This window comes from Orcinus orca, chromosome 17, assembly GCF_937001465.1.
Source record: "Orcinus orca chromosome 17, mOrcOrc1.1, whole genome shotgun sequence".
Lineage (NCBI taxonomy): Eukaryota > Metazoa > Chordata > Mammalia > Artiodactyla > Delphinidae > Orcinus > Orcinus orca.
In genome coordinates this window covers 65,423,382-65,495,470 of record NC_064575.1, presented here as the reverse complement: position 1 = coordinate 65,495,470, position 72,089 = coordinate 65,423,382, and the positions used below count along the sequence as shown (strand labels likewise).

The window sequence follows — 72,089 nt, the reverse complement described above, 5'->3', positions numbered from 1 at the left end:
TATTAAATAATTTATTTTTTCTATAATATAATTGATGGCAAGACCCACAGGTACCACATGGATCACTGTGAGTCTCATCAAGGAATTATATCTTTCATCCATTCACGTCAATATCAAAGTGTGCTGTCACATCCAAATCCATAATAATAATTTAAAAAACACCAGAAGGAGACATTGTATACAACATCAACTTTAAGATTTCATCCAGGGAACAAGTTACTATATTTGCTTTCCTTTTCATGTACAGCTGATGGAGCATGTCAAACCCACTTTGCATTTAGGAGGATGACACTGTGTATACCTAGGAGTGAGGGAGTGGACCTGTACAATAGGGCATGATATACATGGTGATAGAACTGTGATTACCTTCCTCAAATGGAAGATACATCTATGAGTACAAATGCTGTGCGTTGAATCGATGGCACATCATTCTGTCATCTATAACTGCCAATTCCTTCCGTTTCATCTAGACTGTACTGCAGCTGAATACATCTTATGAGTTATATAGCAGTTTCTTAAAGTTGAAATTCTGTGTTTCAACAGGCCAAATGTGTTTGCTGTAGGCCCATCTGTCTCAGTAGTTCTCGTTCACACGCTAGTTATTTTTTCATGCTTAAGGCTATTTATTGCATATAAGTACCCCAAAGCACAAATAACAGGCAGGAATATTTTAGACAAACCCATGACATATATCAAAGTATTCAAAGAGAAGCAAACAAGGGGGCAAAACTCTCTGTTGAGGGTCAATAACTTGTATCACTTACCCAAAATTTAGTGGATGGCAATCCAAAGTTTTCAGTTCTCTTAAATCCAGGTGTTGGTGTGATGGATTGAGTATAAATCTGAATATGATATTCTTTCCGATGGGGCAAGCTACTTTGCCTTAGAAAGTGTGAAATCCCAAACCTATCCAAATTTCATCCAGATAAGAACTGAAAACATAAAATCATAGAATACCAGGATTGGAAGGGACCTCAGAATTCATTAGTTATAAGCCTCCTATTGATGTTTGAGATACTTCTAAAGTATTGAGACTTAGGATTTTTCCAGCATTTGGTTGACTATTTCTTGTGATGGAGGAACCTTCCTGAGACTATTCTATGCTATGTTCATGCTCTGTTTGGACCGTTTGCTCATTCACGTATTTATGCTACATTTGAACGATTTGATCACTTACTACGCCATTTGTATTGATTAAGTGCTTTTTGTGTTCCAGGGATTGTTCTAGGAACTGAGATGTTTCCTGTACCATTCAGTATTCTTTTATTTACGAGTACCAATCTCAGCCCAACCAAACTCAGCCCAATCAACCCAAATGCATTATTTAAGTAAAAAGAGGATTTAAATAAAAAGCTCATATTAGTGAAAAATCCATGAGTGGATCTGATTTTGATGTGATTGGATTCAGGAGCTCAAATGACTTCATCAGAAGGAGGTTTTCATTTCTTTGCTCTCTTTTCCTCTATGCTGACTCCATTCACATGCAGGCTTTCTACCTTGTGATGGTAAAATTGCAGACGTAGGTCAGGATCATATGTTCTCAATCTTCCTGTAACTACTCTTTAGCCTGCCATCCAAAACCAGAGTAAGGATAATTCTGCCTTTATATGACAGACTTCAACTATGATGTCTCTCCTTGAGACTTTTCCTTCTCAGAGTGATCTCTCTGTTCTTTACACCTGTCCATAGGGATTATAGAGTCCTTTATGTCTAGTGCTTACTAAACATTTCTTGAGTGGGCAAATGAATGAATGAGTGAATGAAGAAATTTTTCCAAGCTGATGTATGAATCATCTGGGGGTCAAATTTAGTTTTGTGTAACTCAAAGGTTCATGCTCTTTTCACTCTCTTGTCACTACTCTGTATACGGTTACATAGCAGGCAAGTAAAAGCAGCAGCAAAAAGTCACAACGCGGTGCATCAGGAGCCGTAATAAAGGGCACGACAAAGCTTGTGGATACCTTCACTTGAAGGCCTCAGTTAAATACTTGAGAAGTTTTGTGACCAGAGTATGTCATTTACTATAGACTAGTAACAGATGGCATTGGGTAAATTTATAGGTAAATTGGAAAAAAAAAGTGTTTACAAAGTTACATTTTCATCAGGTTTATATGCTTTTAAATTTATTTCCCCAATGAAATGAGCGGTACTCAAACTATAGTACAGTGAATAGTGCCTTCTATTAATGTTTTTGTTCATTTCCTCTGATTTCCTTTTTTTTTTAAAGATAAAACTGTACTGAAATTGTAGCTAGTTCTGGAGCTGTGGTAAGAGCCTCAAAGAAGAGAGTCCATCGTGTTACAGTGCTGTGAATGAGGAAGCACAAGTTACTATGGGGACCCCTTACAGAGTCTGTGGGGAAAGTGGGGTTAGAGAAGATGTTTTAGAGGAGCTGGTAGCTGATTGCTGAAGAATTTACAGACATTAGGCAGGTAAAGAAAGGGACCTACTCACCATTATGACTGATTTATAGTCCTAGTATGGAATTAAGAAAAATGACCCTGGGATTTTACTTCATGTCCTTCCTGACATATCTTGGAATAAACCATGCTCTGCTTGGTTTCATTGGTGTAAATGATACCTGGTTGACTGGCCAGCATGCTTTCCTCTGGTAACAGCACAGATGTAGAAAACAGCCTATATCACCTGGGGACCCCAAAAACCTGCCTGTGCCCAGGCTCCACCATAGACCAACGAAATGAGAATCCCTGGGGCTGGGGCTAGAACAATGGTGTGTGTACCTTTTACAGAGTAACCCTTTTATTTTGAGATGATTGTAGATTGACAAGCAGTCAAAAATAATCCAGAAAGTAGGTGGGTGACCCAATCTAGACCTACGAGACTCAGTCTTAGGACTTTTTATGGTACCACTGTGAGGACCATAATTTCTTCTCTTAGGGGTGCTAAGCTGGCTGGTTGGAAGGCTGGTGTGGGTGGCCATCTTTGCACCATTTGACGAATGTTTGACTGAGATGAATGCTGATGTGGACGAATGCAGATAGGAACAATAGAGAGAGAGGCAGAATAATGATTGCATAATTGAAGGACCTGTATCCAGCTGTGCCTGCTGAAGCAAGCTCAGTGTTTGGAATTTTTACATATGCAAGCCCGTACATTCCTCATTATACTTAAGCCAGTCGAATCGGGTTCTAGTCATATGTAGCCAATATGTCCTGCTCAATACATTTGATTACTTTGGATGTGGTCTCTACCCAGTTTAGTACTCAGGAATGCAATAATAATTAACACATTTTTATTCTGCTAATTGAGAGAATACAGGTCTCAAAGAAATGGGACACTTCCTGGAAGCCTGGACTGGACGGAACAGTGGAAAGAGCTTGGTCTTCAGGGTCATAGCAGGGGCAATTTGAACTTCAGCTCCATCACTTATTTGAGTGTGACTTTGGGCAAATCATTTAGTATCTGCAGATTTGTTTTTGAAAAAAGGTGGCTCAATGCATCATATTTATGATCTGAGTTTCCGTGAATAATCTGTGAATATCATAAGATCAATTAATAGCATATTAATAGCACTGCCTTTAGCATTCATTCACTTATCAACGAGTTTCAGTACCCAGAAAGAAGCCCTCAAGAACTGTTGGAAGATCTCCTGGGGTATAGTACACCAGCTTACAGAGAGGTCCTTTTGTGGATACTGAAACACCCCAAATGGACCAAAGGTAAGAAGTAACAGGTGGTGGGATAAGCAAGAACTGTATACTGTCCCAAACAGTACAGCTTAAGCTGAAATATTTTACAGAAATTTTAGTACACCAGATAATTTAATCTTTATTATACCTCGCTCTTCTAAACAACAATAATTAACTGGGCTTTACTGAGTACTTATCCCAGGCCAAGCACTGTAAATTAGTCCTTTACATCAATTAATTCATTTAATCTTTGTGACAATTTACATCATATTATTATATGTTATTAGTCAGATTTCACAGATGGAGTCTCAGAAAGGTTAAGCAACTTGTCCAAAGTTATATAGCTAATGGGTGGCAGGGCTGGAATATCAATCCAGGCACCTGATTCCCAAGGTCGTGCTCTCAAGCTCTGTACCATATTCCTCGCCTAGGATTCTCGTATGGTTTCATGGAGTTCGTTTTGCTTGGATTGATAGCAAGGTATCGTGGACATTAACATGCACCATTTTTCTTCGGTGGCTGAAGCTTTTTTTCTGGGTCAAAATGGTCAAGTCTGGCTCCTTTAAGAATCTTCTTCAAGGACACTCCTTAGGCATACACACAGAAAGATTTCTAGGGAAGGTGAGTTGTGATCAGTCCTACCTGTTGATTACACATGATCTGTCATGTCTGAATCTCAAGCCTGGGTCCAGTTGGAGTCCTTGCTAAGCAATTTATGGGTATTGGGTGGAGAAGAAACATGTATCAGTATCTACACTGAGCCCAGATAAGCCTCTTTTCAACTGATAAATGAAAAGTGTAGGGGAAATATCTTATTTATTGGGTATATAGAGGTGTCACCCATTCACTTGTAATGCTAGTAATTTCTGGTCTTGACTGCTGTTTTCCTAAGTATGAACACAGGCCAAACCTTTCAAACCAAAACTAACTCAATGATTAACTAGTTGATCCTGGTCTTTTTCTGTGTGGAAATGTGTTATGTGTGGATATTCACTAGTACCTAGAAACACAGCTGAAAGTTGATGGAGGCTTTGCTTCGCCCCTCGGCATGCCGTTCCACATCTATTTAAACCATACTACCTTACACGATCTTACCTCGTCAACAAAGTCTGCTGTAACCTTTCTAGCTGCCAGGTGTTTCCCTCTCTCCCCTTAGAAACGACTGTAGCCTAATCAGGGTTTGTAGCTTAATCAGGGTTTCTCAAGCTCAGCACTGTAGATATTTGGGCTGGATAAGTCTGTGTTGTTGGGGGCTGTGCAGTGCTTCCAAGGATGTTTAGCTGTGCCTCTGGCTTCTATCCACTAGATGCCAGTAGCACACCCCTTGCCCTACCCCCTCCCCACCCTCTACTCCCATCACTGACTGCCTCCAGTTGTGACCATCAGAAATGCCTCCAGTTGTTGCCAAATGTCCTGGGGGAGCAAAATGGCCACTGGTTGGGACCACTGGCCTATGCCAAAAAAATTTAGTTTAAAAGGTTCTGTCATGTACCTATAATTCTCTAGTTGTCCTCATTCACGTCTCCTCAGCAAGATGGCAGATCTCTGAGTCAGAAATCGTCCATTATTCTATGCCTCTGTTCTTCCAGATGTGAAGACAAAGAGAAAAGGAAGGTCAACTATCTCAGTATCTGTTGAGTGCCAACCTGTGGCTGAACTTTTCTAAGTGCTTTGCATATGCCATTTCATCAATTCATTCTAGAAGTATTTATTGAATGCCTACTTACTGTATGATTCTTGAGAGGTGACATTCAAATTCTGGCTCATCTGCTTAGCGTGACCTTTGGTAACACTTCATCTCTCAGTGTCTCAGTTTCTCTGCCTGTGAAATGGGGCAATAATATCACCCATCCCATGAGGTTATGAGGATTACATGGATTGAAATGTGCAAAACATTTAGAACAGGATCTGGCCCATGTAAATGTCTGCTGAGCATTAACTATCTCTGTTACTCCGTGTCCAGCCTGGATTTGGTGAGAACAAGAGGTCTTGTTCTCATGGAGCTGATACTCTAATGTGGTCTTACACAACCCTCATAAAAACTATCTACAGTATAACTGGGCCCCATTTCACAGGTAGGGAAAGTGCAGCTCGGTGAGAGGAAGTAAATTGCCCAAGGTCACACAGCTACTAGGTCTCAGGGCAAGACGTGAACTCAGCTGTCTCTGGCAACAAAGCTATACTGAGTATTTAATAGGTTCTCAGTGTACTTGCCGATATCTAGACTGAAAAGGAAATTATTTTCCCCTTTCCTTTATTCTTTCCTCTTTTTGTTTTTGTTTTCTCTTTCTTTTCTAAAGACTCTTGAAACCGTTCTCCTAAGTTTTTATAAGTATATCTCTCTTCCCATTTCACATTTGGGTATTTATTTCGCTTGTGACCACCCTGCTATCTCTGCTGTTGAATCAATCCCCGTCTTTAGATATATGAAATTTCATTGCAAATGAAATGTCCACAGTGATTCATCTTTGCAGCAAATGGGTAATGTGTACTTTGGGTTTTAAAAATAGAGATGAGTCAAGAAAATCATATGTTTCCTGTTTTAAAAAAAACTTTTCAAAGATTTGGGTGCCCCTCCACCTCTTACCATCAGATTAAACATGGTGACCATAATTGGGGTACACATCCAAAGAGAGCCTAAAATAGTTCATTCCTTTCCAGTTTTAACATTTAGAAAGACTATTTATCAAAATAATAATTTCAGCTGTTTCTAACTACAATTCGCGTCAGCTCAGGGACTCTCCTGTGTGTCAATATTCGCCATCCGGGGTTTATCACCACATGGAATGTGGTGCGTGGTTGGAGGATCCAATACTCTTCCTTGCTCTGTCTCTGGACGTGGGTAGCTGAGACACTCGGATCGTGGACAAGGGCTGCCCTCTTGCTAAATGACTCTTGTGTTATTATTTCCCCTGGGACTGCGCCAGGGAATACACAGGACTGTGTATTTACGTGTGTGCCACTTCATAGTGGGTGTGACAGAAGAGCAGCCGGCAGGCTGGTTAGGCTGCAATCTGGAAGGTTGGAGAAAAAAACCCCTGTGTTTTGCACCTCTCCAGTCAGTGCTTCAGTGGGAAGAACAGCCTGTTCGCTGTTACAGGCTGCTTGTCCTTGTCTCACACGGATGGCAATGAGACGACGTTGATTTTCAGGTTAATTGGAAATAGTTTTGCCTATTTGAATGAAATCTTATCAAAATGCATCCTGAAAGAACACACTGGGCAAAACCTTTGCTCTTTTGAGGTGGAGGAAAAAGAGATGAAGTTTTCAGAAATTTCCTTGAGTTAAAAACTAGGCTATATATTTGCAATTTCAGTTTTGTTTGGAAAAAAGACTTGGTGTGCAGGTCTTGCAGGTCTATCTTTGTGAACAAAAAGCATATCCAGAAGAGAAAAGAAGGAAGGAAAGAAAGAAGAAAGAAAGGGTGAGAGGAAGAGTGACTGAATGACACTAAAGACCAAACTTGGCAGCAGCATTATTTCTAGAAGACTTCTGTCTCCTCTCAGGACTGGTCGCCACTCATACTCAGGACTCTGAAATATCCTCTTGGTTCTCTGTGTGTCCCTGTCTGCTTCATTCCTCGTGCTGACTGTCAGGTTTGGAAAGTCACACCTTAATTCCAAGTCACGCTTCTAAGTCCGGGTCCCCCAGATCAGCCCTCCCTTCCATCCCAGGATGGATGGTGTCTTCAAGCAGGCGTGTCCCAGTGCAATATGGCCGCTACTGTGTGACACGGTGGTTCAGTTATGCCTTTATTCACATCCCATGATATAAATTCTTTAAGGTGGTCTGTCAGCTGCCAAAACTGTTGAGAGAAGAGACAGGCAGTATTGTCCCTACCCCACCTCACATGGAGAAAACATAATCCTGTCTCTGTCTTTACCCTGCCAAGTCTCAGCATGTTATTTGGCACGTTTAATATGTTTACTATCAGTTGACAACATGAATGATTCTGAATTCCCTACTTCACACTCATACACACACACACACACACACACACACAGAACACAGTTAAGTACACCAAGAAAATACCAAATTTCCAATTGTGAGCAGTCAGTTCTATGAGAAAGACACTAATATTTAAGATTCAGAAACTTCAGGAGGCTGATTTAGAGACAATACCAACTTGCTCTGCTTCAGGAGAAATAGGACGCTGCTAGAAGGAGTTGCTAGAGATTGGCAATAGCAAGACATTCACGGGGGTGGATGGCTCACCAGTGACAAGCATCTTGCACTGACTCTGAATCTGCACTTTATTTCCCATCCCTGTGTCTTTGATGCATCTGTCTTCTCTTTAACTGCCCTTAAGATATCCAGGTGAAATTCAGTTTCCCCCCAAGACGTTTTCCCAATAGTTGTGTCTTTCCCTTCACAGAACCACCACTGCATTTTGAGTTGCTTCTGCGTTGACTGCAATGCCCTTCTCCAGACTTTTGTGTATTTGACACATTAGCCTTGAGTTGAGAGGCTGGGTCTCATTTGCCTTTCACGGAATCACATTGCCTAGGACAATGACGAGAAGAGTCATGGCTGCTCCATAAATATTTAAGAGATAAATGGAACGAATGTCTTGACGTTATATTTTAAGTGTGAGGGATCAGGATGTAGGTAAAGAACCTGAACACTGACACTCAGAAGATCTGGGTTCAAGTTCATGTTCTACCTTGTACCAGCTCTGTGATTTAGGGGTGGAGGGAGGTCATTTAAGTCTTTCCCCAGAAAAACTGAGGGAACTCATGCTTAGCTGTGACCTCCCTAGGATTATGTGAACTGTATAAATTGATGGAGGTATTGCAGTTTTTGAATTGAACGTTGTCAAGAGATTTTTGTTAATACTTGAGTTAATACTTAATACTCAGTAGGCCTCCCTGCCTCCCATTTTTCTCTTCTTCCTCATTATTCTAATGCTAACACGAATTTGGTCTTTGGTATAAGAAAGTGCTACGAGTCTGACAGCAAGTGCATGATGGATTCGTGAATAGCTGGATTAGTTCCCGTTTGCTCCCTGACTCACAATTCCACCGTGGCCACTGAGACGTGGGTGTGAGGGAGCAGGTTCGGGCTATGGGTGCATGCAGTGCCTGTGAAAGAGGAACACAAACACGATATGTACGTACAGGGGTAGAACTTACAATATCGGGCTTCCAGTGCGCTACCCCTTGCGTAAACAGTTTAACCAGTCATCCAGCTCCGTAATTCTGCTGGTCCTCAGTGGTCTTGAGTTAATCAATTGTTAAACTCATGGAATAATTCCTTTTTGTGATTGCCAAAGTATTGATTTTTTTTTTCTGGTTTGGAGAAGACTAGGTATAGCTTCTCCACAGGGTATTTTTGAGAAACAAAAGGAATAATAAAGTGCTAAAAATAATTGTTGAATGAATGAACCCCCAGTTAACCACCGCATCAGGGGCCCTTTACCACTGGAGAGAATATTCTGTGACATTCCTTTTCAAGAGTAATACCGGTAACCTCTAAGTTGGAACAGAAAGGGAGGAAAACTCAGAAATAAACATCTTCACAGAATCCACATACCTAGGATTTTTCAGTGTACATTAGGCCTTATCAGTACTGTTATGTTTTATGATGTTTGCAGCAGTGAGTTTTTAAAAATCTAGTTTTAAAAATAGAAATCCAAAGACAGAGGGCAGAGGAAGAACTCTCCATTGCATCAGTATGAACATTTTTATGGGATTTTTTTTTTTTTCTTTTGGCTTCCTGATCTCTTTGAAAACGCTCTTCTCTCTATTTATGGGGAAAAAATACACCTACTAACAGCCTGGAGGAATTATGCAATGTGCTTTGCACAACTCCCTGTGGCCTCAGGTAACAATGTAAATGAACCTTATTAGACAATTTTCTTTTTCACTGTGCATGTGAGAAAATTATTTTTAAATGTTTTTTTTTCTTTTGGATTCAGTAAAACTGCTCTCCTTGAATGAAGAGGAGCCACGTGAGAAGGAATTAGGGCATGTTACGATTCAGCTGTTTGAGTCAGATGTAAAAAGAAAAAAACATTTGGCATTTCTGAGGCGGAAAAAGCGAGGTCTTCCTTCTCAGGGATCACAAAAATAACTGCTGAAAACCCTCACACTTTCCAAGAGAAACTTCTTTAAAAGTGATGTGTAACTAAAAATAGGGAGATTATAATGGAAGTCAGTGTGCATGTGTGTAAAATCCCAGAGCAGCACAGGAGGCGTGGGCTGGAAACTCAGGGTCTGTGACTTTAAATTTGTCGGCAGATTTAAATCTGTTGGCTGGAAACTCAGGGTTTGTAACTTTAAATTTGTTGGTAGATTTAAATCTGTTGGCTGGAAGAGCATTTAACCCTGAGTCAACTGGGTTCGTTACCTGTAGAATGGAGATCTCAAAGAAGTCTCAGTGAAATGTACTTTAGGTTTATCATTTGGCTTTGAAGAAAAGCCCACTAGCTGCACAAAGGAGTGACGATAATCTTCTTAAAGAACTGCTGAAAGCTTGGCTCCTGGCAGCGGTAGCTTAGAACAATGTCATGCATTCCTGAAGTGCCAGAGACCTCATCTTTGGGAGCATTTGTTTCAAGACCCGAGATCTTAATTGTGGTTGAACCTTGAGAAAGCCGCCAACCCAACATGACTGGTCTTCTAATGGGAACAGTAATGCGTACTCCATCACAACAAAGAATGTATGAAAAAACACTGTTCCAAAATAACTTGGTGCCAGGGACCGGGAGAGGGGGGGTGGAGCAGCAGAGCAGTTTCATGCATACAGGGCTTCCTTTGCGGGCGATTAAAAACATTCTGGAACTAGATAGAGGTGGTGGTAGCACAACGTTGTGAATGTACTAAATGCCGAGGAACTGTTCGCTTTAAAGTGGTTAATTTTATGTTATGTGAATTTCACCTCTGTAAAAGAAAAATACGTTTGTAGTTCAAGACAGAAGGAGCTCACTCAGTGCAAGCATGGTTGCATCACCGTTGGCAGATAGGTGTAAGGGTCTTCTAATGATCTTAGATGGAATGGCTGCTGTTTTATAATTCTGTTTGTTCAAAAAGAAGGCATTAGTAGTGTTCATTGGACAAGATGCATGGCTGAGCTACAAGTGACATCTAGACATTTGGAAGAGGAGTTATGATTTTGAAAAACTGTTTCTTTTACAAACCAATGTAATAATTGTTTTCTGACTGATTTTAGTTGGCAGAAATGGGACTTAGCAGAGAGAGGGAACAAATGGGTGAGTTATAGCACGATTGCATGGGGCTTGAAACTTGACCTTCCTTGTATTGATGACACACAGCCCTTCCGAAGCATCTTGACTCATCCACATTTCAAAAAGTGCCCAGTTGAAAGGAATGTGGACTCAGGAAGAATTTAGTGTGACTGAAAATTGATAAAAGAGAGCTCAAGCAGCTTGCCCTACCTGCGGGAGCATATTCACCTTGCTGTAAACCGCCCTTTTCCTAGGACGCCATCAGCCTTTTGTATTTTCCAGTTCCCCTCCTTTCTCGTGTCTACCCCCAAGCCCTTAAGTAAAATGGTTAATTTCCTCTTGAGTCTCTTCCTTGTTTCTTGCTTCTGTTGTCCTTGCATGTTTAGGTGAAAACATTCTGGATGAGAAATGTCATATCAGGTCAGGACCAGTCAAGGACCCAATTCCTGCAAATGCATCATTTGTTTCTAATCTAATGATGAGGCTCACACCCAGAATACCCTCTGTTGCTGTATTTCTCTCCAGGTGGAGCTCCATACTCTTGGGTGCCAGATGATTAAGCCTCTCTTCTAGCAGGGGTTGGAAGCAGCTGCTTCCATATCAAACCTCTTTTTCTCTCAGCCAGTTGCGGGAGAGTCTACACCCAGCTGTGATGCGAGGTGCCCACTGGCAGCTCTCATCTCTACCGACAGCCTTTCATCTCGATTCTCTATAAACCTTTCTTAATATCTGCTTGTTAAGCCTGACAGAATGGCATTAGAACAAAGCTAACCTGGCTGCTGAAATGCTGGCAGCATCATCTGTCAGGGCTTTTTGCTTCTTCCTTTGATAAAGTTTTGCCCAGCTATTATTGTGGAGGCCTTGTTGGAGGGTGCTGAGACCAGAAAGCTCAAAGGGTAACGTGGTCCTGGGGTGTATCCTGAGTTGAGTCATCTATTTCTTCTCTCAAATTATTCCTCGTGAATACCAAATCCACCCTCCCCATCTTATGTAAGTACTTCAGAAACCTTTCGAAATAAAACCTTCAGAAATGCTTGTTCTACTTAAAAATTCCAGAAGCAAGATTTTAGGCAGTTTCATAAAATGATCACAAGGATCCTTTGCTTTCTATGGGTCTCAGAGTAAATTAGCATCAGAGGATGTGAAGTTAGATCTTCTTATATAAAGAAGAAAACAACCTTATTTGCGGTATAATAGGAAGTTTCCATCCCTCCCTGAAACTCAGCTGGTGCTCGAATTGACATGATCAGAGATTACAGTGCTGTCTGAACAGTGGAGGGGCAAGCTTTGCAAATTCATATTGCTCTGAAGAGCCTCCTGTCTTCAGACCGGTTAAGAACCATTTCTAAGAACAGGGCATGCCCACGGCAGCTGAGGCCAGCTCCAAGCCTTTCTCTTCAAGAATGGCTTTCCACCTGCTGTCTTCAGACAGACCTGGTGAAGGTTGGATAAGAGCCATGGACCCTGCCCTCTAACACTTAACTAGCACAGTCCTTGCCAGAAGAGTGGGTGGCCCACCAGTGCTGTTTGCCATTCGACTTAGAAGTACAGCTGACAAGTTAAATTAGAGGGGGTGGTAGATCAAAAGTGTTCTTCCTTGCGAAGGGCATCCATAATTTAGTCTGCTGGATTTAGCCTTTAAACTTCTGGAGCCGCTTCCGCCCCGCCCACCCCCATCCCCACCACTGGTCAAGGACAGATTACATGGTAGTGTTTATAGACTTCATTAACATAGTCCTCTCACTTTTCTTTACAGCTGAGTTTTCCATATTCACTTGTTTTAACCTATGGGAAAGGCAAGTACTAGATTTGAAATATCCGTTGTGATCATTCCTGCCTTCTTCCATAGAACATAACTGTTCTAGCTCACAGTGAAACCTCCTTGAATGGCATCAGCATTACACATCTGGCTGAGGGCATCATTTGAAGCTGAGAAATCGGAGCCCTCTTTTTATCTCAGGTGCTTCTTTTGTGTGGTATACATTCACAAGAAGGAAAAAGACATCCTCTCAAGAACTGTGGGCCATCACTGTGGGGACAATGCTATGGCATAATATTAGTTAAACTCAGTTCACGTCAGTTTCAAGTTCCAGAACAAACAGATGAGATGCCTGGTTCTTCACTCCCCCATACCGATACTCTCCTCCTCGTAAGCCACGCCAAGGAGAGTTCCCGGCTCCAGACTTTTCTCCTTATAAGGTGTGGTTTCTGCCATTAAGAAGTCTGCTTGGACATGGAAGACTTCAAGCACTAAATTATGTCTCCTGTTCCCTGCTCACTGGTAGCAACTCTGCCAAGGTCCAAAAGGAGAACTGGGTAGGTATGTCCTAATAGGAGGCAGTGTTCCTCATCTAGCTGCCTTAAAAGCTTTTGAAGCCACTGTCTGGTGGATCTAAGAAGACTGATCCTGAAGGTGTGAGCTCAGAGCTGCAAGTCGGGAGCTCAGAGTTGTAATTCTTGGGATGGCAATGACTCATTGCAGGGCCTGAGGCAAACTCACTCATCTTCTCTGTGCACCAATGTGCTCCTCTGCAAAAACTAGGGAAATCATCACACAATTTCCTGATAGGGATATTGTATGGTTTAGGCATTAATAATCGTGGCAATAAGTTTGATGGAAAGCACCCCCAGAGGTTTTACCCTTTGAAGCCTCTACAAAGTTTCAGGAGGCTTTGTTAGTCTTGTTTCCAAGTCTGGACTTCCCTCTTCGGAGGTCTTTCCAACCACAGTGAAGAAATTCAAGTTCCCTTGAAGTTTTGTTCTGATCCTGGTGAGCACAGATGATTTCCCTTAGGACTGTGTCACATGGTGGTTTTGCAAAAGAGATCTTCTCACCTACCACAAAGAACCCCCTGCTCCCTTTTCGGACCAGATGCCATGCAGGATGGGAACCGACTTCTGTGACGAGACCACGGTGTTTCCGAGCCCATCTGGGTAAAAGCCTCCTCGTGGTCTTGGCAGAGCTGCTGTTGCATCAGCCAGGAAGCATCATACAGACCTCCTTGATGGTCGTCTTCCATGTCTGGCGACACAGCCGTTTTGGGCATAAAAAAGTCAAAATAAAAAGCGATGTGTCAATAAGTGGAAATTAAATGAATGTGTTAGTATTAAGTTGTTACATTCTACATGTGTTCCTCTCAAGAAATGGTGTTTATATTCAGAGCCAGCTGCAGGCTTCCAAGGTGGTAAAGTCAGAAAGGACCCAAGAGAAATTGACCCAGCAGCCCTCACGTGGCTTCCATCTCAGCCGGATCCTCCTGCGTTTTGTTCACTTCTCTCCTTGGAAAAGAGTACAATTCCTAAGTGTTCCAGTTTCTGGGTGGACTGGCCTCTGCTCTCTGTCTTCCATATTTCAGGTCTCTTGGGTCCTGAAGCGTATTTCTGTCTCATCTGCTTAACTCTGCTGTTAAATCTCTACCACCATGCCTGTCTGTTCAGCTCACCAGATTTCACACTCATTTGCCAGTGGCTGTGAAAGGAAATGACAGCAGAATTTCTCATGGACTTGGCTCCCAGCCAGCATGGAAAACGTACTGAGTTGATGTCTCCCAGAGCCCCATCTTTAGCTCAGGTGTCCCCATTTCACTCGGCTCAGCAGAGTCCCTACATCTGTGGTGTGCGACATTGTAGAGTTCAACCCGGAGACTTCGTTTCCCCTTCTGCGTCCCCGTTCCATGTTTAGGCCAAGGAGCCTCCCCATAGGTGGAAGGCTGAAAAAGTGCAGATTGTATCAGTCCTGCTTTTAGCAGTGCCCTGTGGAGTAAGACATCTCCGCTCAGTGTTCCCTCTACTGCTTTTAAGGTGTGAACAGACGAGAGAATCCATGAGCTGACAGCCAGGCTGTATGAGTATCAGAGATGGTGAGTAGAACTCTGTTTGTGGCCTAGGGGCCCTGGAAGAAGACAACGGGATGCAGGCATTCCATTTTCCTTCATTCATTTACTCAGTCTTTCACCCAGCAAATAGTTACTGAGCTCTTACAGTGCTGTGCCCCAGGTTGGCCGTTGAGATATGAGAGCTGACATTTATTGAAGGCCCTGTTGTAGAGCTAAGTGGGGCTCTTCCACAAGCTGAGAGACAGTACTGTGGTTATCTCCACTTTAAGAAGAGGCAATTGACACGTAGAGGTGTTAAGTAACATCACACAGCAGGCGAGTGATGGAACCAAAGTCTTGGCCTCTTAACAGCTACGTTGTGCTGCTTGAATGCAGGAATCTTTACTAGACATTGTGGGAAATACCAGGACGATTCCTGTTCTCCAGAAGTTAGTGATGAAGAGGGAACAAACACTCATTGTCCTGCCACTTACGCAGTATATAATCTTGGCCGTATTACTTCTCTGTGCCTCAGTTTCCTCATCCTTAAAATGGATGTGATAATAGTTCCTATTTCTTAGGTCTGCTTCGAGGGTTGAATGTGTTAAAATATGCAAAACAGTTAGGACTGTGCTTTGATTAACGGAGAGTTGTTAGCTATTTATTATTGTTTTTATTATTGACCATTAATATTCACCATGAATAAATTAAAGTATTCATTGTGCAATTATGGAATAGCAGTCACTATGTTAATCACTTGGGGATTTATAGCGAACAGGATGTGCAGTCTGTGTCCCCTTTATATCTTCATTGGCGTGAGGGTGACACAAAGAATAATTCTAACAGGAAGCAAGTAAAGCCCTGTAAGACAATACTCACTCCTACTTGAGACGGAGGAAAGAATGTTGAGGTAACCGTAACTCCACCCTAACTGCCCCAAGAAGAAGGGAGTCTCTTGGAGATTGACTTGCAGAGAAAGGAGCAGAGAAAATGCTGTAGTTGGGGTAGAGAAGGTGGTTGGGAGTTGCTAGGGCAGGAGGCGAGTAGCAGGCAGCTCAGGGGCTCCACAGGCCGTCCCATCTTCCCCGTTTCTCTAGTAGGTCACCCCAGAGCTGTCCTGAAAGCTCACGGATAGGTTTGTCCGTCCTCTGTGGTTGGGAATGAGGGAACGATAGAGTCATTGGGACTCTTCAGGAAGCTCCCTCCATTTTGCCTTGTGAATCAACTCCATCAATTAAGGGGCAGACATCAATTTTCTCTGGCCTTTCAACACAGAGAGTGTGTGTGAACAAGGCGGAAGCCACAGGACCTGTTTAGGAGGAAATGGGGGTCTGCAAACTTATTTGCTTTGCTCCAGGGACGTACTAGGTACAGGGATGAAAATGCGAGAAGGAACAGTCTCTATCCTCAGTGAACTTGAATCCTCTCCTTCTCCACTTTGTTCATCCCAGAGATGTACTAACTCCATTCGTTGGTCTTACAGATAATATTGCCTTGGACACTATCTGGTTCCCTTCATCCTCCCCCCGCCCCCCAGTTCAATTATTTAGAGACTGAGACTTATGTAACTGCTTTGATTCAGAAAGAAAAATTGTTTTCAAGCAGGAGATAGAGGTGGGATTTGAAAACTCATTTGAAGATCTTGAAACTGATTTTTCTTTGTTTCGCTTGTGGTAAAAATCCTGGAGTATGACTGAGTTGCCCAGAAGTGATGAGATGACCACTTATTCTTATTACATCCCCACAGCGACATGTCCCTTTAGTTTCTGCAGAGAGCAAATGGAGACCCAGGGCCACCTGAGTCTGAGACAATGCCGCTACCACCAGCACCTCCTGCCTCTTCCCCTCAAATTCCTTTTCACCCTGAAAATGGGCTTCCTTTTAAGACTGCAAAATAATAGGGTCTACCCCACCTTTTTCAAGTCAGGGCGCCATTTTCCGCCTCCCACAGCTTTCTTTGTTTGGAACTGTTCATTCTTGACCGTGATATTCTTAAACCAGGGAAGAATGAGGAAGTTTCACTGTCTCGGTGAAATTACCTCATTTAGGAATAATTGGTATTCACAGAAGAGATGCACATTTTCATCCACCTAGTAATGAACAAATTAACAAGACACCTACTGAGTTGTGTTAACAAAATTACCAAATGTAAAAGGAACTAATTACTATCCACTTCATCCAGACAAACTCAGAACTGCATTCATAATGGGCTTTGTGGCTGACTTGATGTAGACTGTGGGGCAAGGAAATAAACAGGTGCCTAGTGATCAAAGACTCTGTCCTTGGTGATTGTTTTGGGAGGGGTGCCTGCTCCTCAAGAAGGCTGAGAATTGCTTCTAGAAGTCTTTCTTCCTTGCTGGTGCACATGCTTGTAACGTGCACGCTTTCTTTTCATAGATAACTGATTGTTATCCATAAAATAGTAACCGAAGCACACAGAGATGAATTTCACAAATAGTCATCTTTTGTGAAGAGATGTAGGCAGCAAACTGCCTCTCTGATTATGGGGTCAGGGGACCCCTGGCCCAGTGCCTGAAAGAAGTTAGGCTTGGGGAAGATTTCTGATAAAAATGAAAGTAGGCTTCTCCCATGTATACTGGAGTTTTGGTGTTTACTCACATTGAACACTTCTTTTTTTGAGGATGTTTGGAAGAGGCTGGTGGCAGTGTTTCAGACAAGACAATTGTTTGGCCCTACTTTCATGAATTAAATCTAATTGCATGTGATAAATATGTTTTTGTTAGAATTTATAGTAAAGCTCCAGAGGAATTTGAAGTAACTTTTTGGACTGTTTAGTTTCAACTAAATAGCTGAGCAATTCAGATGAAAAGAAAGGTTAGGTTATTACACAAGAAAACAGGTCATTACACAGGTTAAGATGAGATAGGACATTAAAAGAGGTTTTTAGCCACTTCACGCATTCATTCATGCATGCATCCATTCAACAAGTATTGTTGGTTGGTTGATATGTGTCAATGAAGTTCTAAACTCTGGGAATAAAACAAGAAACAAGTAAAAAAAATCTCCACACTCAACGTAAATTCTGGAAAGTACGAGACAAAAAAGAAAAAAAAATAGAAAAAGAAAAAAAGATGGCTTCCGAGAGTGATGAATAGTATGAAGTAAAGAAAACAGGTGCTGTGATGGAGTAATGGGATGGGGAACAGGGCAACATCACGAAGTAGGGTGGTCAGGGGAGGGCTGGAGATGTGTTCTTCCAGTCAATCTAGTTTTCGCTAGCCTAGATTTCACAAAGGAACCCGTCTGAAGAACCGATTTCCAAAGTCTTTACCAGCATGGATCCTTTGATTAGATTTTCTGCCCTTTATCGTATTGTCATTGCTCAGCTCCATTTACTAAGGAGCTGACTATCCTCCTTCATTTCTGCACCTTGTAGTAAATTTCCCTCCACCCCGTGAGGGGAGACACTCTTTGTTTGCCTCTGGAATGCCTCTGGAAAGCCAGTGAGGTAACTTTACAGAGAGCATCCCTGTTTTGCTAAATGGTCACATATTGAGTGGATCTCAGCATTAAAGCAAACGTACTCTGAGCAGTTAGCTCAGAGCAAGTGTGGGTGGAAACAGAATCTGTAGTTCTAGGGAGAAATTTCTCAATCAGAGTTCTCACCACATAAACACACATCCTCATGGTAGGAACATGGTGGGGCTGCAGGCTGGGGTCAAGCCCAATGCTTTGAGGGGCAGGGCTCAATGAATGTTGCTTGGTTGTATTAGTAAATGAATGAATGGTTGAATGAATAAATGGAATCAACCTATAGCTCTTGGAAGTGATATCAGACATTAGGGGGTGGAATCAAGATGTGCCAGTAGAAATGCCAACACCACACACACATGCACATAACACGCACACACACCTTATGCGAATAATTTTTCCAAAGCAAGGCTCTAAAAGGACACTGAGGGCCTTCCCTGGGTTGGCCTGATGTGGGAGTTTTATATTAACATTTTTCTTCAGGGGGAGTTGCATTTGAGACTTGAGTCCCAGAGTGTTACATCCTACTTCTGAGAATATGTAAGGTATCTTCTCTTTTCTTTTATAGCTGGGGCCATCCCAAAATAAGCAAACATGGGAATATTAGATTTTCTTTTTGATAAAGCATAGAGATGAAAACAGAAGGTGGTATCATCAAAATTAGAGGACCATTTAGCAGTTTGGTGACTATTGTGTGGTAGTGGAAAGAGCAATAGAACAGGATCAAAAGAGCCGACCGGTGGCTTTGGATGAGTTAATTAACCTCCCTGAACTGCAGTTTTAAAATGCAGAGGATGCTTTTTATCAATTTTCAAAGTATAGTCTGTTGAGAGTGGAATGCACGACATCTTTATGCCTCTCTATGAGAAGTTCATAATGACATTGGCATTTAAAGATTCCGAAAGTCTCATAATAAAGATATCTGCTATACTTTGTTTGAAAGAACATTTCCAAAACTTTTTTCCTTTTGATAAATGGAACCATTTCTCCAATAAATGTGATCTTAGGATGATTTCAAGACTCTCTAGCTGATATCTGTGTACACACACCCGCCCCCCTCATGCACACTGATTATCCACATCTCCTTCTTTCCAAGCAGAATAGGTCATTTTCTTCTCATCCCTCCTACTTTACTGAACCACTGTAACTGAAGCTCACTCTAAGTTCAGTTCGTCTCACTTTAAAGTGCTTGCTGTGAGAGAAATCTGCTCCTATTAAAACTCTTGGCAGGAATCACAGCTTCTTAAATATTCTAAAGACCAGTCCTTCCCAACCCCAAATCAGGATTTCAGGTAAGACACAGGCATAGGGGCTCTTATTGCTTGTAGGTCTTTTGCTAATTTTCCTGAAATAGAGTTACCCTGTCTCTAATTACTCTTTTGCACATATATAAAGGGATGTAGGTCCAAGGAGTTTGTGTAAGTAGGTGCCGTGGCTAATGTGCAGAACCTAGCTGAGGATGGCACAGGTTTTTGAGGTTCTCCCTGATTCTGTTGGCTTTGTGATCTGTACAGCAGTCCCCTTTCCCTTCTCCTTCATCATTTTCTGACTTGGTCACCACCGAATTTTCAATTCCAAACACAGTTTCTGTCATGGAGATGATGAGTATTCAATAAAAAATTGTGGAATACATGAGTGAGTCTGAGGAGGAGGAAAGGAAGGAAGAAAGGAAAGAAGGGAGGGTGGAAGGGAGGGAGGAAAGAAGGAAAAAAGAAAGACATGGTCACTTATATTCCCCGTTATTATAATCTGAGTGGCTCCTGCCAATTTTCAGAAGCAGCATTCCCATTTTACACTGTGTTATGCTATATCCTTGAGGGCTTCTGCTCCCACCCTTGTGAATTCTTGTTTTACTCCCAATTATCCTAAAGCATCTGCTTTTTAAGCTGGTGGTGGACTTGTTACTGGAGACACTTTGGAAGTAGCTAAAGGCCAATCAATAATATGCTGATACTTTTAGAGAGATTCTGCTCCCAACACATAATTGTTGGAAATTTTATTCCATTATTTGGCTTGAAGCACAGCATGTAGTTGTCACAAGGGGACATTTGCTCCGGGGGTGAGTGTGACATTGATAGGATCTAATTTCACACCCAATACGACAGGTTGAAGAGCATCACTACTTTGCAAACCCTGGGTTTGTCTGCTGCTTAGTGCTTTTTGTTGCCAGGCTCTATTTCCTAGTTTGCTCTGCCAAAACTGGCAGGCTAGCAGCTTTTCAAAAAAATTAGGCAGAAGATAAAATTTCTGTAGCATATGATGAAAGATGGAAAAAATGAAAGTACTAAAATGTCTTTGTACAAATGCAAGGACTATAGGAGGCTGGCAAGAAGATAACTGTGCATCTGAGTGAAGGAGGTTATGACTACATTTAGATAAACAAAATCTGCTGAGATCATGTTCGTTGCTAAGATGCCATCCTTAAAAGATAAATACCGTACAGGGACTGGAGAAAGAAAAAGGAGAGGAAGAGGCGCCATCCACACCAGAGTGTTTTTACACATGTTTCTGGGGCTCATACTTGGTGCTTAGCTTCGAGGTGACCACTAAGCTGAGTTGTGGCTTTGAGACAACAGTATATAAAATGCTGTACAACACACTGCCTGCTTTCAGAGTGCTTCCAGTTTTGTGGTAGATGCTACATTCTTCAAAAAATGTCTAACACCAGGCTTTATTTCTCGTATTTAAAATCATTGGGATTTATTTATGTATCAAATATATCAACTGAGGGTACACATAAGGAAAGAATAGATATAGTTTCAGTCCTAAGAGATTCTGTAAACTATCAGAAAATTCACAGACAAATCTCAGACAAGGCAGAACGTGGTGCTCACCAAATGAATTGTACCTAAATTTACTAGGAGTTCGGAGGAGGGAAGTACCGCCTCTTTCTTATATAGTCAAGGCAAGTCCTTTTGGGGAAGGTAGCATTTGTACTGGGCCTTGAACAGTTGGTAGGATTCCGGGAAGAGGAGATATGTCTAGGGAACTAATTGCAAAAGGAAGTGAGTGAGCAAAGGTGAGAGGGCAGAAGAGACTGCCTTCTCTATAGCGAGTGTACTTCTCTGTTCTTTTCTCTATTTCCGCTGCTGGCATTGTCATCTCTACCTGGACACGCAAGTCGGGAATCTGTGAGTCCTTCATGACTCCTCATTTTCTCTCACTCTCCAAATCTAACGAGTCACTAAGTTCTACTGAATTCACTCCTAATACAGCCAACAATTTGACCCTCTTCCTCCATTATCACTGAATCTGCCTTCGTGAAAGGGTTATCACCTTCTTACTTAGATAAGAGCAGAAGCCTTGTTTCTAGATTGTACCATCATAATCAACCCTTTATAGGGCTTCCTACCAGGAAGATGGTTCTATAACTTGAATTTCATGATGTCACCCCTGCTTAGGGGTGACAGTCTTTTCATGACTCTGTTGTCTACAGGATGAAGTCCGAACTCCTTAGCATGACATGGCTGTCCTCCATGAATTGGCCTCTGCCTATATTTCCAGCTTCATCTGCTATCTCTCCCTTCATTATGGTCTTTTCTTGGTAGGTAATGGGAGATGATCATAATTCCTCTTACAGGAAAATAACATGACAAAATAGAAAGATTAAGTTGGTCTCCTTTTGCAGGAAAGATTGAAGAGTGAAATGATTATGTACCTGATTTAAAGTCAATAGACATGGATTTGAATTCTAGATTTGCAGCCTAATAGTTGTGTGACTCTGGGCAATTTACATAACTGCTCTAAGTCTCACAAGTTCCTAGAGTAGATTAAACTCAATGATGCAGGCAAAGTGATTAACAAAATTGCTGGGATGTAGTACACCTGTAACATGCTTAGTAAATGGTAGCCAGCTTGTTCTCTTCTTCCCTTCTCTTCTTTCCCTTCCCTTCTCTTCCTTTCTTCCCTTCCTCCCTCCCTCCCTCCCTCCCTCCCTCCCTCTCTCCCTCTCTCTCCCTTCCTCCCTTCCTTCCTCTCTTTCTCTCTTTTTCTTTCTCTTTCTTTCCTTCCTTCCTTCCTCCCTCCCTCCCTTCTTCCTTCCTTCCTACCTGACTTCCTTCCTTCCTTCCTCCCCCCCTTCTTCCTTCCTTCCTGACTTTGTTCCTTTCTTTCTTTCTTTCTTTCTTCCTTCCTCCCTCCCTCCCTTCTTCCTTCCTTCCTTCCTGACTTACTTTCTTCCTTCCTTCCTCCCTCCCTCCCTCCCTTCTTCCTTCCTTCCTTCCTTCCTTCCTGACTTACTTTCTTCCTTCCTTCCTCCCTCCCTCCTTCCTTCCTTCCTGACTTTCTTTCTTCCTCCCTCCCTCCCTCCCTCCCTTCTTCCTTCCTTCCTTCCTCCCTCCCTTCCTTCCTTCCTTCCTTTCTTTCTTCCTTCCTTCCTCCCTCCCTCCCTCCCTTCTTCCTTCCTGACTTTCTTTCTTCCTCCCTCCTTCTCTCTCCCTTCCTTCCTTCCTTCCTTCCTTTCTCTCTTCCTTTTCTTTCTCTTTCTTTCCTACCTTCCTTCCTCCCTCCCTCCCTTCTTCCTTCCTTCCTACCTGACTTCCTTCCTTCCTCCCTCCCTCCCTCCCTTCTTCCTTCCTGACTTCCTTCCTTTCTTTCTTCCTTCCTTCCCTCTTTCCTCCCTCCCTCCCTTCCTTCTTCCTTCCTTCCTTCCTGACTGACTTTCTTTCTTCCTTCCTTCCTCCTCCCTCTCTCCCTCCCTCTCTCTCTCTCTCTCTCTCTTTTTTCTTTTCTTTTCTTTTCTTTTTTCTTTCCTTTCTTTCTTTCCAGAAAGTCTACTTAGAGGACATAGGAGCCAGAATCAATGTGTAAAAACAGATTTCTGCAATAGATTCCAAATCTATGTTGAGTGAGATGCATTGCAAAACCTCAGAATATAATGGAAAAACAAAATCAAAAGTAAGATTTCACGAATGACCCATAACATGAATATAAAAAGAATGGAAACACCTTTCTATCAGATATCTGTCTATTACCACCCTATATTTAATGTATGATTAAAATATTCTTTACTATGAGTGTTGGAGATTGTTTCTGTTAAAATTAACACACCAACAGTACATTTATTAAGATTCTAATTTACCCAACACAGAGCTAATGGGCCATTATGATTATTGGACACAATATCTATAATGCCTAGGACCTATGCACTTTCCAAGTACCTGAAAAAAAGGGAGTTTTCAATCTCAGAAGCTCATATACTCATACAAGAAATAATTAAACTGTCAGTAGAACCCAATGCCTGAAAAATTAGTATAACTGAAGTTCTGTGGAGAGCTGGCATAGGAATCGTGAGATTATGATCTCACTATGGTGTTTTAGACATTTCAAACAGTACCTAGACAACTTGTAAGAATCCAAAGAAATAAGCTTAAGATATAGGTAATGATTGAATGATTGAGTATGTCAGGAATAATGTGTTTTGGGGAATACGTATAGACCCATATTTATTTTGTGGGGCAGGTAAGTGTTATGCGTAAATTAACCTTCATAAGAGCCCTGTGAGGCATATACCCTTTTGTTTGACCTAACTTGTGGAGATAATTGTTCCATCATCCCTTTTATTGTGTATATCTTTTAAAAACTTTTCTTAACTTATGTTCATCATAGTTGATTTGTTGCAACAGGCATTTTTAAAAGGGAGATTTTAGATTAAGTAATATGAGTCATGCAACAAGAGAAAAAACTTAATCTCTTAAGTATTAGGAGATATGTACTGTTATTAAAGACAATAGTTGTAACTCCTCTTGAAATCAGTGAAGGAAGAGGTAAAATGTGTTAGATGAAGAACTCAAATTATCTTTAGCTTAAAAATGATCTGAGTAGGATAAAAAGTAGAGGTGGATTAAAAACAGGGTACATATTTAAAATAAGTGGTGGAAAGATGCAAGGACTTAAATGAGTTAATTTTAGTGAATATGATCAAGTGTTATTAAGGAGGAAAAAATACATTCTGAAAGTTAAACAACAAAAGCCACGGCAATATGATGAATATAAAATGGCAAAATTCCTGAACATTTATATTTCTAATTTTATTTAAACAAGAAAAATGCAGATAAGAAAGTCTACAATTAGAAATTAATGAAGACCTTTCAGGAAATGAAAAAAGTAATTGGCAAAAAGCAATCAAGCAAGGCTTGAAATATGGAAAGTTAAGAAACTGTATGCATGCAAAGGTGAAAGGGGATTGGTATCACTAATGGAGCTGCTTATAATTACTTGTGAAACGTGCCAGTGAATTAAAAGCTTTCTAAGTTGAGTGCGGAATGCAAAAATCGCTCTATTAATACTGGTCTTTTCCAGTAGGTGTGACATCAATGCTTGGTAATGGAGAGATGATGATGTACATGTTCAAATAGGTCTAAATACTTTATAAGTCGGTGTGATGGAAATTACTCTCTAGAAGTAAATTAGGCACTTGTTGAGGACTATATTGAGTAGCCTTTGCGGGCCTTTAGGAACTTACGGTAAATAATAAAAATAAAAATAATCATGACCAACACTGTGTACCAGGCACTGTTTTCTAAGCACTACTCATTTATTTAATCCTCAAATGGTCCTATGAGGCATATACAACTATTATCTCTAGTTTATACAGATGAGGAAACTGAGGCAAAGAGGTAGGGAAATGCGTTCAAGGTTAATAGCAGTGGTGACACAAGTACTTGCTGAGTGTCATTAAATGGTGCAAAAGAGTTCACTCACTTATTTATCAACTATTTAGCTCCTACCTTGTTTGTGCCTGGCACTATGCTTAGTAAAGGAGGTATCACTATATGAACAAAGAAGATAAAACTTCTGCCTTTGTCAGCTTGGAATCTACTTTCAAATATTAAGGTTAGAGCCATCAGGGCCAAATGTAATGGCCAGCTGCACATTGTTTAGACTGCACCCCTGACATACCACAGGCATCTCTCAGGCTTCTGGTTAGGTTATTAAGTTCTATTATCCAGTGGAAGGCCATTGCTGATCTCTGGGTTTAAACATTTTCCAGTGGACCTCAAGAATCTTAAAGCCAGAAAGTTAACATGAGATTCAAGACTCGGATGTGACTGTCTAATTTCTTTTTGGATCTAGGAAGACACCCCAGGAGGAACTCCTTCGGGATATAGTGTACTGGAACGGCCACCTTTGGAGGAGGGCTCTCTAGGTTTGAATCCCAGCTCTGGTACCTACTATCTAGATGACTTTGAACAAGTTACTTAACCTCTCTATAAAAGAGGGAGAGTAATGGACACCATCTCAGAGTGTTGTGGTGAGAATTAAATGAGATACTATAGGTACAGAGCAAGTGTGGCATGAATGTTAGTGATAAGGTAATGGTGCTCTTCACGGTGATGGTAATGGTAATGACAGTGACAACCAAGTTGTATGGAGTGGAATAGTTTGCTGTTGGCTCATAGATTCTCTCTCTCCTTTCTTCCCCAAAGCCCACTGCTTGATATTCAGGGGCTCTATACTACACAATTTTCAACTTGTTTCGGTTCATTGTGTCTGTCATCTTTGGGCAAAGGTAATACCATGATAAAAAGCAGTAGGAATCATTACTACCCATTGAATCCATTATAGCCCAGTCACTGCCCTGGGCCCAGATCATATATTAAATATATTTAATCCTTTCAACAACCCTACCAAGGAACTGAGACTCAGGCAATTAACGAAGCAGCTAGAAACAGGTGAGAGCAAGAATTTGAAATCTTGTCTGTCTGACTCAGAGTCTGTGTATTTTCACCTTACTCTGCAGGAGAATGCTGAAAAGATGTAACTAACCACATAGTAATAATTTATTAAGTACACAGTGGGTGCTAGATGTGATAAATCAGAATAGGATAGACTCCACTGTCCCTCTCTGCAGGAACAGAGTGACACGATGCAAATACACCAATGAGTAGAAAGGGGAGATTTCTGTACATGCAAAATAACCTTTTCCTTTTTTTCTTTGGAACCCTAGAGAAGGATAGGAGAGGTCAAGATGTTTCCTCAGATGTTTCTACATTAAATGTGGATTACAAATACATATTCAGTTTATGAGAGCATCTGTTAGAGTCCTCAACTGTTGTTCCCATTTTTCACCACAGCCAGGAGAAAAGGATGTAAATAAAACTGAAAAATTGTCTGAGATAAGAAAATAAACAATTTATTTTAAGTAATTTCAAATTTATAAAAGAGTTACATTAAAAGTACAAAACTCTCCCTATCCCTTTTACCCAGATTCCCCAACTGTTATTTAAAGCATTTGCTCTATCACCTTTCTCTCTCTCTCTTTCTATCTCTCTCTGTCTCCTTCTGTCTCTATCCCTGTCTTCCCCCTGCACTCACACGTGTGCACACACGCATACACACACACAGGCCTATTGGTATCCCCATTAACATTGGTATTCTAAATCATTTGAGAGCAAATTGAAAACACAAAGCCCTGGGAATTCCATGGCGGTCCAGTAGTTAGGACCCCGTGCTTTCATTGCCAAGGGCCCGTGTTCGATCCCTAGTTGGAGAACTAAAATCCCACAAGCTGTGTGATGTGGCAAAAACAAAACAAAACAAAACATACACACACAAACAAACAAAGCCCTAAGTATTCTAAAAACTCCAGTGTGTATTTCCCCAAATCAAGGACACTCACCTACATAAGCATCATGCAAACCTCTAACCCAGGAGACCAACACTGCAATGATACAGTCATTCAGTCAACAGACCCAATTCAAATTTTGGCAGTTGTTTCAATGAAGTTCTGCCTTTCAGGTCTAAGATCCCATCCAGGAACACTCATGGCATTTAGTTGTCACATCCCTTTGCTCTCCTCCAAACTGAAACAGTTCTATGGTCTTTCCCTTTTATGTCCTTGACCAATTCTTAAGCTATTTCTTCATGACCAGACTAGATAATGCTCTCTTGGCAGAAATACTGTAGGAAAGATGCTGTGTTTTTTTCAGCACATCACATCACCATCACCTCTGGTGATGTGAAACTTGATCATTTGGCCATATTGTTGTCTGGCAGATTTCCCCATCATAATGTCAACATTTTCCTTTGTAATTGCCTAGTGTTTTGCTGGAAAGTATTCTGAGAGTACACAATATTCTGGCTTCAATAATCTCCACCCCTTGCCTGAACTGTGATAGTTACCTAATGGTAATTTTCTATTTCCACCATTTCTTCTACATTTATTAGTTAGTGTTTTATTTTAAGGAAGAACTCTTGCTTCTCCCACTTGTATTTATATCAGTGTGAACATAGGTTCCAACTTAATTTAACTGGTGTATTTCATTATTATCAGTACTTATTTTGATGCTCAAACTCTTCCTAATGTGTCCAACAGTAGTCCCTTCCTGTGTTCTTTTGACACCTTTCCATCATTGTTTGAGCATGTCTTCACCTTTTGGTCACAAGTTGTTTCAAGTTTATTTTGCACTTTTCCTGCCCTAGTTCTGAAATCATTCATTTCTCCAAGCAACCCAGATTCCTTTTTGTGGAGAAGGGTATTTAGAAACCAAGATCTGGGTGTTTAGTGTGATCATTGCTACTGGGGTATTGTTACTTTGTGGACCTCTTAGTGGATAGGGCTAGAAATAAATTAATTTTTATATGTACAAACATATATCTATATAAATCACATGCACACTTAAGCCTATAAGTATTTCTATATATATGTGCAAATATATGTACACATATGTTAAAAAAGAAGGAAGCAAAAAAAATAGGAAGAGAAAAAGAAGCGCAGGGAAAAGGGAGAAGGAAGAAAAATGTTAAATGGATTTTAAAAGTATAAATAATAACCAATTAGTGTATTTGGTTCACACACTTGTGACCAAATTTGAATTGTGCAGGGGGAAATACATTAAGAAAGTAACAGGGTCAAAAAACGTGCTCTCTTACATTAGGGCTATGTTAAGGCAAAGAAGTATCAGAAAGAGGACTTTTTGATATATATATAGAAAAAAAAATCCTTTTGAATAAAACCTAAGGCTGAGTAGACATTTTAGGTCAAATTCTTAAAAGGAATGATAGTTTTTTCTGTTAATTTAGATTTTCCAAGCTTTGAAAATAGTCACTTGTTCAGTTTGAGTAACTCTTTAGAAAGAATTTATCAATTTTCTTTATTGGATGATGTTTTCATGTAAATCTTATGGGAGATGTACATATATATATAATCTCCATGAACTGTGGTGGCAATGTCAATCCAGAGTAGAAGTCAGTGCTTCCTAGTGTCTTTACCTAGGTCACATAGGTCATGGCAAGTTAGGAAGGGCTATAAGATTCATTCTTAGGGTAGAAAGGTAAAGCCATGTGGAGGAAGCCATATGGACTGACAGGAAGAGGCCCCATAACAAAAATATTAATAATAACACAGCAGCAACTGTGTTTTGTGTATGCATGTGTTTTAGAAAGATGTATGCAAATGTAAACAAGACATTAATTTATTTTCTCTAAAGCATAAACAAACATTGCCTCGTTTGGCAGAATCTGAAAAATGCATATTGCTCCCTTAGGCTTTTTTCTTTGCTACAATAGAAGTATGTTTTGTATTAAATTCATTGTTACTAGTAAATTAATCCCAAAATATGCCAGTGTGGCTTTCCATAGTATTGAGAAGCCCTACTTCTTATGAAAAAATGCAGTCTCAGCTAAACACATCAGCCCCTGGAAATTATAAAAAAAAAAAAATCAAAGATAAAGTTTTCCCTGCAGCTGAATGCCATGGACCTACAAGAAGATGCTGGAAGGTGAGGATTGTTTGAGCACCGTAACTTGCTGGGGAGCTGTTGGTCAAGTAGGGGCTATCAAACCACATGTGTATCTAGGAGACATACGATGAGGCATCACACCAAGGGTAATTTGCTTGCGAAGTTGTAGGAGGAAGAAAAATGGGGACTCTGAGATCATTTACTAAAGTCTTTAAAAATAAATCCTCCCAGACACACCTATTTATTCTTTTTTTTTAAATAGAGTAACTAACTGAATAGATAAAGGTAGTACGGGTAGTACAATCAATCTTAACTTCAGCCAAACAGTTGATGAAGCATTTTAGGAACCAGAGTAATCATTAAGTATGGATGTGTCAAGGCAGTCACCTGCTGAACGGCCTCAGTGACAGAGGAGTGAATATGCAGTGAACGAGCACAGGCCCTGAGGAAGGACACAGTAACTGACCAGGCCATTCGCCGAGCCAAATTCTAGGCTCTCTTAGTCCTTCAAGTGATGGGGCCACGACACGCTTTATATTAATTTCAAATCCAAAGGCTGTAAGAGCTTCTATCTTAAACAGTCCTTGGGCAGGGTTTAAACAGAAGCATTTCTGGATGCTTCTGTATTAGAACAGTGAGACTAAAACTAAAGTCAAAAAGAATTACAGCTATTGTCTGGGGAACAAGGGCTGAAATGCCAAACATTTTACTACTGAGAAGTTGCAGTGTCTTTGGTCTGATTTGCTGAAACCGGCCAGTTGTGCTTTGAGCTTTGAGGATACTTTTGCATCTTTGCCCCACACAAGACTGTACATTCCACAAGGGCAGGGCTTTGTCTGTTTTTCTTACCACAGTATTTCCTGTTCTGAGAAAAGTATCCAGCACATAGTAGGGACTCAACAAGATTTGCTGACGGAATGATTCGTCATCACAAACATCAATTGAATGCTTATTATGTATTTGGTGCTGACCTACATGCTACTTTCCTTTTCTGTATGACAAGAGCAGAAGGGGAAAAAAGTTTGAAAACTCATCTTAATGTGGTGGTGCCTTCTTAGGCAAGCACACAGGACTTCTGCCTGTTGCCCTACAGTGCATAGCGAGCAGAATAAAAACTCTTCTGCCATGAAATCCTCCACTCATGGTGGGGAGGCAATGCTCCTTGTGTGGTGGGGTCTGGGAAGTAAGACTGCTGACACCTGCCCTGGGAAACTTAACTTGGTAAAATTACTGATGGTTGCAGCCTTAGCTTGCACGATGCCTCTCATGCCGAGCACATTCTTAGAATTCTGTGATGGGAAATAAGAGCTTCAGTGACTCAGGGCCAGAAACTGATGGACCTTAGAAGTAATGCTGGGCTGGATAACAGAGCCAAAATGGTTAGAAATGCTGCAACAAGGTAAATAATCCGAACAGACCTGAAGGCTCCCAAGAAGGATTTCAGAGGTTGTGGTTGCAGACAACTTTCAAATGAAGGACAAGAGAAACTCATCTCTGACACTGATGATCTGGAAAATAGGAAGAGCAGTCAAAACTGAACATGAGCTGGTGTCCCTGTTAGAGCACAACAGGACAATAGATATTTTCTCACCTACTGGACTGCCGTGAGGTTCTTGGGTGGTTTGTTTGCTTTGAAAAAAAACGTTCCCCCAGGGCTTCCCTGGTGGTGCAGTGGTTGAGAGTCCGCCTGCTGATGCAGGGGACACGGGTTCGTACCGCGGTCCGGGAGGACCCCACATGCTGCGGAGCGGCTGGGCCCATGGGCCATGGCCGCTGAGCCTGCACGTCCGGAGCCTGTGCTCCGCAACGGGAGAGGCCACAACAGTGAGAGGCCCGCATACCGCAAAAAAAAAAAAAAAAAAAAGTTCCCCCAAACGAAAAAAGCTATAAAGAAAATGCTGTTGTCCTGGGGTACTGTGTGAGTTATGGCCTAATAGGAATACACTACTAAGAGCAAGCCAGAAAGAAATCTGATTGCAAACATCAGAATTCCATCATCCAGGTGTTTGCAAACAGTGTCTTGGCATTGGCCAACCACTGAGTTTTGGTTAGAATTAAGAAAAAAATATTACTAGAAGGAGGTCTCCTTTGGAGGTCCCTCTGTTATGATGCCAGATTTGATTCTTTCTTAGCAACTTTTATGTGAACATCTTGAAGGCTCTTGCAAATGCAGCTTAATTCAGTCTCACAACAGTCTTGTGAGTTAGTAATATGGCTCTAGAAACCTCAAGTTGAATGAGCTGAAGAATTGAGTAGACACGCATCTTACTACCTGAGAGAGAAGCTTTTCTTTTACCAATTCCCTAAGAAAGTGTTTGCAATAAAACACCCAGGAAATCCCTAAAATTGAATAATAGGTGAATAATAGTCAGGTTGGGAGAAAAAGTTGCTATCACTGGTCATTGAGTATAAACTTATAGGAGAATGAGCCGGGGACATAATTTTTAAGAACTATAGAACTCTCCTTCTGTTCTTGATAAACTCATCTGTGAATCTCTTTTTTATATTAGCTTTACTTCTCCTGATCATTTATTTACATGTCTTTGACCAAAAAGAAAAAAAAGTCTTTTAATTTAATATATTCTGCTGTGTGGCCACATCTGATGCCAGAGGGTTAAAACCCGGACTTAACTTCTTGGAGAAGGAAAAGTTGTGTTCACCAGGCTAGGCTCCAATCAGGATTTTTTTTCTTTCTGTGGCCATGTGTGCTTTGTCCATCTACAGGATTTTAGGCCCAAGTAAGTAAACATGGTTTGGAATAATTTATGTGCAGCGTGTTTGGTAAATGACTGAAATTCACTCCAGATTGGAGAGGTTTCTTGGGAAGACAGCAGCCACTCCCTGCCTGCAGTCACTCCACCGAACCCTGCGTTGGGGGAAAACCCTCCTGCCATCACATACTCCACTGATCTGGGGCCAGAGTCCAGATGGTGAGGGGTAGTGAGGGCTGGTGAGGAAGATTGTGGTGAGGCTTGGTTAGGGAGTTTAACCTCAGTGATTTTCTTCTTCATAACAATCCTCAGGCCCTCACCTGGTGGGCATGTGCAAGTTCTTGACTAGGGAGGGATCACTGAATGGCCTATGCCTGACACTTGTCACATGAAGTGGTGGCGTTGGAAATGTAGTCAAATGCTCTCAATAAGTCCCAGAAATAACTGTCATCATGCAGTCCTGAATACTAGGTCCTAAGACTTATTTTCTTGGGAAGAAATGATAATTCTTTTTTCTGTGTTCTCTCTCTCTCTCTCTCTCTCTCTCTCTCTCTCACACACACACACACACACACACACACACACACACACACATTCTGATTTGGTCCCAATCTTAAGAGGCTGTGAGATCCCATCCGAATGAATCTCTGTCTATTTGAGGGCAGACTATTTAATATTTGAGGATGAAAGCCAAGCAGATCTGCATTAGAAGCCAGCCTTTGGTTCTAGTTGCCTCCTTTCAGCCTCAGATATTCTTTCAAAAGCTCGAGATCCAGGCAGCTTCTCTGCCTCTCAGTCTCAAACTCCACCTTAAATAGAATCTCAGGGAAATCAGGCACAAAACCTTAAGTCAGCCCAGAGGACTCTCCCAGAACCCGAAAACCTTGATTCTGGGACATCCAGTGAAGAATTTCATGACCTCAATTTTATGATTATCTATCATATGTGTGCTTTTGTTAAAACCTTGAAGGCTACTTTGTTCTTGTTCTCTGTACACGGATAATTTATATTTTTCTGTCTGTGCTTAAATATTTCAACCCTAGACTGGAAAGATGAAAGAGTTAAATATATGATCACACTACAGATATTTTAATTTAAATTCACTAATATGAGTGGATAAGGTCTTTATATTTAGAATAATTTCTGTTAAGTTTTTCCGTACCTCTAGGTAGCATGCTTAGGGTTTATCCACCAAAATCATATAATATCAGTTTTAAACCTAGGACTTTGGCAATTATTTTAAGAGATATGAGGAGTAAAACTCGCAAAGACAATTGTCTTAAATTCATTTGCATTTCATTTGTTCTGTTTTGTTTGTTCTTTCTTATGAACTCTTTTATTTTCACTCTGATGTGTTCAATTAATTCCATTGTGCAAATTCCTTTGAAGAAGACCAGCCAAATTGCCTTATTATGCTATACAAAAGCATTTGTCATTGGCCGCAGAATATCTTGTTTTACAGCGAGACACATAGGTAGCAAACATGACTTTCCCTCAGTCAGCGGTGGTGCTTTAAAACCCCCAAACTGAGGCTGCCCATGGGTCTGATGTGCTTTTGGAGGTGCAGAAGTCACCTCTGCTAAAGCTGGTGAAGCAAGCAACGTCCCTAAAAACCCAATCAGCTCAGTTCTTCTCTTCTAACTCCAAAGGGTGAAACTAAGCACATTCTGAAACCAGGGAGGCAAGAACACTCTTATTCCACGGCTCTCCCAATGGGGAACACATGCATTCTGCCATCAAAACCCACAAAGGGAAGGCACAGATTGGAGACTAGAATACATTTCTACTTTCATTAGACTTGTGCTTAGAAAATAAAGGACTCCAGACCCTCCCACAAGAAGAGAAACTGCATGGTCAAGAGTAGAGACTTTGACAGCAAACTTGCTTCGTTTAAATTGTAGTTCTGGCACTTCCTATCTGGCATCATGAATGAGTTACTTAATCTATTCATCACTCAGTTTCCCGATCTGAAAAGTGAGGATAATTATAGACCTGGCCCACAGGGTTGTTCTGAGGATCAAATGAGCTAAGTGGGTACAGAACATAGAATGAGGCCTGGCACTTAGCAAGTGCTGTGCATGTTTTCTTTAAAAATATAAAGCAACATGGACATATGAGTACCCAGTAGCATCTCTGCAAATAGTTTGAAATTTTGCCCAAGGTTTGATTTTGATAAAAATTCAGATTGTATGATGCTTCATGGGTCTGTTCAATCATCACCTTACTCAGTTTTGTAGCCCTATAGTGTTACCTTCCAGGAATATCCTTTACCTGCCTCACTTCTAATTCAGCTAGTTAGACACACATACTAATAGAATATGCTCACATTATAATAGAGTATTAAAGAATACCAGAACATTTTCAAATTGCTCCCTTTGAAGTCTGAGAAAAGATTTTACTGTAGTCACCAGCTGGAAATGTATCACGTTTTGCATTCTGTGGTGTCAGTGCAAAGCATAAAGCACAAACATGATCAATAAATAAGAATGTTCCCATTTCCTTTTACTTAAAAAATAAATTCCCGGGCTTCCCTGGTGGCGCAGTGGTTGAGAGTCCGCCTGCCGATGCAGGGGACGTGGGTTCGTGCCCCGGTCCGGAAGATTCCACATGCCGTGGAGCGGCTGGGCCCGTGAGCCATGGCCACTGAGCCTGCGCGTCCGGAAACTGTGCTCCGCAGCGGGAGAGGCCACAGTGGTGAGAGGCCCGCATACCGGAAAAAAAAAAAAAAATTCTCCAATACCCTTCCCAAGTTACCTTGACAGCTGCTACATATTATTATTTAAAATGCCTGATTCTGAATTTCTCAATTATGCAATTCACCGTGCAACTTCAAACAATTACTAACACAGAATAACTGGAAACGCAGGTTCACTTTGTATTATCTGAACACAAGAATAGTTTCTGATTACTTTTCTTTTGCGGTTGGCTTTTATTTTAGTCACCAACTGGAAATATATCGTGCTTTGCATTAATCTAAGGCTCAACATAAACATAAAAGATACCAGAAATGTTCCCTCAAAGCTATATTTCTTAGCAACCAAGTCTCAATTTTAGAGTGTCTTCAGTAATTAGGAGCCAAGGTAGTGACAGTCACTTAACTTCTAAATCTGAAACTGGCCGCAGTTGAGAGGGCAGTAATAATAGTGGTTATTGGCCATGGAGAAAGGTTATAACCAGTATTCATAATCAAAAATGTTTCGGGAGGAAAGAAAAAAGTTCATTGGAATATGAGTATAACAAATTTTGTTCTAGAAATGGCATCTTTTACTTTATCAATTATGACAAAGCTAAACAAAAAAAGTCAATTTGCCCTGTGATGAGCATCGTATAAAGTCATGACATGCTTTAACTAATTGAAGATATCATGGGCAAGTACTACTACCCTTGCTTAAATAATCCAAAAATACTGGTGGTTTACTGATCCTATTTTAAATGAGCTTGATGAATAACAATTCAGAAACATGTCTATTAAAATGCCTAACACATTTTACGGCTTAAAAGCTCATTCTTTTTTATTGGGTTCTTTCTTACCAAATTTTAGGTTACTTTCTTTTATTCTATTATCTATGGAAAAATCAGTAACTGGTTAATTGAATAAATTATGGTGATAATATAATAATAATAGCATTAGATACCACTGAGTGCTCATGGTATATTAAACATGGTGGTAAGTTGTTTGTTCTTTAATAAATTTGATTCTCAGATCAATCCTGTAATGAAGCATAGTTATTTGATTTTATAGACGTGAAGCTGAGGCTTAGTGGTATTAAGTGACTTAAAGATTAGATGAGTAGGTATCTGATAATGTAGAGCTAGGATCTGACTGGCTCCAGTGACTCTCTTCATCTTAAACCCTCCCCACCTTGTGAGGTAGTAAACTCATATCCTCTTGATTTTTTTCTTCAGTGACACTTTAATTATACTCAGACCATGTTTTATCCGTATCTATGTTTCATAAGATATACTTTGAGAAAGAGCAAAAAATGGATTCTGGATACAAAAAGTTCATTCATCCATTATGGTCCGTTCTCCAAGTGGAGTTTAAAATGCCCATACAACTGGCCAAATTTCACATGTGTTGGAACTTGAAATTAATGGCTAATCATACCTCTGTCTCCTCCAGATGTTGAACCAACTGATAAATACACATGGAATCTGATAGGCATCAAGGTATTAGAATTATTTCAGATAGCTTGGAACCAAGGCTAACACCTGGTTTCCTACTCTTTGTCCTTGAATGGCCCTTACTCACCTCGTCACAGAGCAGCAGGGCAGCAACGAGCGTTCCAGGCAGAGTCAGAACATGCTGGGTAGGGGACCCTATGGAGGAGATAGGGCTGCATTATCAACAAGCCTGGCCTACACCCTTACCCCTCAACCTCACTAACCAGATGATCTTCCTCCCTTGTGGAAGAGACAGTGACAGAGGGGGAAGCCAGAGCTAAAGGTTTCTCAAAGAAAGCGAGAACTTCTTGTAAAGGGGAAGACAGTACCCTTCAGGGGGCAAGGAGGAAAAACATCTTCCCTAACAGGAGACAAATTAAAAATTTGTATTCTTACTAGATTCAGAAGTTTGCAATTGTTCATTTCACTGGGAAATAGTTTGCATTATGACTAATTGCAAAAATTCTGGAGGCAGACAGTAAGGGCTCAAAGGCTGTCTATTCCACTTCCAGGCTTAGGCAAGTAAATACCATGAAGTCTCTGTTTCTTTATCTCTACTTCTCAGAGCTGCTGTTGGTCTGAAGATTAATGAGACTGTGTACGGAACATAGTATTTTTGATATTGATGCACAATCAAGATTCGATTCATATGCTATTATTATTAATAAATAAAAGATTTATTTATTAATAAATAAATTTATTATTTTATAAATAAATTAAAAGATTATTAATAAATAAAAGATTTTTTTGAAACATGTCTTGCTGAGTCGAATTCAACTTTGTCTAACCTGTTTTAAATTTCTACTTTGTGAAAGGCTTAATATTTTATTTAATCATCCTCAAACCCTGAGTGCCACATTTTGTTATTTGTAATCTCAGTGGACAAGTTGGAAGCTCAGAAAGACCAAATATCTCGTTCAAGTTCACCTGGCTAACAAGCAGAGCTGGAATTCAAGCTCATGACTTCTAACTTGATCAAGTTGGTAGTATCCAGTCCTGTCCAACTCTGATTATGTTTCAACTTCTCAGTCCCTGGATCAATCTTGTAAAAGGAATATGAATTATTGTAAATAAGTGCTGATAAAAATCCTTGTGACTTAGGAACATATTTCCCAAATAAGAAGCACGATCTTAAAGCCTTTGTTCCAGTCAGGATATCTTTATGATCCTGTCCTAACAACTTGATTGCTTCCAGGGTACACAGATAACTAAGATAGTCTTTACACTTGAGGACTTTTATGTTTAATAGATTAAATGTACAATAATAAACCTTCTAACATTGCCACAAAACCCATCATAAATGCCACTTCTCTCTCTAAGATTCTTCTAATTCTGCCAAGTAAATATATTCAAGGGAAACCTTATCTTTCTTAAGATTTCACTTATTTATAATTCTGTAATCTCTCTCTAGATCCTGAATCTTTAGGAATAGGTGATATTATCTTCAGCTTTGCTATAACAGCATCTCATAGAGCATTTCCATGCTCTCTATATAATATGATCCTCCAAAATACTTGCTGAATTAAATTCAATATGAGACGTCATTTGTAAGATAATTTTAGAACCAAGAAAGCAATTACAAAACCCCCAGTAATTCAGCTCAAATTGGGCTAATACAGTTTAAATTAACTTATCAAACTAAGAAGAAAGTGACTACAACAAATAAAATGATTCATCTGAGATAAAATATTCAACAAATAAAAATTATTACAGTTTGGGGAATTAACTCTGACTTTGTTTTCTTCTAAGGTCTTAGTCTGAAGTCATCTCAATTTTGTATTTGGTGCAGGGAGTGCATTTATCATGAAACTGTTGATAGGTTTAACTATGGGGAATGGGAGGGTGATCTCAGTCACTCCCATTGGGAATGAGATTGCTTCATGAGAGCTAAAGTGAAAATGAGATGATGCTGGACTGTGGAGGAGAGGAGCCAATACAGAAAGTCACGAGTATTGTTCCCCAGGTTCTGTGAGGTCCAGCTGTTTTGATAAAACCAGAGGAAAGCTGTAACCTTCAGACATGATGGGGAATTCAGGTGGAAGCAGCAACTCTTGGGATCATGCATAAGTTTTGAAATGGGAAAAGTTATTTATGTTCTAATGATTCATGCTTCCTGAGTGGTGAAAATATATATTATAGCATTCATTTTCATCATAGCTATCTGAGGGATGCTCACATGTGGAGTAGTTATGTCGTAAATCATCATGTGTACCTCTTTACTACAGGAGAATCATAAGGCACATCCTAAAAACTCATTCTAAAATGATAGATGGGATTATCCTTTAAGTGGGTGAGTAATTATCTCTCAAGTATCCTCGTAGCCATGGTGACTAGTCCTCATACATAAGCATTACGTAAATGTTTGTTCATGATATTTATATTAATTAATTGATTTAATTTGTTCATGTATTCACACAATTACTACAATACCACCCTAAATTTATCAATTAGTTTTTGAACAAAGTTGTATTGTAAGTGGTTTAAAGAATACATGTAAAATAACAAAATAAAACCTGACATTAAAAAAATTATTGTGTTAAAATAGATATAACATAAAATTTGCTGTTTTAACTGTTTTTAAGTGTAAAATGTGTGGCACTAGTTATATTCACAGTGTTATGCAACCATCATCACTTTCTATTTCCAATTTTTTTTTTAATCACAGCAGAGCTACAGCAACCATTAAGCAATAACTCCCCATTCCCTCCTCCCTCCAGACCCTAGTTACCTCTAATGTACTCTCTGTCTCTATAAATTTGCCTATTCTAGGTATTTTATGAGTGGAGTCACACAATATTTGTCCTTTTGTGTCTGGCTTATTTCACTTAGCATAATGTTTTCAAGGTTAATCCATATTGTAGCGTCCTCATACTTCACTTTGACATTATTTTTATAACATTTTATTATAAGGCATGTTATGATATATTTTCATTGTGATAACAGCCATTAGGGATGAATCTTATAATGAACACATTTCAAGGGTTAAAAAAATGAGGGCCAGAGAGATTAAATGGCTCCTTCAGTTTACCTAATCGCTAGGAGGTATGGACACATGAGCTCAGGTCTTTAAACTCCAAATCTGGTCCTTCATCTACTCCGCCATCCTCATTTCCTTCCTTCCTCTCCCCCCACCCCCCCGCCCCCGAATACTCTGTGTGTGCACTTATCTCCTCTTTTGGCACTTATTTCCTCTTTGTACACTTACCACTTTGTACGTTTATTTCCTCCTAGATATTTAGTCTGCTGTTACAATTTGAGGCTGCCAAGTGACTAGTGGTTTCCTTGGTTATAGTCTGGACATGTAACCAATGTTTTTTTAGGGGAATGAAAGAAAGAGACCAGTATATATTTTTGCTCAATTATCTTTAGAAAATCTGATACAGATTGCCTGTACAAAGACTTTGAAGTAGAGTCTTTTTAACTGGTACCAGAATTTAACTATTAAAACATATTTAACATGACATGAGAAACATTTAAAAACCACTCTATAAAACTATACATTTTAAGTAAAGTGGGATTCTAAATTTGCAGGAAGAAACACAAAAAGTACATGATGATGATGATGATGATGATGAAGATGATATTATAATATACAGAAAAAAAATAAATGAAATGTGTACACACGCGGAGGACTCAGTCATTTACTTTGAATTTCTCAGGGAAGGGTGACCCCAGTTATGTGTTTTGAAATCTTGAAAGATATTTCTAATTTTAAAATGCTACTCTATTGAAATATCTCCAAATTTGCCAATAGTATAATTGTTATAATTCAGAAAAGTACCAAACATAAAAAATAAAAGGAAACTTAAAACTAGGACTGACAGCAAATCTATTGCCAAAATTTTGTAGAGAAGTTATCATGAATTATATATGGTCAATTGAATGAATTGAAAAATATAATTGATGGACCTATTTGAACTAGGACCAGTGAGAAATAGAGAATTTCTGTTCTCTATTATGTTGCACCCCACACCATCGTCTGCTCCCTGCTGTAGATACGCAGTATTTTGTATCTAACTGGAAGTTATGGCATATATTTATATTTGTGTTTATATAATTATACAATACTTATCCTTTTGCATTTGGCTTATTTCTCTTAGCATGATGACCCCTAAATTGGCAGCTCCATTTGTACATCCAGTTGGTGATTTCACCTCCTTAAAAACAACTAGGCATAAACTGTGGATGTATGTCTGTTGGGTGGGGCTCCTGTGGGGTGGATAGGTGTCAGTGGTGTGACTAATTGCATCATGGAATGCAAAGGGAAAGAAGGAAGAGTCAGGAAAAAGAATGTTAGCACTAATCTATGATTCTCGTTTGTATATACTCTGCCTGTTTAGAGAGTTAAAGAGGGAGTGGAGTCTCTAAGCAACTATAGATAAAGCCCACTAGGCACCAATAATTGCACATATTAACCTCCTAATAGGATTTAAGAGGACAGAATTTTTCTGTGAAAAGCACAAAGAAGTCTGTAAAGGAAAACAAGTGGGAATGAAGACATGATAAGCCGAGAGGGAAAGGGATATAATTATATAAGGAAGTTTACCAAGAAAACTTAAAATGTGGTGATAATATTGATGCAGTAAAGAGCAGAATTGGCACAGTGGAAAATAAATCTGTGGTGCAGAGAAAAAACTTAAGACTGTTTCCCAAAGAGCAGAGGAGAGACTAAAGTGATAAAAAGTAGTGAGTTAGAAGAGCATAGACTGGCAGACAAAATGGAGATTCAATTTAAAGATTCAATTTCCCTGAGGAAGAAAGTAGAACAATTGAAGTAGTAACCATAAGAAAAGTCATCACTAAATAAAACTTTCAGGAACTGGGATAATTCCTAATTATGCAGTTTGACATATCTCACTTTATTTTGGATGAAATTTTTTAAACACATTAAGGTATATTCAGATAAAACTTTTTTGAAATATCTTGATAAGGGAAAATTGCTTTAACAACGAAAGCAGAAAGGAAGAAATTCAGGCTGATTTTGGACATTTCCTCCATAACACTAAGTGCTAAGACACAAAGCAAAGGCTGTATAAATTTGAGGGGAAATAGTTGTGCTTTAAAATGGAAAACACAAAATGAGATAATTTATTTGTAATGCAAACAAAAGGAGTTTTTCAGCTATCTAAGGCTGAGAATATATGTATTATTTAAGTACTGTAATCTAACATGTTATTTGATATTGTAGTTCAGATGACTGAGAAAGAACCCAAATAAAGCACTCAAGAAAGAGGAAGTTGAGGTATAAAGGAACTAGCGAATGTTAAATTAGTGAAAATATAGATTTCTGAATAATTTTATACACTTAACTCATACATGAATAAAAATAATTATATTATCAAGAGAAACTTCATTATATAAATGTTAATTTAAAATCTTGGGGTCTAAAATACTAGGTTATATTAAAAAAGTTGAGATACAGGGTAGTGTATAGGATGGGCATAGAAGAAATGTGGGTGGAAGTTGCTCAGAAGTACTTGTATATCTGATTTTGCTCATTTAGGAAATACATATTCAAGAATGTTTCCAAAAATTTCAAAAGTAATTATTAGTAGAACTGAAAAATAATTATCTTCTAACCCCCTAGAAAACATTAAAACAAACACAAGGGACTTCCCTGGTGGTCCAGTGGTTAAGAATCCGCCTTCCAGTGCAAGGGGCGCGGGTTCAATCCCTGGTCAGGGAACTAAGATCCCACATGCCACAAGGCAACTAAGACTGTATGCCACAACTACTGAGCCTGCATGCCACAACTAGAGAGAAGGCTGAATGCCACGACAAAGAGCCCACGTGCTGCAACTAAGACCCAATGCAGCCAAATAAATAAATATTAAAAAACAAACACAAGATGATCACAATTTGTATTAAGAAATAAGTTCACAAGGAGAAAGAAACACCTCAAATACTGAGTAGTGTCTCCGAATTTTGAGCCTATTATCTTCCCTTTTCTTTAAACTTGTCAGTATTTTCTAAATTTTATTCAAGAGCATTCATTACACTTACAACTAGAAAACTCAATAACATTACTTAATATATTTTTCAAAGGCAACTTCAGAGAGAAAGGAAAAACATTCTAGGCAGAGGGCATGAGTTGAGAAGAGCTTGGCCTCCCCTATTCGGGGACCTGCACAAAAGCTGGTATGTGTGGAGTGAAGGAAGCTGGGAGGGCAGCTGCAGAAGAGGCCGTGGGGCTGCAGCCTGATCACGTGAGACCTTGCAGTCACATTGAAGATTTTGCTTTTGATGTTAAAAAAAAAAAAAAAGTAATTGAAAATGGACAATGAGATTTGTGTTTTCAAAAGATCATTAGTCCATTGTGTGTGCTGGGTTCAGAAACACCAGGGTTGTGTCAATCAGGATGCTGAACATTTCTCCCTTGACCTTGTAGATACGTCTTTACAAAGCAGCCAATGGAGTGGTATGGTGACTGCGATCCCCGGGAAATAGATGGGCCTTAGTGGTATCTGTGTGTCTGTGTGTGTTTGTGCACATGTGTGGTGAAGCATGTGAGAGGGATGTGGTGTCAGACTTTTAAAAGACAAGACTTCAAGAGTGTTTATAAAATATTATATAGCAGATTTTCTCTTTCTCTACAGAACGTTCATTCTCCCTAACTACAAATTCCAATGGTATTATTTCACCTCCTTATTCCTATCATTTTTTAAAAAGTGACTATTTTCATCAGAGAGACATAGACTACATTTGTATGGCCCGACCCTTTGGACTAATTTATTTCTGTAATGACAATTTTGTGTGGGCTCTGCATTTTCAGAGCCATCATGGGATGACTTGGATAAGCAAACCAAAATGGAACAGGAAAAGCAACAGAAAAGCCCTGATCTCTCATGCCTTCTAGGTACCTTGTTTTCACTCTTCTGTATTTGGGGTGCTGGGATCTTATTCTCAGAGGTGAAGAATCTTCTAAGATCAAAATGGATTACTTTCTATGTCTTATTCTCCTGGGTTTCCTTTACTCTTCTATGTCTTATTCTCCTGGGTTTCCTTTACTCTTCTATTCCGAAAATGGTTTGTAGGTAAATCATCATTTCCATGGCTAAATAATAGCAAATTGCCACCAGAGCCCGTTCCTAACACTGCCCGTGTAGCCCCAGGGTTTCACAGCTCAATCAGTTATCTCTCAATCAACAAAACTTAGCTCCAGAGGAGAGCGATCTGAGAAGCTTTTCTTTTCAATTCTCTCATATGTTTTGTTTTAGCTTAATGTGTTTGTCTGGAGACTTAGACACCATGGTGATAGGCGTCAGAGAAATAAATAGAAATAGACATAGAAAAGAGCAAAAAAATAAAATGAAAGCTTGGGAAGACTAGGAATGACACTTGTATCTGAGCACTCCTTTTTCTTTTTCAGAACTCAGTGAGGGGGAAATTAAAAAGGGACTTTGTGTCAGACAGATAAGTTAGTGAATAATTTTTCTAACAAACAGTGTTATTTTGCTGACACTACACTAAGGGATCTCATTAGCATGCTGAGACTATGTAAAAAAATAGTGCTTTAGCTTTTGCTTTGCTGGATATTCCTTACATCTCAGCTCAGCTCAGCATTCAAAGAGTGGTAAGCCAGTGAAAGCTGGGCAGTGTGGCACGGTGGAAGCAGAAGCGCCTTTGGAGTTAGAGAGTAGGGTTTGGGCACCAACCTTTATTACCTATGTCTTTAATCCTCCGTGAGGTTTAACTTTCTCATCTCTAAAGTGTCCATATGAATACCTCCCTGAAGCATTTGTGGCAGGTCAAAACACCAAACTAAAGCTCCTATCATTGTTCCTGCTATACAGAAACTCCTTCATAAATGTTCACTCTACTTCCCACTTCATCCATCCTTGGAAATTGTTTGGTTTCACTTAGTAAGATGAATGCCCAAGAAGGAATGAGACACTCAGCCTACTTTGCATCTACTGATGATGGTCATCCTACAGACATAAGAATCACTGTTGGCTGTTGCCCTGTCTACTCTCTCTCTAAGACCAAAACCATGGCCAAGACCAGTTTCCAAGATAAGAGGTCCAGGCTGTGAATATTCCACCCGACTTCCACAGATGCAGCCTGGTGTGTCTGTATGAAAACATAGAATTAGAACTGATACATCAGATCAGTTAGCTTGGGGGAGAGCAGCATGCCAGGGCTGAGAAATGAAAGAGCCACACTATGCTCTCCAATGAAACAAAAGCAAATAGACCTTAAGTGCCTGCAGAGGATTCAGTCGAAGGTTTTGAACTGACATTTAAGGCGGAGGTTGGATGTGTGTTTTGCCTTCACTAAGTCCCGAATGCTATGTATTACCTGCTTTTGTGGTTGTAGAGAAAACCAATAAAATATTAAATTGTTTTCATTTTTCTAGCTTTGAGTGACATTGAATCCCTGCACACTGGTGAGTAAGATACTCATTTCTTCTTTGTTATTAGTCTACTGATGCTCTCACTGACTATCCTGAGGGAGGAGGGCTGGGAAAAGTTCTAAAGAAGGTTGAGAAAGTCACAGTAAGACAATTCTGTTTCTCTTCCTGGATGGTACATCAGAAAGAAGCCTTTCATTTCATGTCAGTCACTTCTGCCTGCTGTGATTTACCCAGAGACATGGAGGAGTAAGTTTTTTATATTATCACAAATAATTTAAATTAATAAAACTATAGATTTCTTGGGGGAAATGATAAATGAAAATTGGGTATAGCCGTTTCTTGAACTCTCTTGTAAATGCTAAGCTTGTTCCCAAGATGCTAAAATTCATTCAAAATCCAGCATTGTATACAGTAGTTTTCATTGTTTTTTTTCCTTCATACTTCTTCTTGCCTCTCCTGAACATCTTATATCACTGCATTTCCTACTATTTTTGTTGAGAAAGAAAACAAATTTAGATGTTCTGTTTTAACTTTGCACATAAACTCAAACCTAAATCCTCAAATATCATGTCTTCTCATTCCTAATCAAAATAAAGCTCCAGGAGTAATTGGTGGGAGCAACATGCAAGCAAAAGGAATGTCAGAGAAGTCTGTTCTGTAAGCTTGGGTGGGTGCCGTTAGCCCCAGGGTAGGAGTAGCCTATTCCAGAATGAGAAGGCATGTGGCCATACAGATTACTGGTACTGATGTCCAAAACCAAACTGAATGCGTAACAACAACAGTTTGCATCTTTGGATGAGCTAAAGCTGCTTTCTAAACACTGGGCAAATTCTCTTGGTTGAGAAGGAAGAATCCAACTTGGGAGAACTCCATCAGTCAACCTCTATGTGTTGACTGCCTACAATGTGATTTTTCTGCTGTTCTCGGGAATGTGGAGGTCGTCAAAGAATAGTTTGGTCCTGCCCAAAGCAACTTACAAACTAGTTAGTTAAACAACGGATATCCATGAAAAATTAGAGAATAATCAAATGCTCATGTATGTGCTGCTGACTTTAAGTGTAATAAGAATTCCTGGAAGGGGAGGATCAGTGTATGCAGAAAGAATTGGGACAGGTTTCTCAGAAGAGATTGGAGATGAGGTTTTAAGAAGGAATACGAAGGAGAAAACACATTACAGGCCATAGAAATGGTATTACTCCCATTGGGCCATATAGTGCATGTGGCAGAGAGGAGCCAGTGGAATGGATGGTAGGAAGGAGTTGAAATAAAGATGGAAATGTCGGGTGGGATCATACTATTTGGATTTGATATGGCAAGAGGGAGAAAGCTACTGAGAGATTTTGAGCTGAGGAGTGATCTGATAAAAGCTGTACTTTGCAAAAATATTCTAGCAATGGTGCATAAAAGGAAGTTAACTTGACGTTGATCTTTAAAGACCTTTAATAAAGATGAGGAAACTAATCCTTTTCTAAAAGTAAGTGAACTGGTGTGAAGGGGTAAAGGTTCATATATTCCACCTTGATCATCAAAGCCCTGCTTCTTTTGAGGTCAGAAATACATCACAGGATGACCTAGAGGGGTGGGGTGGGGGGTGGTGGGAGAGAGGCTCTAGAGGGAGGGGATATATGTACACATATAGCTGATTCACTTTGTTGTACAGCAGAAACTAACACAACATTGTAAAGCAATTGTACTCCAATAAAAATTTTTTTTTAATTAAAAAAAGAAATATATCACAGGGATTAGTGTCAAAAGCTTTGAGTAGTATGGGTTCAGTTTTTGGTCCTTGGCTCTGCACTTCCTATATGTTTGGCCTTGGCCAAGTAACGTAACTTCTCTAATTAGCAGCTTCCCCATTAGTTGTGGTAGGCAGAATCACACAAAGACCCGCAGTGACTTTCTCCCTTTTCTAATTCCTTCCTGTTAAGTATGGGCAAAACCTGTGAAGAGGATGAGGGATCGCACCCATGATTATGTTATATGACATGGCAAAGGAGAGTTTACAGATGTAATTGAGGTTATTGGTCAGTTGACCTTGAATTAATCAAAAGGGAAATTATGCATATGGGCTTGACCTAATCACTTTAACTCTGTAAAGGTCAGCTCTAGAGGTCAGTAACAGAGAAATCAGAGAGATTCAAAGTATGGGGGGTTCTCCCACCAGCTTCCATGAATTCTACAGTTTCAAGTTTAAAGGAGGACCTTGAACCTCTCTGACTTACAGAATATGTGTTGTTTCAAGCCACTGAGTTTGTGGCGATTTTTCATATGACAACAGAGCACCAATACACTGGTGAATACAGGTAATGAGAATGCACAGTCATGTTGAGAGGATTAAGTGAAACAATATGAATGCTGAATGTGAAGTGTTCAGCACTGTGCCTGGCATCTAGTAGGTGTACAGTAAATATTAGCTATTATTATTCTTACTGTTTTTATCATTGAGTTATGAGTTAGCAATGGGATTAGTAGAAATATATTCTAAAATTTACAGAGCTGTCTTAGAGGAATGGTGATGGTCAGTGTGTAGATAGTGATAACGGGGTTTCTAGGCCCCCTTAGTGCATCTGCTTGTGAGATTGATCAGCCACTTCTCTTCTTCGTGTTAGCAAAGTATTCATTATTCCAGTTAGCAAGTTCCAGCTGATTGTGTAGTTGGAACAGAAGAGCACCATCCTGACTGCATTAAATCACACACTCACAACAGTGATGTGTTTGGCAAAGTCAAGAATCAATCACTAAAACTAGCTACATGATACCAGTTATAAATATATGGTATCAGCAATCCTACATGTCAAGTGACATGTACAGGGATAAGATCCATGCATAAGGATGATATTCAAATGTTTAGCAACTGGTATAACACAGGCATTGTAGACAACCAGCATGGCTATGCTGCAAAGCTAAATATCAACTCTGAATGCACTGGTAAAACGTGATTTGTTCATTCAGCATTCACTGTCAGTGAGTCTCCATTATGGGTCGGCCACCATGCTGGATGATGGGTGCTCAACATGGACTCGTACCATTAACGACCTCGCAGATTATTAGAAAAGAGAGAAGGAAAAGAAAGTGACTGATGGTAATACAGTGATGTAAGTACTATGACAGAAACACATGTTGGAAGCTACAGGCTTAGATGGCAAAGGTACAGAAAAGAAGCCCCTTAGCTCAGCCTCAGCTGGAATCAGAAAATGCAGTGCTGTTTTAAGCTTGAATTCAGTCTTGCGTCTAAAGAAGTGGGAATTACTCAGACTTTGTTGGAGTGGAAGGTATTTCTTAAAGAGGAGACAGCCTGAGCCAAGTCATCATGAGTGAGAATGGTATGTTTGAAAAACTTTTATAAGGAGTGGTTGGAGTGAAAAAGGTGTAGAAACTAGATCATAAATGGCCACATTAAGGAGAATGTTGTTATCTGATGACACAGGGAGTCTTTTAAATATGGTTCAGACAGGTTTAGGTTTTTATTTTGCAAAACAAATCTAGTAGTAATGTGGATAATAGTTTAGAGACAGCGAGATTGAAAGCAGAAATGCCAGTTAGGGTGACATTGTGGTAACACAGGAGAGGAGCAACGATGACGTGAATCAGGAACATCCCAGTGGAAATGTAATAAAAAGAGGGTAATTCTAAGAAGTACTTAGAAATAGAACCAAATGGAGTTAGTCATTTATTAGACGTAGGGATAGGAGGCACGCAGAAATTAGGATGACTTGCATATTTGGGGGTTGGCTGATTGAGTGGATAACCCTGCTATCTACCAGGACAGACAATTCAGAAAAAAGAAGAGAAAGAGGAGAGGCATACTGAGTTTCAGGTGCCTATAGGAGAGCCAGCTAGAGATGTCCATGGAGCAATTGAAAGTATTGGTTTGGATGCAAGTATAGTCAGGGGTACAGGTTCAGGCTTGCAAAGGACATTTGATAATTGCCTACCCAGCATTAGTTGCCCCTTCTCCCCTTTGTAACAGTAATCAGTTTTGATTTCAGTGGCCACTCCTTCCCTATCCAGTCCATGTCTATTAGAGGAAGTTGACACGACTTCAAGATCTAGGAGTGAGACCTGATTAGCCTAAACCAATCTAGCATATTCTCGAAAGGCTGTCTTACCTCCTACACCCGCCTCTCTTTCGTTCCTCCCTCCCGTCCTTCCACTCTCTTTCTCAAAAGAATACATATTCTTTTGGTCTTTTCATTCCTTCTTTCTTTCCTTTCTCCTATTTATAATCTATGGTGTTCTAACTGGTACAGGAAATTGTTAAGAATTGTGAAGGGCCTGATATTTTAACCTACTTTCAAATTAACAGCTTAACTTGCCATAATTCCATGGATCATGGATGTTGATGGGAGATGTGAAACTCCTAGATCAAAATGAAGGGCAGCGTATTATTCACAGCAATGGCAGTAGCCAGAGTGTCATGATGGCTTATACAGCTGCCCATAGCCCCAGTTCCCACAGGGTGATTCACAAGCACCCAGATGGCACCTATGCACTCAGTGAGTTACATTACAGGAGTGGAAGTCTGAGTTTAGGGAATCCAAGTCGTTTATAATGGGCAGTAAGCATGATTGACTTTCTTCAGGAGGGGGCATCATGTTATCTAAACCCGAAAGTGAACTTTCTCCTTTTAACCAGGAGGAGGTACTATTTCTATGTTCCAAGACTGTCCTTTATTAAAATGATAGTTTCAGGTAAAGAGTAGTCAGTACCTGACTTCACAAGACATGAAAGAATATAAGAGAACCATGGAGAATATTCTCCCAGAAAAATCACCAGCATTTAGATGATATCACTCAAGTTGAGTATATAGAGTAATCATACCTGGTCTAGGAACTGAACTCAGGAGGCAGGAGCATTTTAGGAGTAGATGCAGAAGAGGAGCCAGGAGGGAAAACTGAGAAGGGGCAGCCGGAGAGGAAGGAGGAACTCCAGAAACCCTTCCTGAGGAAGGAACGGTCGTCAGTGCCAAACGCTTTAAAGAGGCCACGTAAGATGCACCAGTTGCTCTTGGCACTAGAAAATAACTTCAGCAAGTGGGGATGGAGCCCAGACTTCAGTGAATTGAGAATAAGGACGAGGAGGCAGTGAGAAAAAAAAAATCTACTTTCAGGAAGGTTGGCCCGGGGAGAGGCAGACCCTCGACTGGGCCAGGTGCACCAGAGGAAGTGTGGCAAAGTAGGGTAAACATATGTTTCATCCTTCTCAGCATTCAGGTACAGAATAATATGAAGCAGAACACAGAGATCGTTCCTTATCACTTGGCTACAGTATAGCTTGTGGAAAAGGGCATGGGCTGTGGAATCAAGTTGACTTGTGTTCAAATATAGATTCCATAACTTATTAGCTGTGGGATTGTTAACCTGAATCTAAATGTCTTCAGCTTTAAAATAGAGCTAATAATAAATAAATTGGGGCGTTGTTAAGATCATGGAAAGCACCTAGCGGTGGGCCTGCCATATTAGTAGTAATTATTTTTAAAAAGTAGAGCCCCTTAGATGAATTTGAGGGCAAGAACCAATACCTCCGGAGAATTAGCTCTGTTTGCTATAGTAGAGGCAGTAGTGACAGTTTGGGACTTGAGATTTAACTCTTGTGCTGTCATTTTCCCCGGGGCAGTACATAAGGGAAGCAGAAAATATCCTCACCACTGGCCTTTATTTGTCATTACCACCCTCGGGCAAGCTTGTGAGCCAGTGCTGCAAGGCTTGAGTGTTAGTTATTTTAGCTTTCGCTTTCACAGTAAACCTATTTCATGTTTTAAACTCATTAGACAAACGGTATATTCTTTATTCACCTTAGACAACTTATCCTTCATTCAGAGAAGATGTTTGTAGCTGTGTTACCAAATCAGAGTAATGCTTGCTATGCTTGTTTTATGCATTCCTGTAATATGTGTGTTTTCTCCAAGAGGCTAGAGGAGGGACTGGGAAACAAATTGACAACTTAGAGGCCTATGAAGGCACTGGATTTGTTTTTTACTATTTACCATATAAAAGTGATTATATTAAATTGAAATTAAATGCATTGTTATGGGGCATTTATGACATCTCATTTAAAAATTGCTGTGAATCCTTTAGAGAGTACTGATTTGCAACCATCAGCCTTGTGTCATGAATGCAACCTCCAGTACGGTACTTAGCAACTAATTAAACTAAAAAGACAAATACGAGGCTTTTACATTTTTAATTTAAAAGCTTCTAAATATAATTGTTGCTATAGTGCTACCAAAGTATGGTACAGCAGTCTGCATTTTAAACCTCTTAATCTCATTGTCATAATTAATTTTATAAATAAGAAGATCTGTGCTGGGGTTAGGAGATACGCTATGTTTGTTTTTCTTAACTTGAGAATGGTGCTGGTTGTCTTTGCAATTAAATGATACTTTAGTGTGATTTTTCTCTCAGCTGAGTTATTAATTTACTTATGTCAGTAATTTTGTCCAAATATGATTTAGACTTCAAAAAGTTCCGTTGGAAACACACTTGCCAGCTGTAATTTAAAATCCCTTTTTATTTCTGCCCTATAATTTTTAAAGATGATAAAATTAGAAGTCGAGTGGTCTTGGATCTTACTGAGTTATTTGTGGACGCTCTGTTACTCATACGTCTGAATGCGGCATTTCTTTCAGGCAGCTATTTCATTGGAGAGGAAACATGAGTTAGACATTAGCAGTCATAATGTCTTCAAAACCTGGCTGCTTCCTCAGATTATATATGACCTTGAGCTAGTCCTTCAGACTTTGAGCTTTGAAAGGGGGATCATGGTTCCATCCCTACCTAATAGAAGTGCTGTGGGTAATACTCGGAGCCAAGGAATGTTGGAGCAGAAAGGAAGCAGGATGAGCACCTAATCCAGCACCTTCATCCTGCAGATGAACAAACTGGCATCCAGAGGTAATGAATCACCCATGCCCTCACTTAGGGCAGAAAAACAGATTTACCGATGGATTTGGGCTCCAAATCCAGTGCAGATGTCACTACACCAAAGATATCTATGCAACATCTAAGATTATATTGAAATTATGGGAGACCAACTGTTTGGAAAAAAAAAAAGTGGGAGAATAATTTACATCATCTAGAATTTTTGTCAACCTCTTTGCTTCAACATTGGATGCTTAGAAACACAGGGTTTTTAATTTATTCTTCATTTGGATGCTCGCTGTCACTTAGAATCAGTGTGTGGTGTATAAACGGACAGATAACAAAGTGTTTAATAAACTAATAGCCTCTGCAATTAAATCAGGATGATGTCTTTATTGGGTTTTTAAAAATCCCATTAACATGATCGAAGTTTTAAATAACCTTCTTAAAACTTAGTTCATTTCTTAATCCTAAGACTGTTTTTGAAGAAAATGAGGTGCCCTCAGGCTCCCCACAACAGATACTGCAAAGATCTTTGAAGGCCAATCGAGAGTTGATGAAGTAACATGTCCCAGATTCTAGGACGATTTTTTTCAATGACTGAGGTTCATATAAGTTTTCTGAGAGACCCCAAATGTCAAGATGACTGCATTTACAGTACATGCGATGTCTGTGCTATTTAGGAATCACTTATTTTAACCCAGTGAATGGGCAATAGCAAGTTAAATATTAAACAGTATTTAAATGAGGACATAAATATAACTATGCATTATTCAGCACCAAGATAAGCTGATATTCAGATCAGACAGAAGGTCACTGCCCCTTGGTAATCATCCTCTCAGAATCAGGCAGTACCAGTTCTTTATATAACGAAGTCAGCTCTTTGTAGAAACAGTTTGCCTCCGGCTAGGGAGAAGGGACACATCATCTGTTTTCAGCAAAAGCACTTGGTGCTGGCTTGATCCCTTTCAATGTGCAACATGATGATTAACCATGCTGCCTCCACATATACATATTCAGAGTTGGCTTTTTCTGGGAATTTCCCTCACCAAGGAGACCACAAAGGTATCTCCCACTTGGCTCCAAAATCGTGACCCCTCCACTGTGCCAGTGCAAACAGATCACAAATTTGCTTCCTTTTATCTGACCTCTCACACCCTGCTTTGCCCTCACTTGACTGGGGGTAGGAGCCCTGAGCAAAATTAAGAGCCCGTCCTGAAGTTAGGCATGTTGACTGTTGAGCAGAGGTGGGAACCCGGGAGGTACAATCTTCATGGCTTACTGCTCACACAGTTTTCAATCAGTTTCCAAACACACCCCCAGTGTACAATCGTTCCTCCAAGCTCTGATTGATTGAGTGCCATGCATTTGTTTGCGGCTCTCCATGCCCTACTTTTTAACAATGCTAGCTGGAATGATTAAGGTGATTATTGCCAGTGTTTGTGACTTTCCTGGTTAGATTAACTTTAAGACATGGCATTAAGTTATTTAGAACTCAAGAGTGCTTAGATAGATGGCTTTAAAAAATAAATTATAGGCTACAGAATTTTCCTCTATAGCATGCCGTCTTCAGTGAATTTGAATATTATAGCCCATGAGCGCCACCTGTAAAAATAGCAGTAGTGGCAGGAATCCCCCAAAGATCCTGATATTGTAGGACCAGTCTCATGTCTTCCGAATTGTTTTCTTCTTTCTCTCTTCCCTCCTACAGGGGCAATTATGTGAATTGCTTGTCCCTTGGGGGTGATATGAGAGATGAATCACTTCTCTCTCTCCTCCCCCGCAGAGATGATGAAGCATTTGCCAACTGCCAGCTTTAAGCCCAGAAACTTTGGGGTCTAGCCAGTCTGACGGTATATGTAGTATCGCTTCCTCTTACTTTGAATATTGACTGAAAAGACAATAGATCCAGAAGAGCTTACATTTCTAGAGCATTTTTTCCTCAGTTTACAAAGGACTTTCACATTAACATTTTTTTTTCACTCACAATAACCTTGTGGAGTATATATAAAAAATTTATTTATCAACGAACATTTACTTATTGAACCACTGAGCAAGAAGGTGCTAGGGATACAGTCAATACCCTTATGGCATTTAGAGTCTAGTAGGGGAGAATGGTATTAGTCAAAGAATTATGCTTAAAAAGTAGCATTATAAACTATGATTGGAACTGTGAAAGAAAATTGCACATCATATAGTAAGGGAAATCACATATAACCCGGGGAAGAGGATATCAGGGAAGAGAGAGAAAAGAATATCCAAAGAGATTAAACATTAGGTAGAATGTAATCCTTGGACTCCCCTCATTGATATGTAAACAGACTTTCCAAACATGAAAGGCAAATAGATAACATGATATTATGATGGAGTTTCTTTCTTTTATGGCAGTATTTTTAATTGGTGCAAATTAGTGAAGTTAAAAAGGTAATACCAATTCACCAAATAATCTATAATGATGAATTTGTCGTACTGAAGTTGCAGCTTTGAGTTTTCCTTAAAAACTCAGAGTGATATCCTTGATCTGTTTCAGAGAGGGACTTTCGTTTGGATTGTGATATAAGTGGAATTCTTAAGGTATAGTGAGGTATCTCGAGGTATAGTGATATAATGTGCAATTATATTTAGTGATAATGCCATTGTAGAACATTTTCTGATAGTACTTTTTGTGTATTTGGACCAGTTCCAAAATGTACACTGCAAATTACAGTGTACACAACCATTTCATACAGGATTTGCAAGTAAAATTTGAGAATTTAAAATTTTCTCACAGTGGAAGGCCCATAGACTATGCAATTCCATGATTTGCTCCCCTGATACTGTCAGCCAAGGGGTGTGCGTGTGTGTGTGTGTGTGTGTGTGTGTGTGTGTGTGTATGTTGAAATATTTGTTTAGTCTGAAGCAGAAAGAAAAAATCTAATGAGCAAGGGTATATAGGAAACTGACAGAGTGTATCTAAATTCTGGTCTCAGTACTACTACTGACTGTGAATCTGGACAAGTTTGTCCCTTTGGTTCCACATCTGTAAAAATATTAATTATTGGTTATTATAATGATTAAATGATAGATGAATAACAACACTCTCTCAATGACTTAAAGATCAAAGGAGAAGACATTTCCCCCATAACATATTGGCTTTATAGTAATCCATTATGAATTTAGCATTCACTAATCTATCTCAACTATTTTTCACCAAGTCATTGGCTGACCTACCCTGGGACTAATGAGCTGCACAGAATCATTACCAGGTGTGGCTTGCTTCTGCTTGGCAAGATTATTTTCTTAATTGAAGTATAGTTGATTTACAATACTGTGTTATTTTCAGATGTACAGCATAGTGATTTGGTTTTTTTGCAGATTATATTCCATTATATGTTATAAATCCCTGTGATATACAGTAAATCCTTGTTGTTTATCTATTTTATATATATTAGTTTGTATCTGTTAATCCCGTACTCCTATTTTGTCCCTCTCCCCCTCCCTCTCCCCTTTGGTAACCATAAGTTTGTTTTCTATGTCTGTGAGTCTGTTTCTGTTTTGTATATAAATTCATTTGTATTACTTTTTAGATTCTACATATAAGTAATATTATACAGTATTTGTCTTTCTCTGTCTGACTTATTTCACTAAGCATAATATTATCTAGGTCCATCCACATTGCTGCAAATGTCAATATTTCATTCTTTTTTATGGCTGAGTAATATTCCATTGTGTGTGTGTGTGTGTGTATATATATATATATATATACACACACACACATATACATTGTGTGTGTGTGTGTGTGTGTGTATATATATATATATATATATATATACACACATACCATATCTTCCTAAGCCAGTTGTCTGTCAATGAGCATTTGGGTTGCTTCCGTGTATTGGCTATTTAAATAATGCTGCTATGAACATTGAGGTGCATGTATCTTTTTGGATTATTGTTTTTGTTTCCTTTGGATTTATACCCAGGAATGAAATTGCTGGATCATATGGTAGTTCTATTTTTGGTTTTTGTAGGAACCTCCATACTGTTTTCCATAGTGGATGCACCAATTTACATTCCCACCAATAGGCAAGATTTTAAGAATAAAATTGAGTGTAAAGATGGATGAGAAGACAGTTGAGGAGAGCTGGTTGAGGAGGACATGTGACCTTCATCAAGGTTTTTGCTCCACCTTCAAAAGTCCTCCGGGCATGAGAAAGCAGTTGTGATTAGTCCAATCCTTTGCCTGTCTCCTCAAAAGAGAACAGTAGTCTATAGAATAGAAGATTGAAGACCATGAAGAGCTAGGTTTTAAGGGTCATCCATGATTTCATCCTATTTTCTCCCACCAGATCTCCTGTTCACCTAGAGTAAGCCCTATCTCTATGATTGGATCGGCCTCATTTTGTCTAAGCTGACTGATTGTACCTTCACTGAAACCAAAGTCACATGTCCACCAGCCTTTCCTGTCCAAGGAACTGAATCCTGAGACATTCCTTATCTTGAATTCTAATCCGTTAGGATTCTAATGTTCCCTGTTTTCCCCTTATTGCTGATGCTTAGCACAATGGCCTTTCTAGCCACAGAGTTGAAATGCTGTCATGGGAGGGGCATTGGGCATAGAGTCAAAAGACAATTTTGCCAGAATGTGACTATGAGAAAATTATTTTACCTCTCTGAGTCTTGCTTTTTTTTTTCTTCTAGTTCTAATGTGGAGATAACATCATGTATCTTCTAAGATTATCTTGAGGATTGAATGAGTTAGAGTTTGTGCCTGTGTAGTAGACACTCTGGAACATTTAACTAAATCTGAATCTTAAGTAGCCTCCCAGTGTACAATCAGACTTTCCCAGGCTGACTACTCTGTATTCTATCATTTTCTCAGATTTTGTGTTACTTCTCCTTAAAATCGTTATATTAAAATAAGCTTTCTTAAATAATATTTTCAAATAACGTAAGTAAAAATGTTTAAAAAATCAATCCAGAGGTACTTTTGCTGAAATTCTTCCTCATCTTCTTACAACTCTAATTTTTTTTTTTTTTTTTAACCAATCAAATGTCCTTTTTTTTTTTTTTCAATACGCGGGCCTCTCACTGTCGTGGCCTCTCCTGTTGCAGAGCACGGGCTCTGGATGCGCAGGCTCAGCGGCCATGGCTCATGGGCCCAGCCGCTCTGTGGCATGTGGGATCTTCCCGGACCAGGGCACGAACCCGTGTCCCTTGCATCGGCAGGCAGACTCTCAACCGCTGCGCCACCAGGGAAGCCCTGTCCTTTTTTTAATAGGAAATTTTCAAGGCCATAAATGTTCCATGCAGAAACAATCCAATTAGTTTTTATGTAAGCTTTTATAATAAAGAAGGAACTGGTAGAATTTCCCTTGGTCTGTAATGGGAAACCTGAGCTTTCAAGATGTGTAGTGGTAGATTGTTTCTATATTTAAAAATGCTTATTTAAAAGTCAGACTATTCAGCAAGAATTTATACATTCACAAAAAAAGTTACCGTCAAAAAGTTGCTTTATAAAATTCTATCCTTATTCCAAGCTAAATTGCTTTTAGATCTCCTCTGGATTTATTTCTTCTCAAAAAAAAGTTTTTAACCCACACAAAAAAATCTTAGTGCTTTAAGGTCACATGGCAGGTTTATTAAAACAAATGAATAAGTAAGCCGTGTTACTCTGACAAACCATTTACTTCCATCAACAACCCTTGTTATGAATGATTTTGATTATTCCAAAAGATCAAATTCAGTTTCAGATGACAAAGTTTTGCCAATATTGACAGAATCCAGAAGAACATGTAAGGGACAATAATAAAACAGACATTCCAAAACTATTTTGAGCAATGCCATCATTTGTGAAGTAAGTGCCTAGTTTCCAAATTGGACTACCCTGAAGTGGACAGCACTCATGGGACTGTATGAATCATGGTATTCTTGCTGGTTTTTTTTTTTTCTTTTTAAATTAATCACTCTAAAGTTACAGCTCATGTAATAGTTGATTTCCAGTTTCAAGAAAAAATTCAGTAAATCATGTAATTGATCATATTAGAGGACTGAGTCCCGGGAGTCCTGAGGAATCCGTCAAGCCTTATTCTTGAGAGCAGTCAGAGGTAGGAAGGGGAAGCTAGTATTGAGGAGAGCCGCCAGCACCTTCCCAATCAGATTTCACCAAAGCAGTTACACTTTTGTCTGTTTTACTTATTGTGTCTCAGTAAGAAAATTTAATTATAATATAGAGTTTCATGCTTAAAAATTTTGAAAATGAGTATGTTTTATTGCTACCCCTTTAAGGAGGTTCAAATGTCATTGAGTGCCTGAATTGAAAATCTTTACAGAGATCACTTTAAATTGTTTTTTTTTATCTTTCACATGGAAGGTAAACAAGAACTATTCCATACCTCAAAATAAACACAACGTAATAATGACACAGATGCATCTTTCCATTTATTATTAACATCTCAGTGGGTTAGAAGAGGATTGGCAGTCCTACCCGATTTTCAGTTCGACTGCTAAGCGCTGTTGACAGTTTGGTTAACCAAGTGGCAAACGACCACTGACTAAATACAAATAGTAATCATGGCTTTACATTGGGCACATAATAGAGGATCTTTTAGATGAGCTTCACTCCCCATTGTAGATATGACGTTGGCATATCTTCTAGCTTTTCATACTGTGTCTTGGTGGCTTTTTGTCTTTGTTTTTGGTCGTCTTTGTCAGAAAATGGAGAAACATCATCCTCCAGCCATTGCTCATCAACAGCAAAAGCCACAGTTTCTAGGGCTGCCATGTGTAAAATGCTGACCCCGCTCTGACCCTTGTCTTTGCTCAATCCACTTATAAGAAAACCCAACATAATAGCAACATGTCTTTGGTGTCTACAGTAAAGAGAAAGCCAGGGTTTGTTGTTCAGTGTTGGCTTTGTTACCCCAGAAATTGAAATAGTTATCATCAGAATCCATCTTACACAAATAGCCACAGTACAGTCTTCTCTCCCTCTCCTGCCCACACCTCCCTTCCTGGGTGAGTGAGTCTTATTCACTCTAACATGAAAGGTATGGGGACAATAAGGCATATGTATTCTTCTCCAGTTGGCAGTGGCTTAGACATGATTGTAGCTTAGTGAAAATAACGAAGTATTTGGAGGAAGAAAGATCTGGGTTCAAATCCCAACCATCTAGCTTGTAGAGTCAGCGTGAGGATTGAGTACCACGAAGTACAGATGAAAATAAATAACTGCTGATATTACTACTTTGTTAGTAAAAACCCTATAAAACACTCAGGAGGAGGATAAACTATATATGAACTAGCTAAGTACATATGGTAGTATTTACATGCATCTGCTTTATTTATTTATTTACGGCTGCATTGGGTCTTCATTATTGGGTCTTCTTTGCTGTGCGCGGGCTTTCTCTAGTTGCGGTGAGCGGGGGCTACTCTCTGTTGTGGTGCGCAGGCTTCTCATTGCGGTGGCTTCTCTTCTTGCAGATCTCGGGCTCTAGGTGCGTGGGCTTCAGTAGTTGTGGCACACAGGCTTAGTTGCTCCGTGGCCATGTGGGATCTTCCTGGACCAGGGCTCGAACCCGTGTCCCCTGCACTGGCAGGCGGATTCTCAACCACTGCACCATCGGGGAAGTCCCTATGCATCTGCTTTTAAACAAGCTATTTTAATGTCATTCTGACAAAAGCTATAATCCCCAGTAGTTGTTATAGTTAGTAGAAACGTTTTTCTTTTTTTAGTACTATTTTTTCTTTCTTCTTTTTAAGTGTCTCTTTTCCTACTTCGGACTTGTACAGAATTTCCCTTTAGAGGAAGGAGGAGGGTAGAATGGAGATTATGAAGAGCCAGAATAATTTCTGTCTCACAGTATTTTGAAGTTCCTTTTTGCCTAAGCCAACAGATTACTTAAAGTTCTTTCTGAAAACTCAATTGATAGACACCTTCTCCTTAGTTTGACAATTTAAAAAGTTTTTTCATTCTATATTTACCAATCACTGTATGTTCATCAACAAAAGCAAATAGGTTTGAATGCACGACGTCATCTTACTGGGTTTATTTAGTGCAAATATAAATCCACTTGAAAGTAAATCATATCTAAACCTGTAACCGGTATCAATCTGGTCTTATAAAACGTCACCAATATGAGACGTATTTCTAATACGCTGTGTTTATCTGATGTTCTGAAGATACAAACTCAGTGCTGAAATAGGAAAGCATTTCATCACCTTAAGTTGGCAGTTTCTTTTCCCTACTCTCTGATGCTTCAATTTTAAGGCTCATTTTATAAGTTCTTCTTGGACACTACGTTAACCTTCAGGCCACAGAGTATTGGCAAAGAGTTGATTTCGTTTTTCCCATTGGCATAACTGCCTTCACAGCAGCACCCCCGCCCTTTCTTTTGTTTAATTTGGCTGCAGTGTTTCTTGCTTAAGGGATTTACCAGAATGTGGCCATACCTGGGATTGAGTTAAAATCAGGATAAAGAACTGGGAATGGGAAGGCTATAAACTGACCACTGGGTGGATAACATCATTCTTTCAACTATTCAGAAAAACACACGCACACCATGAACCCTGACTTTCAGAGGTGGAAAATGAACTGAACATATGGTAAAGTTAAAAATTAATATTAATAAGTGGAAAAGCTATTTCTCCAAGAGACATTTCATTTTAAGATTGTCCTCTACTGGAATGATTTATTTGACTCTCTCATCTACATGAAATGGGCTACAGGTTGAAAATTGTAACGAATGCTCCAAGCAGAAGCACAATAGCAATGGCTTTTGTATCTAAGAGCTATATAGATTCCTTGTTTGAAGGATATTTACACAGTTTGTTAAAGAAAACTTTATTTCCTTCTATTCTGAGTCTCAGATTAAATAACATATAAGAAAAATACTTAGCAATTTGAGGTCTCATTACCATTTATTTATGCCTTTATTTGCACATTTATTACATTGAAATGAACTGAAGATGGAAAGGGAAATGAACCTGACCTATGGAAAAATTAGGTAAACCAAGGCAATTCTGCATGTATCTAAGGGTGTTTTATAAGAGATTGTGTCAAATCTAGTGCTTGTAAGCTTAGCAACAAATACTGTAACTAGGCCAATTTAGGCTCTTTTCTCTATCTAGATGACATGTCATAATGGTATGAATCTGAAAGCAGTGATGGAATCATTGATTTAGTGGTTGTTCAGATAGGTAATTTCAGCCTTCTCTGAATCCATCAAACATGTCCCTCCCTCCCCTACTTTCCACCTGACTCCTTTTACATCATTATAAACAAAGATTTCAAACAAGGTAGATAATTGTCCTTTCATAACACTTATTTTCTTGTTGTCCCAAGTATTTTCTATTTCATAGTCTATTGGCTAGTAACCAAAACTGATTGATTGATTGATATGGCAATAAAAGTGCAAAAACAAGCAGACTCTGATCATTATTCATTAAAGACAGTTGGGTAAATGTAACATTGGTAGTAAATATTGGCCATGAATTTAACCTATCACTACTTAATTTATTCAACAAACTTGTTTGTTTGAACCTAAAGAACTAGGTTCAGCAGTATTCAAAGTATGGTCCAGGGACCCCTGGTAGTCCCCAAGATCCCTTTAAGGGATCTTCAAGGTCAAGTCTTTCTTCATAATAATACCAAGAATGATGTTCATTTTTCACTCTCATTCTCCCACAACTATGCAGTAGAGTTTTCCAGAGGCTACGTAATATCTAATGGCATCATCTTTCTGATGCTAATGATATGTGTGCTTGTGGATTCTTGTGTTTAAAATTTTCTGTTTTAATTTGAGTGCAGTAAATAATTACTCATAAATATAACCCACATACACAAAATCTCTTTGTGGGTCTTCAATAATTTAAAACATGTAAAAGGGTTCTGAAACCAAATACTTTGTGAACTTCTGTGCTAGGGCAACATATGAGTAAAAAAAAAAAATACAAATGGGTAAGATGTAGATGTTTTTCAATATAGTAGCTAAGACAGGAGGAAATCTTCCTAAATTTATCATTTCCAACCATCCATTCAATCCATTTGTCATCATTTGGGTTTGACTGCTGTGTTTTTAGAGCTACATTCTATCTGAATTCAGTGCTTTAGAATCAGCAATTCTGTATAAACCCAAGTCCGGGCCTTGTGATGGAGCCAAATTTGTATCTCTCAAGAGCTGTGTGTCAAAAGGAAGTCTCCATGTTTGCATTTATGAGAATATACTACTTGGTAGTGGTGACAGTTGGTCAGCTGGAGGTTGCAAGATAAATACTCTCACTCCCCTAGCATGTACTCTGATAGAAAATTGGCAAAGAAATCAAGAAAACATATAGATTACCATGTAGATATATATGAACATTTTATACAATTTGAAAATGAAACCTAAGTCTTTCATTTAAAGGCTCAGTTATATCTTGCTTTCAACAAGTGTTTATCAGAGATCTAGTGCACGCTAGGCATTTTGAATACACAGATAAATAAGATATGGTCCCTCAGAGAGCTCACAATTTACAACCCCAAATGCAAAGTGATATAGAAGCAGAGATGAGAATTTAACTCTGCCCAGCATCACTAGAGAAAGTTTCGGAGAGAATGTACAGTAGGTGTGAAAGACGAGAATGGTATTCTAGGTGTAGGGAATATCATTCATGGAGACATAAATGTATTAAAATTCTTGGTATGTGCGGGGACCAGCAAGAACCCCTTTGATTAGCTTATACGGGTAGTGAAAGGAAATAGGTTGGAAATTTAGGTTGGGGTCAGATTGTGAAGAGATTTGTAAGCCATTCAAAGTAGTTTGAATTTTATTTGATCACTCATAAGAATTGCACACCCAAGGGTCTGCACAGGCCAGGAAAATAGAGTGAGAATAGGGTAGGATGTAAGCTCCTGCTTTCTGTTTTGTCTTCTAATTTTGAAACACGCACCTTCCCTTGGATTTTTTTACATGATGTGCTGGAGCTGGTGAGAGTGGATTGTTAGCATGTGCTCTCAACTTCGAATTCAGCGATTTCACGTTGGTAGCTTAAAATCTGGCATGGTGGAAGTATCAGTATTTGCAACATGGAAATGGGCAAATGTGACAATTGAGAGTATTTTTTTTCTCCCTTTTGTTATTTTTGGTAGTTTGTTTTTTTGCTGTTTTCCAGCCCAACTTTGTTTGCCCGCTTGATGAATGTGCAGAAGAATATTTCTCTACCTTTCTAAAATTAAACAGGCAGCCCAGTAAGTGGCAACTGACAAGCATGAATTTGGGAAGACCCATGAACCGTGGAGAGCAGAGGTGTGAGTGCCCTACCTTGTAGAGGATAGTGGCAACTCAGCTCCCTTCTAGGCAAGGATAGGGCCACAGGATTTCCGGACATCTCAGTCTAACAAGAAAAGACAGAAATCCATACATCTATTAAGGTAAAATCTCTTGATTTTTCAGTATTAGAAACTAATGCCATAACCGTAGTAATAATTCCCCACAAGCTAGATTGCAATCTGCTTGTGCTGGAGGCCATGAGAAGTCGTTGAGGGTTTTTAAGCAGAGTGACACAGTAGTGTTTCATTTTAGTAAAAAGTCCAGAAGATGTGTAGAGGATAGATTGAAAAGAACAGAGGCTAACAACAGGCACATAACAACTTCAGTTATGAGGTGAAGACTGATCCTACGGCCATCAGTGAGAACGATTTCAAAGGCAAAGTCAAGGATTTCATCCCTACAAAAACCAGTTACAGTGCTGTTTTCCAGCCACAGCCTACCCATTTCATCTGGCACACTCTTCTCATGGGCACACTGGGGTTTAGTCAACAGAGTGAGTAAGGACCAGTTTTCTCATCTTCAAGAGAACTCTCAAAGCAGTCACCCCAGTGGTGGTGGGTCAGTAGATCTGTCTTTATAAGGACAGCATTAATATTGATTCCATTGCTGACGTACCTTTGGAAACAGCAGAGCAGATGCTAGCGTGAAAGATGTTACCTTGATCAAGTTCATTGATGTATTTATTTTTCAGATTTAATCTCGGATATTGGCAGATGAGTCTGTGCTGCATACCTGATGGCTGTATTCCAACAGAATGAAAGATTTAAAACAAAACAAAAGTCCTTTTGAATGCTGGGCAGAGTCGATGCAAATGGGGCCTTGGCAAGGGTTTCCTCAGAAAGCTGCCCAAATTCCCCCTCATTTCTTCCTTCCTTACTGGTTTGGGTAAATAAAATATTTATGATTTGGTAATAAAACCTCCCAAATACTAAGCCCTTTCATATGTCCACAAGGTGTGGGAATCTTCAGAAGGACTGAAAATACCAGGACTTAGCCAAGGCCCTTCACTGGATTGTGCCACTCCTGAGTTCTCTCCTCATGTTGTTCTCGGTCTCCAAGAAACCTAGATTATTATTTGATTGGAATGATACAGTCAAGGACATATGCGGTCTTTTGTTAAATTTTCCTTTTGGGAAAGTATCCAGACAGTGTCCTTGCAAAGAAAATCTTCATATTGAAAATCATTTGATGTTTTGTTTTTAAATTCATACTGACTGGAATCTGTTGACTACAGGGTCAGTTTGATGAGCCATATTGGTTTTTATTTTTTTTTTTAATTGTAAAAACCAAAGAGCTGCATTTGCTACTGCTATCCTCTTTTTTTTTTCACCATTCCCTGACCTCGTTCTAACTCTTTCTCAGCTGAACACAAGGGTCATCCCACCAACTGCAGGACACCTTACGCTTCTCTGGACCCAAGTCTCCTCCAGCATTTCAGCCTCTCAGGCACTGATTTCCAGGCCTCAGTTTTCTCCTATGTATTGAATAAAATGGGGACAATATAGTAGCTACTTGATGCTGCTGTCGTAAGAATTAACTGAGAAAATACACGTAAAATGCTCTGGAGTGTCCAGCACATAGAAAATATTCTATAGATATTTATCATTATTATTACCATCATTAATATTTGGATGTTATTTTCACTCTAGACTTTAATGTTCAATAGCAAATGTTAGCTAATTTAGACACACAGTCACTGTCTTCTGCCCCAATCTCTGGCTCCCTACTATCTGCCCCAATCTCTGGCTCCCTACTGTCTGGGTCTCTTGGTGCTTGCAGTTCTCTATCCTGTTGAGAGATTGGGGGAATTTGATGGTAAGCCATTCCCTTAGGCTGCATTCTCAATCTGGAACCTTCAAGCCTAGGAGATTTTACTTCTAATGCCTCTCATCTGATACTAGAACTGCTCACTACTTGATAACAGCATGGCCTGCACCTAAATGTGAAGCTCATTTTTTTTTTTTTTACCACATCCTACCCCCATTTCCTGATATTTTACTCAGGGTCATCTCTTTTGTCCCACCTTTATTTAAACATTGTCTGTTGTGGCATTTGTAAATCTCTGATGGCTTCAGCCCTGGTGTTTCCCCTGCACTCCTGCTATGCCCTCTCTAACAAGTGCCTGGTTGCTCTTCCTTCAAGGCCAGCACCAGGGTTAGATGTATTTGCACATCCTGGGGGATGGCATTGACTTCCACTTCTGATTTCACTAAGATGGGAGAGAGAGCCTGGCTCTCTGGATGTCTATTACTGTTGTGTCTCAAGGAACATGGGCTAAATCTCTAGGTTAGAGATGCTCTGTTTTTACCCCAGGTGGATGTACTTCAGTACAATTCTGGCCCAAACTACCCAAAGTTAGTGTCAGACTTCACAGGTATTAGGGCTTAGTCCCCCACAAAACTGCCCTCATTTCAGATGCCAGCTATAAGTCTCAGGGGCCATCTGCACTTCTGGTTGGCTGGCTATACATTTGGGGGTTCTTGCAACCCCATCAGGGTTGACATTCTAGAAAGATTCACAGGACTCCCTGAAAGCACCATAATATGATTACAATTTTGTTATAAAGGGTACACATAGGACAGGGTCCGGAAGGGTCAGATTCAGAGCTTCCATGCCTAACCCCTGTGGGGTCAGAACTTGTCATCCTCTCAGCATATCAGTGTGTTCACCAACCAGGAAAGTTCTCCTGAGCCTCTGTACAGAGTCTTTATTGAGCTTTTATTACATAGGCATGATTGATTAAATCGTTGGCCACATGATTGAACTTAGTCTCCAGTCCCTCTTACCTCTTCGGAGATCAGGGGTCATCAGGTGGGCCCAAAGTTCCAACCATCTAATCACACGGTTGGTCTTTCCGGTGACCAGTCCCTGTGCTGAATCTATTTAGGGACTCACCATGAGTGAGCAAACAAAGACACTCCTGTCACTCAGTAAACCCCAATGGTTTTTGAACATCTGGGCCAGGAACCAGGGACAAAAACCAGATATATTCTTTATCATATCAGAGAGAACATTTAAATTTTACTAATGATTGTGACTTCTGCTTAAATAAAAATATAGTTTCCCACTATAAAACCCAAGCCATACCTTCATTCTCTTTTAACTTCGTGTTCTCAGCTTCCAAATATTTCTCTTTATCTCCTCTACTGAAGATTATTTGGCTCAGTTTTCCAGGAGACTGACCATCAGTCCTTAAATTCTTCTTCACTCGTCCTTCTATGGGGATTATTAAATTTTCTTGTGAATAAGAAACATGACAGACTGTTTAGGGAGCTCCTGGTTCCCCAGACGCAGGCAGGTCAGGCTCCCTCTGGGGGGCCTTGTTGTTATAGCAACAGAACTGCTCTTTGCAGCAGGCACTTCAGCTCCCCTCATGCCAAGCCATTGGGCAGAGCTTCTAAGTAAGACACTGTTTGTAGGTGCAGATAGGCCACTAGCAATGTCACAGTGCCTGCCAGGGAAACCTGACTCAAATCTCAGAGGCTTAGGTGGAGCCCTATACACCAGTGTGTTCATCCAGTTACACTATTACAGGATACATAGACTTTCCTTGATTACCCTTCAAAATGTATATTGTCTTATTTCTCCCATGGAGCTAGAAAAAATAAATCCATTTGCAATTTCTAATATCATGTGCTTATTTCACTAATCCAGGAAAAATTGGTCACATTTTTGGAAAATTAGCATCCAAAAGAAATGTTGATTTCTTTGGAATTTGGAATCTAGTTATGGGTTTTTAAAATTCGTTTGTGTCAGTTCATATCTAGTGACATGTCTGAATTTTCCAAGGACATTAGATGCAATTTGCTAAATAAATTCTCTTCTCTAACTCCAGAAGAATCAGTAGCCTCATGTGTTCGAGCATTGAACTTTGGAAGCACTTTATTTGCTTTGATCTTCTATAAGATCAGGTTGACATATGGATGTGCTTAATCAAATATTTAAAGCAAGCATCAGTAGCGGAGACTTTACATATCCATACACTCCCAGACTTGTTTTTCGAGTTTCTTATACTAGGACATCTAATAAAGGTTAAAGGTCATTTAGGACATACTTTAAATTTTAACGCTTCAGCCTTAGTTCTCAGGATGGTTCTTGAAAATCATACAGAAGGCATTGTGTAACTCGGTGGTGATATAAGCAGATGTTTTATATATTTGTGTAATTATATTATGTATTTGTATAACTCTAGAGTTAAGTGGAATTACCCTGTAAAATTTCAGTAACATTTGTGCAGTTCTTTCTTTGTTCTTATTTTTTCTTCTTGCTTTTTGAAATACAAAAAAATTGAGTGGGGAAAATACTCTGGATTTTCAGCACTGAGGTCATAGTTGTATAGCACCAAACAAAAATGGGGACATAAAAAATATTAGGAATGAACACTTAAAAAATTTCCTGGAGTAGCTAAATCACAGAACTATAAAATCTTAGAGTTGGAAGAGTCTCCTGGGCTCTTCACTAAATACAGAGATTTCTTCTATAACAAGATCAAACCAATCTCAAACTTCTATTTGCCTCTTATAAGAAGGATGCCTACAGAATAAATTGGAATATATATATATACATATATATATATGTATATATATCTTTTTTTTTTTTGCGGTACGCGGGCCTCTCACTGTTGTGGCCTCTCCCGTTGCGGAGCACAGGCTCCGGACGCGCAGGCTCAGCGGCCATGGCTCACGGGCCCAGCCGCTCCGCGGCATGTGGGATCTTGCCAGACCGGGGCACGAACCCGCGTCCCCTGCATCGGCAGGCGGACTCTCAACCACTGCACGACCAGGGAAGCCCCTATATATCTCTTTTAAGTTAGAAAAGTATTTTTTAGTTTTGCCTAGTTGATGAGCCTCTTGTTCAAAGGCTAGAATATTTTCATTAATGCATTTTTACAATAACTATTTTTGTTTGGAAGAAGAGTGTGTGTTTGATTTATTTTCTTGCATTTAGAGTGGCTGCCCGTATCAAATCTAGCTCTAGTGACTTTTGAAACTAAAGGGTTTTTTTTTTATAAGTTTATTTATTTATTTATTTATTTTTGGCTGTGTTGGGTCTTCGTTTCTGTGCGAGGGCTTTCTCTAGTTGTGGCAAGAGGGGGCCTCTCTTCATCGCAGTGCGCGGGCCTTTCACTGTCGTGGCCTCTCTTGTTGCGGGGCACAGGCTCCAGACGCGCAGGCTCAGTAGTTGTGGCTCACGGGCCTAGTTGCTCCGCGGCATGTGGGATCTTCCCAGACCAGGGCTCAAAGCTGTGCCCCCTGCATTGACAGGCAGATTCTCAACCACTGCGCCACCAGGGAAGCCCCTGAAACTAAAGTTTTAAAGAAAAATGATACGTGTACCTCCATCACTATTTATTCCTAGGTATAAAGAATCAAGTTTACACAAAATTTTGAAACCTGACATTTTTAGGACATAACATGAATTCAAAATAAAGGCAATAGATGAATCCAATGTTAAGAATAAAATAGTATTTTTATCAAGACTGCTGTTTATATATACTTTTTCAGGAACACTACGAAATGTCATGTATGTAGGGCAGACTTATCTAATAATAAAACATGAACATAGCGATTTGGAAAACTCTATATAGTGATGTGTTTCGGTGTAGCTTAGAACTATAAAAAAGGAAAGTGCCCCGCATCAGTTTAATTTCATTCTATTTCATTTCATAGACAATGATTTTATTTTATTATGTGCTTAGCATGTTGTTAGGTACTGTGGAGGTTAAACTATAACTCCAAGGATAGACACTAGCAATTATTGACCATCTACTAGGCACCAAGCACTGTTAGGTGCATCACATAAATGTCATATTATTCCATGTTAAGCATTTGAGAGGAAATCATGTGATTGGGGAACATGGTCGTGACAGATACGTTTCTAACCCTGGTCTGTGGGATTGTGAAGCCCTATTTGCACATTATTATGTAAGAGACACTGTCCCTGTTCAAAAGAGACTCAAAGTCCTATCGGTGACAATCACACGTGAAGCCATCAGAGTTGCATTCAGATCAGGTACCAGTTTGAACGGTACTGAGGAGAAAGCTAGTTGAAGGGAGGACTCCTTAATGAAGACCTCTTGCAGTTAACTTCCATTTATGTCTCAAATTCTCTTTTAAAAATCACGTTTTCTATTTTATAGTAGTGTATATATATCAGTCCCAACCAATCTCCCAATTTATCCCTCCCCTGCCATCCCCTGGTAACTATGAGTTTGTTTTCTACACCCGTGTCTCTACTTCTGTTTTGTAAATAAGTTCATTTGTACCCTTTTTTTTTAAGATTCCACATATAAGCGATATCATATGATATTTGTCTTTCTGTGTCTGACTTACTTCACTCAGTATTACAGTCTCTAGGCCCATCCATGTTGCTGCAGATGGCATTATTTTATTCTTTTTTATTGCTGAGTAATATTCCATTACACACACACACACACACACACACACACACACATATATACACCACATCTTCTTTATCCATTCCTCTGTTGATGGACATTTAGGTTGCTTCCATGTCCTGGATATTGTAAATAGTGCTGCAATGAACATTAGGGTGCATGGATCTTTTTGAATTACGGTTTTCTCCAGGTACATGCCCAGGAGTGGAATTGCTGGGTAATATGGTAGTTCTATTTTTAGATTTTTAAAGAACCTCCTGTATAGCATAGGGAACTCCACTCAATAATCTGTAATGGGCTATATGGAAATAGAATCTAAAAAAAAAAGAGTGGACATATGTATATATATAACTGATTCACTTTGCTGTACACCTGAAACTAACATAGCATTGTAAATCAATTATATTCCAATAAAAATTTTAAAAAAACTACTCAGAAAAAAACAAAACAAAACACATGTTCTTTATGACTTCTTTTGAATTAAAATTCTCAGTGTAGAATACTTGACACTACAGAGCGGCACAAACTCATTTTGTGGTTATCTTATATTCTTCTGATTCTACTTCCATATGAGTATGTATACGGAACAACATGGAACATTTTATCCACCAGAAGTTTTGCAGGAGAAAAGAAATCAAAACAATAGAAGAACTGTGTTTATCAAAGCAACCAGGAGTTCTAGAGTTACAGGCCCTTCTTAGGGTGACATGGAGAGCTTGGAGGATGTGAGAGGCAATTATGGAAGTTACTTCTACCAGAAGGTCAAGTGGCAAGGTTATGATGAGGAGAAGAAAATGAACAGAGAATAAAGGTGAGCAGAGAGTTTGGGGGTTTGGAAAAGAGAGAGTTAGGCTCAGCTCTTACCCTGACTGGAGTGTTCTAGGCAAAGGGAGAAATATCTAAAGAGGAATGCTGGTAAATTTCACTGGGCTGTGAGTGTCAACACATCTGTGTTAGTCAGCATTCTCCAGAGAAGCAGAACCAATAGGGTGTGTGTGTGTGTGTGTGTATAAGCAAGAGAGTTATTTTAAGAAATTGGCTCGTGCAGTTGTGGGGGCTGATGAGTTCCAAAATCTGCCCAGCAGGCTGGCAGGTTGGAAACTCAGGAAAGACTTAATGTTGCAGTCTCAAGTCCAGACTCAGTCTGGAGGCAGAATCCTTTCTCCTTAGCAGGCCTCAGTCTTTTTCTCTTAAGGTCTTCAACTGATTAGAAGAGGCCCACCCACAAAAATGGAGGGTAATCTGCTTTACTCAAAGTCTACATATTTAAATATTAATCACATCTAAAAAAATACCTTCACTGCAACATCTAGACTGATGTTTGACCAAATATCTGGGTGACGTGACCCAGTCAAATTGACACATAAAGTTAACAATGACAAGATTTTTCAGATATTCTTTGAACAAAAGTTCCTTTAGAACTTGATCTGTATCAGGTGCTGTTCTAGGTGCTGGCAATAAGGAAATGTATAAAAGAGATGAAGCCCTGCTTTTAAGGTGCTTACATTCTCAAAAAATAAGTTAACACAGAAATAAGCCAGATTTCAGATTGTGAGAAGGGCAATGAAGGAAGCAAACAAGGAAGGCAATGTAATAATTTATGGGCAGGTATGTAGGAGGCTGTAACCAGCAAGACATGTATTTGTTATTTCAATCCAGTAGTACACTGATAGTTCACTGAAGCAAGAGTACATTGAACTCTCTATTTCTCTTCCCTGTTGTGTGTGTGTGTGTGTGCGTGTTTGTGTAGGTATATGTACATGTGTGTGTTTAACTCATTCTGGTTATGACCCTTATTGATTTGACTCCCACACATGGGTCTTCACACTCAGTGCTTCATCTGGAGTGATGAGAGGTCTTTCTGAACAGGTGACACCAGAGGTGAGATCGAAGCCTAAGGAGGCAAGTTGAGCAGGGCAGCCGGGGTTGCTGGAGTTCATAGACAGGGGAACAGCCAGTGAGCTGAGGTTGGGGCTTGGCTGGAGTAGATCATAAAGTTTCACTTTTATAAGTACAATGAGAAACAATGATATGCCATGCTGTTGAAAGGTTTTAAGTGACATCATTTGTCTTACCTTTGTAAGTGGTTGTTCTGGGGTTGTGTGGAGAAGAGATTATAACAGGACAAAATTGGAAGCTGAGAGGCAGGGTCCAGGTGAGAGGGTTATAGTAGGGGTGATGATGGGAAATGAACAGATGCAAATATTGTAGTAAATGCAGTGGTACCAAATGAGAGACTTTGGGAAGAGGGAAAGAAAACAGAGATTTAAGATACTGGAGTGTATCTAGTTAATTCAATTATCTCATTGTCACAAGTGACAAGGAAGGTTAATGAGCTACTCTTCAAAAACTCCTTTTCACCTCTCAAACCCCAAGCCCCAAATCATAAAAGATCCAAAGACCTTTTTATAAAAAATGAAGTAAACTAACGCTTTTAAGTCTCATTTAAACTAACAAGGGAGGGGAGATATTTCGATGAGCAGATATTTTGAGACCTGTTAATTGTCAAATCAATGACTCTGCATACTCAATATATATACTGCTGGTATGAGTGATGACTGATGATGTTTCATTGAAGCAATGCGGAAAAGAAACTATTTTATGTAAATGACTTTGACCATTTTCCATTTGGGAGGTCTTAATTTTCTCTTTTTCTCTTGAAAAGTCATTACAGTAGATCAGTTTCTCAATATCAATGGAGAAAGACAAAGCCCAGTGTAAAATCATTCTTGAATTGAAACGGTTATCCAGAAAGGAGCATTTCTGCTTACATGATCATTAAGCTAGTGTTTATTACAGATGACTGCGTATGTGTGTCTACGAGTGCATAGACATTACATTGGGAAATGAGAGAGAAATTTGAGTTTTCAGCAAATACTGCAAAATGAGCTTTTTTGTTTAAAAGGCCAAGTGATTCAAAATTATTTAGAAAATGTGAAATGTAAGTTTCTCTCTAATTAATTCTTTTCCCCAGCCCACTGCCTTCCATCCATCACTAGGTTATTGAAACAGCCTCCTAGCTGGCTTCCCTGTCTTAGGTGTCTCCGAATTCATTCTTTGCACTGCTGTCCAAAGTTCTCTTCCAAGAAAACAAAACCCCTGGTCCTTGTCTTCAGGACAAATTCCAAACCTTATTGAAGAAGAAAACCAATGTCTATTAAGCCTGTGGGACAGGTTTAGTCCTAAGTGGTTTATGTCTATCATTGGTTCTTCAGAATGAACCCTGATCCCCATCTCCCAGTACTATTCTACACACCCTAACTTCCAGTCTCTAATTAAGGACATAGTCACACTGCATTGACAAGCACTTCTTTCCAGACCACTAAACTCAGAGCTCTTTAAGTAAAAGGATGATGTTTTGCTTGTCTTTTGTTTTTCAGTGTGCTTAGGACAGTGTCTGGGAGGTAGTAGAAACTCAAACAAAAGAAGTTTATACTACGTTTCACAGATTCCTCCTCCTGTTTTTAACAGGGGCCCTTCTGGAAGCTACA

The 72,089-nt window shown here is 39.6% G+C and overlaps 1 long non-coding RNA gene across 1 annotated transcript; it reads right to left on the bottom strand.

Annotated features, from left to right (window-relative positions):
* Nucleotides 1–30,007: 30,007 nt before the first annotated feature.
* LOC125961658 (uncharacterized) lies at nucleotides 30,008–65,315 on the bottom strand. Its single transcript, XR_007472635.1, has 5 exons — nucleotides 65,289–65,315; nucleotides 36,628–36,742; nucleotides 36,231–36,294; nucleotides 35,789–35,856; nucleotides 30,008–30,333 (listed from the first exon to the last, which is right to left on the bottom strand). It is a non-coding gene; the product is annotated as an uncharacterized LOC125961658 (long non-coding RNA).
* Between the last annotated feature and the right edge of the window lie 6,774 nt (nucleotides 65,316–72,089).